Raw genomic sequence first — 72,089 nt, 5'->3', positions numbered from 1 at the left:
CTCAGTTATCCGCTTTGCAGCAGGATGACTGCTGTGATATTTCATCTTCCTCGCAAAGGACTGTTAAACAGTCAATTGCTTACTGGAAGTAGTACAAGTGGGCTTACGACTTCCCCTCTGGGATGACCATCGACTCCCAGCAGCAACAACAGCAGCGCCAGCAGCAGTAGGCGTTACACGCAAGGATGCATCGGAGGAATCCCAGGCAGGAGAGGACTCGTCAGAATTGCCAGTGACATTGCCTGCAGGACTATTGGCATTCCTGGGGAAGGAGGAAATTGACACTGAGGGAGTTGGTGGGGTGGTTTGCGTGAGCTTGGTTACAAGAGGAAGGGATTTACTGGTCAGTGGACTGCTTCCGCTGTCACCCAAAGTTTTTGAACTTGTCACTGACTTATTATGAATGCGCTGCAGGTGACGTATAAGGGAGGATGTTCCGAGGTGGTTAACGTCCTTACCCCTACTTATTACAGCTTGACAAAGGGAACACACGGCTTGACACCTGTTGTCCGCATTTCTGGTGAAATACTTCCACACCGAAGAGCTGATTTTTTTGGTATTTTCACCAGGCATGTCAACGGCCATATTCCTACCACGGACAACAGGTGTCTCCCCGGGTGCCTGACTTAAACAAACCACCTCACCATCAGAATCCTCCTGGTCAATTTCCTCCACAGCGCCAGCAACACCCATATCCTCCTCATCCTGGTGTACTTCAACACTGACATCTTCAATCTGACTATCAGGAACTGGACTGCGGGTGCTCCTTCCATCACTTGCAGGGGGCGTGCAAATGGTGGAAGGCGCATGCTCTTCACGTCCAGTGTTGGGAAGGTCAGGCATCGCAACCGACACAATTGGAGTCGGACTCTCCTTGTGGATTTGGGATTTCGAAGAACGCACAGTTCTTTGCGGTGCTACTGCTTTTGCCAGCTTTAGTCTTTTCATTTTTCTAGCGAGAGGCTGAGTGCTTCCATCCTCATGTGAAGCTGAACCACTAGCCATGAACATAGGCCAGGGCCTCAGCCGTTCCTTGCCACTCCGTGTGGTAAATGGCATATTGGCAAGTTTACGCTTCTCCTCCGACAATTTTATTTTAGGTTTTGGAGTCCTTTTTTTACTGATATTTGGTGTTTTGGATTTGACATGCTCTGTACTATGACATTGGGCATCGGCCTTGGCAGACGACGTTGCTGGCATTTCATCGTCTCGGCCATGACTAGTGGCAGCAGCTTCAGCACGAGGTGGAAGTGGATCTTGATCTTTCCCTAATTTTGGAACCTCAACATTTTTGTTCTCCATATTTTAATAGGCACAACTAAAAGGCACCTCAGGTAAACAATGGAGATGGATGGATTGGATACTAGTATACAATTATGGACGGGCTGCCGAGTGCCGACACAGAGGTAGCCACAGCCGTGAACTACCGCACTGTACTGTGTCTGCTGCTAATATATAGACTGGTTGATAAAGAGATAGTATACTCGTAACTAGTATGTATGTATAAAGAAAGAAAAAAAAACCACGGTTAGGTGGTATATACAATTATGGACGGGCTGCCGAGTGCCGACACAGAGGTAGCCACAGCCGTGAACTACCGCACTGTACTGTGTCTGCTGCTAATATATAGACTGGTTGATAAAGAGATAGTATACTCGTAACTAGTATGTATGTATAAAGAAAGAAAAAAAACCACGGTTAGGTGGTATATACAATTATGGACGGGCTGCCGAGTGCCGACACAGAGGTAGCCACAGCCGTGAACTACCGCACTGTACTGTGTCTGCTGCTAATATATAGACTGGTTGATAAAGAGATAGTATACTCGTAACTAGTATGTATGTATAAAGAAAGAAAAAAAAACCACGGTTAGGTGGTATATACAATTATGGACGGGCTGCCGAGTGCCGACACAGAGGTAGCCACAGCCGTGAACTACCGCACTGTACTGTGTCTGCTGCTAATATATAGACTGGTTGATAAAGAGATAGTATACTCGTAACTAGTATGTATGTATAAAGAAAGAAAAAAAAACCACGGTTAGGTGGTATATACAATTATGGACGGGCTGCCGAGTGCCGACACAGAGGTAGCCACAGCCGTGAACTACCGCACTGTACTGTGTCTGCTGCTAATATAGACTGGTTGATAAAGAGATAGTATACTCGTAACTAGTATGTATGTATAAAGAAAGAAAAAAAAACCACGGTTAGGTGGTATATACAATTATGGACGGGCTGCCGAGTGCCGACACAGAGGTAGCCACAGCCGTGAACTACCGCACTGTACTGTGTCTGCTGCTAATATAGACTGGTTGATAAAGAGATAGTATACTCGTAACTAGTATGACTATAAAGAAAGAAAAAAAAACCACGGTTAGGTGGTATATACAATTATGGACGGGCTGCCGAGTGCCGACACAGAGGTAGCCACAGCCGTGAACTACCGCACTGTACTGTGTCTGCTGCTAATATATAGACTGGTTGATAAAGAGATAGTATACTCGTAACTACTATGTATGTATAAAGAAAGAAAAAAAAACCACGGTTAGGTGGTATATTCAATTATGGACGGGCTGCCGAGTGCCGACACAGAGGTAGCCACAGCCGTGAACTACCGCACTGTACTGTGTCTGCTGCTAATATAGACTGGTTGATAAAGAGATAGTATACTCGTAACTAGTATGACTATAAAGAAAGAAAAAAAAACCACGGTTAGGTGGTATATACAATTATGGACGGGCTGCCGAGTGCCGACACAGAGGTAGCCACAGCCATGAACTACCGCACTGTACTGTGTCTGCTGCTAATATATAGACTGGTTGATAAAGAGATAGTATACTCGTAACTAGTATGTATGTATAAAGAAAGAAAAAAAAAACACGGTTAGGTGGTATATACAATTATGGACGGGCTGCCGAGTGCCGACACAGAGGTAGCCACAGCCGTGAACTACCGCACTGTACTGTGTCTGCTGCTAATATAGACTGGTTGATAAAGAGATAGTATACTCGTAACTAGTATGTATGTATAAAGAAATAAAAAAAAACCACGGTTAGGTGGTATATACAATTATGGACGGGCTGCCGAGTGCCGACACAGAGGTAGCCACAGCCGTGAACTACCGCACTGTACTGTGTCTGCTGCTAATATATAGACTGGTTGATAAAGAGATAGTATACTCGTAACTAGTATGTATGTATAAAGAAAGAAAAAAAAACCACGGTTAGGTGGTATATACAATTATGGACGGGCTGCCGAGTGCCGACACAGAGGTAGCCACAGCCGTGAACTACCGCACTGTACTGTGTCTGCTGCTAATATATAGACTGGCTGATAAAGAGATAGTATACTCGTAACTAGTATGTATGTATAAAGAAAGAAAAAAAAACCACGGTTAGGTGGTATATACAATTATGGACGGGCTGCCGAGTGCCGACACAGAGGTAGCCACAGCCGTGAACTACCGCACTGTACTGTGTCTGCTGCTAATATAGACTGGTTGATAAAGAGATAGTATACTCGTAACTAGTATGTATGTATAAAGAAAGAAAAAAAAACCACGGTTAGGTGGTATATACAATTATGGACGGGCTGCCGAGTGCCGACACAGAGGTAGCCACAGCCGTGAACTACCGCACTGTACTGTGTCTGCTGCTAATATAGACTGGTTGATAAAGAGATAGTATACTCGTAACTAGTATGACTATAAAGAAAGAAAAAAAAACCACGGTTAGGTGGTATATACAATTATGGACGGGCTGCCGAGTGCCGACACAGAGGTAGCCACAGCCGTGAACTACCGCACTGTACTGTGTCTGCTGCTAATATAGACTGGTTGATAAAGAGATAGTATACTACTAATATTATATATACTGGTGGTCAGGTCACTGGTCACTAGTCACACTGGCAGTGGCACTCCTGCAGCAAAAGTGTGCACTGTTTAATTTTAATATAATATTATGTACTCCTGGCTCCTGCTATAACCTATAACTGGCACTGCAGTGCTCCCCAGTCTCCCCCACAATTATAAGCTGTGTGAGCTGAGCACAGTCAGATATATATATACATTGATGCAGCACACTGGGCTGAGCAGTGCACACAGATATGGTATGTGACTGAGTCACTGTGTGTATCGTTTTTTTCAGGCAGAGAACGGATATATTAAATAAAACAAACAACTGCACTGTCTGGTGGTCACTGTGGTCGTCAGTCACTAAACTCTGCACTCTCTTCTACAGTATCACAGCCTCAGGTCAATCTCTCTCTCTCTCTCTCAACCCTAATCTAAATGGAGAGGACGCCAGCCACGTCCTCTCCCTATCAATCTCAATGCACGTGTGAAAATGGCGGCGACGCGCGGCTCCTTATATAGAATCCGAGTCTCGCGAGAATCCGACAGCGTCATGATGACGTTCGGGCGCGCTCGGGTTAACCGAGCAAGGCGGGAGGATCCGAGTCTGCTCGGACCCGTGAAAAAAACATGAAGTTCGTGCGGGTTTGGATTCAGAGAAACCGAACCCGCTCATCTCTACCCAAATACACTGGTGTTTCTATCATGGGTGCAATGTGTGTGGTGCACACGGGCCCCTGGGTCCGGGGGGCCCACACGGCAGATATTGCACCCATATTTTCATACTCACCTCTCCAATGTACACCACCTCTCCAATGTCCACCTCTCCATATTTTCATAATCACCTCTCCAATGACGTCGCAGCAAAAAAAAGCTTCAAAAATGGCCACCACGCATGCGCAGTACAACTTTTGTCTCCTAAACATGGCGGGTGCCATGTTTTCGGAAACCTGCGCATGTGCAGTAGACTCCTGCATATTGAAAGTCACGGTCTATTTTGACCACTTCACAGCTCACAATATTGTTTTCATCCAGTTTAGACTGACGAAGTGGCTGGATGACTCTGGCGACAGAAGTGGGCGGCACAAACATGTGGCAGTTCAATTTCCAGCGTGGCACACCTAGGAAACAGAATGGCACTGCAGTGGCAGACAGGGTGGCAGTTTAATCAACTATACAGATGTTTGTCGTTGTAAGAAGACAGTCAGCTTTACTAGAACATAAGAGTTGCTGATGTAGGAGAAAATTTTATGTTTTTGGATACTACAAAGCTACAGTAAAGGTCAGGAGTGGATGGAGTTTGGGTTCTTTAATGTTTTTAGTAGAGATGAGCGGGTTCGGTTCCTCTGAATCCGAACCCGCCCGAACTTCAGGTTTTTTACACGGGTCCGAGCAGGCTCGGATCTTCCCGCCTTGCTCGGCTAACCCGAGCGCGCCCGAACGTCATCATCACGCTGTCGGATTCTCGCGAGGCTCGGATTCTATCGCGAGACTCGGATTCTATATAAGGAGCCGAGCGTCGCCGCCATTTTCACACGTGCATTGAGAGTCATAGGGAGAGGACGTGGCTGGCGTCCTCTCCGTTTAGAGAAGAGAGAGACACAGTATTTTGGGGAGCATTATTAGGAGGAGTACTACTATACTGTATACTACTATACTACTTGCTGAAGTGATATTTATAGATTAGATAATAGATAGTGTGACTGTAAGTGTATTATCTGACTTGTGGGGGAGACACTGACAGTGGGGAGCAGTTAGAGTCTGAGAGCAGGACTCAGGAGTACATATAACGTACAGTGCACACTTTTGCTGCCAGAGTCAGTGCCACACTGCCATTGTTGTGACCACACTGACCACCAGTATAATAATATATTTTGTGATTGTCTGCTTAGGCCTCGGAGTACTAGTTGCAAGTTGCAACGTGACCTGAAGTGACCACCAGTTTAATAATCAATCACCACCAGTTTAATATATATATATATATATATATATATAATTGTATATAATATATATATATATATATATATAATATTGTATACCACCTACCCGTGGTTTTTTTTTTTTCATTCTTCTTTATACATACTACTATAGTAGCTTACTGTAGCAGTCTGCGGTGCTGTGCTGACCTGACAGTGTCCAGCAGGTCCGTCATCAGTCATTACATAATAAATATATATAGTACCTGTCCGGCTGCAGTACTAGTGATATTATATTGATTTCATCTCATTATCAATAATTTATCATCCAGTCTAGACTCTATATTAGCAGCAGACACAGTACGTTAGTCCACGGCTGTAGCTACCTCTGTGTCGGCACTCGGCAGTCCATCCATAATTGTATACCACCTACCCGTGGTTTTTCTTTTTCTTTCTTCTTTGTACATACTACTATAGAGTATAGTAGCTTACTGTAGCAGTCTGCGGTGCTGCTGAGCTGACAGTGTCCAGCAGGTCCGTCATCAGTCATCATTACCTAATAAATATATTATCTACCTGTCCGGCTGCAGTACTAGTGATATTATATATACATACATATATATATTGATTTCATCTCATTATCAATCATCCAGTCTATATTAGCAGCAGACACAGTACGTTAGTCCACGGCTGTAGCTACCTCTGTGTCGGCACTCGGCAGTCCATCCATAATTGTATACCACCTACCCGTGGTTTTTTTTTTTCTTTCTTCTTTGTACATACTACTATAGTATAGTAGCTTACTGTAGCAGTCTGCGGTGCTGCTGAGCTGAAAGTGTCCAGCAGGTCCGTCATCAGTCATCATTACCTAATAAATATATTATCTACCTGTCCGGCTGCAGTACTAGTGATATTATATATACATACATATATATATATATTAATTTCATCTCATTATCAATCATCCAGTCTATATTAGCAGCAGACACAGTACGTTAGTCCACGGCTGTAGCTACCTCTGTGTCGGCACTCGGCAGTCCATCCATAATTGTATACCACCTACCCGTGGTTTTTTTTTTTTTTCTTCTTTGTACATACTACTATAGTATATTAGCTTACTGTAGCAGTCTGCGGTGCTGCTGAGCTGACAGTGTCCAGCAGGTCCATCATCAGTCATCATTACCTAATAAATATATTATCTACCTGTCCGGCTGCAGTACTAGTGATATTATATATACATACATATATATATATTGATTTCATCTCATTATCATCCAGTCTATATTAGCAGCAGACACAGTACGGTAGTCCACGGCTGTAGCTACCTCTGTGTCGGCACTCGGCAGTCCATCCATAATTGTATACCACCTACCCGTGGTTTTTTTTTTTTTTTCTTCTTTGTACATACTACTATAGTATAGTAGCTTACTGTAGCAGTCTGCGGTGCTGCTGAGCTGACAGTGTCCAGCAGGTCCATCATCAGTCATCATTACCTAATAAATATATTATCTACCTGTCCGGCTGCAGTACTAGTGATATTATATATACATACATATATATATATTGATTTCATCTCATTATCATCCAGTCTATATTAGCAGCAGACACAGTACGGTAGTCCACGGCTGTAGCTACCTCTGTGTCGGCACTCGGCAGTCCATCCATAATTGTATACCACCTACCCGTGGTTTTTTTTTTTTTTTCTTCTTTGTACATACTACTATAGTATAGTAGCTTACTGTAGCAGTCTGCGGTGCTGCTGAGCTGACAGTGTCCAGCAGGTCCGTCATCAGTCATCATTACCTAATAAATATATTATCTACCTGTCCGGCTGCAGTACTAGTGATATTATATATACATACATATATATATTGATTTCATCTCATTATCAATCATCCAGTCTATATTAGCAGCAGACACAGTACGTTAGTCCACGGCTGTAGCTACCTCTGTGTCGGCACTCGGCAGTCCATCCATAATTGTATACCACCTACCCGTGGTTTTTTTTTTCTTTCTTCTTTGTACATACTACTATAGTATAGTAGCTTACTGTAGCAGTCTGCGGTGCTGCTGAGCTGACAGTGTCCAGCAGGTCCGTCATCAGTCATCATTACCTAATAAATATATTATCTACCTGTCCGGCTGCAGTACTAGTGATATTATATATACATACATATATATATATATATTGATTTCATCTCATTATCATCCAGTCTATATTAGCAGCAGACACAGTACGGTAGTCCACGGCTGTAGCTACCTCTGTGTCGGCACTCGGCAGTCCATCCATAAGTATACTAGTATCCATCCATCTCCATTGTTTACCTGAGGTGCCTTTTAGTTGTGCCTATTAAAATATGGAGAACAAAAATGTTGAGGTTCCAAAATTAGGGAAAGATCAAGATCCACTTCCACCTCGTGCTGAAGCTGCTGCCACTAGTCATGGCCGAGACGATGAAATGCCAGCAACGTCGTCTGCCAAGGCCGATGCCCAATGTCATAGTACAGAGCATGTCAAATCCAAAACACCAAATATCAGTAAAAAAAGGACTCCAAAACCTAAAATAAAATTGTCGGAGGAGAAGCGTAAACTTGCCAATATGCCATTTACCACACGGAGTGGCAAGGAACGGCTGAGGCCCTGGCCTATGTTCATGGCTAGTGGTTCAGCTTCACATGAGGATGGAAGCACTCAGCCTCTCGCTAGAAAACTGAAAAGACTCAAGCTGGCAAAAGCACCGCAAAGAACTGTGCGTTCTTCGAAATCCCAAATCCACAAGGAGAGTCCAATTGTGTCGGTTGCGATGCCTGACCTTCCCAACACTGGACGTGAAGAGCATGCGCCTTCCACCATTTGCACGCCCCCTGCAAGTGCTGGAAGGAGCACCCGCAGTCCAGTTCCTGATAGATTGAAGATGTCAGTGTTGAAGTACACCAGGATGAGGAGGATATGGGTGTTGCTGGCGCTGGGGAGGAAATTGACCAGGAGGATTCTGATGGTGAGGTGGTTTGTTTAAGTCAGGCACCCGGGGAGACACCTGTTGTCCGTGGGAGGAAAAGGGCCATTGACATGCCTGGTCAAAATACAAAAAAAATCAGCTCTTCGGTGTGGAAGTATTTCACCAGAAATGCGGACAACATTTGTCAAGCCGTGTGTTGCCTTTGTCAAGCTGTAATAAGTAGGGGTAAGGACGTTAACCACCTCGGAACATCCTCCCTTATACGTCACCTGCAGCGCATTCATAATAAGTCAGTGACAAGTTCAAAAACTTTGGGTGACAGCGGAACACTGTCCACTGACAGTCCACTGACCAGTAAATCCCTTCCTCTTGTAACCAAGCTCACGCAAACCACCCCACCAACTCCCTCAGTGTCAATTTCCTCCTTACCCAGGAATGCCAATAGTCCTGCAGGCCATGTCACTGGCAATTCTGACGAGTCCTCTCCTGCCTGGGATTCCTCCGATGCATCCTTGAGTGTAATGCCTACTGCTGCTGGCGCTGCTGTTGTTGCTGCTGGGAGTCGATCGTCATCCCAGAGGGGAAGTCGTAAGCCCACTTGTACTACTTCCAGTAAGCAATTGACTGTCCAACAGTCCTTTGCGAGGAAGATGAAATATCACAGCAGTCATCCTGCTGCAAAGCGGATAACTGAGGCCTTGACAACTATGTTGGTGTTAGACGTGCGTCCGGTATCCGCCGTTAGTTCACAGGGAACTAGACAATTTATTGAGGCAGTGTGCCCCCGTTACCAAATACCATCTAGGTTCCACTTCTCTAGGCAGGCGATACCGAGAATGTACACGGACGTCAGAAAAAGACTCACCAGTGTCCTAAAAAATGCAGTTGTACCCAATGTCCACTTAACCACAGACATGTGGACAAGTGGAGCAGGGCAGGGTCAGGACTATATGACTGTGACAGCCCACTGGGTAGATGTATGGACTCCCGCCGCAAGAACAGCAGCGGCGGCACCAGTAGCAGCATCTCGCAAACGCCAACTCTTTCCTAGGCAGGCTACGCTTTGTATCACCGCTTTCCAGAATACGCACACAGCTGAAAACCTCTTACGGCAACTGAGGAAGATCATCGCGGAATGGCAACCCCAATTGGACTCTTCTGTGGATTTGTGGCATCGGACAACGCCAGCAATATTGTGTGTGCATTATATATGGGCAAATTCCAGCACGTCCCATGTTTTGCACATACCTTGAATTTGGTGGTGCAGAATTTTTTAAAAAACGACAGGGGCGTGCAAGAGATGCTGTCGGTGGCCAGAAGAATTGCGGGACACTTTCGGCGTACAGGCACCACGTACAGAAGACTGGAGCACCACCAAAAACTACTGAACCTGCCCTGCCATCATCTGAAGCAAGAAGTGGTAACGAGGTGGAATTCAACCCTCTATATGCTTCAGAGGTTGGAGGAGCAGCAAAAGGCCATTCAAGCCTATACAATTGAGCACGATATAGGAGGTGGAATGCACCTGTCTCAAGCGCAGTGGAGAATGATTTCAACGTTGTGCAAGGTTCTGATGCCCTTTGAACTTGCCACACGTGAAGTCAGTTCAGACACTGCCAGCCTGAGTCAGGTCATTCCCCTCATCAGGCTTTTGCAGAAGAAGCTGGAGACATTGAAGGAGGAGCTAACACGGAGCGATTCCGCTAGGCATGTGGGACTTGTGGATGGAGCCCTTAATTCGCTTAACAAGGATTCACGGGTGGTCAATCTGTTGAAATCAGAGCACTACATTTTTGCCACCGTGCTCGATCCTAGATTTAAAGCCTACCTTGGATCTCTCTTTCCGGCAGACACAAGTCTGCTGGGGTTGAAAGACCTGCTGGTGACAAAATTGTCAAGTCAAGCGGAACGCGACCTGTCAACATCTCCTCCTTCACATTCTCCCGCAACTGGGGGTGCGAGGAAAAGGCTCAGAATTCCGAGCCCACCCGCTGGCGGTGATGCAGGGCAGTCTGGAGCGACTGCTGATGCTGACATCTGGTCCGGACTGAAGGACCTGACAACGATTACGGACATGTCGTCTACTGTCACTGCATATGATTCTCTCACCATTGAAAGAATGGTGGAGGATTATATGAGTGACCGCATCCAAGTAGGCACGTCACACAGTCCGTACTTATACTGGCAGGAAAAAGAGGCAATTTGGAGGCCCTTGCACAAACTGGCTTTATTCTACCTAAGTTGCCCTCCCACAAGTGTGTACTCCGAAAGAGTGTTTAGTGCCGCCGCTCACCTTGTCAGCAATCGGCGTACGAGGTTACATCCAGAAAATGTGGAGAAGATGATGTTCATTAAAATGAATTATAATCAATTCCTCCGTGGAGACATTGACCAGCAGCAATTGCCTCCACAAAGTACACAGGAAGCTGAGATGGTGGATTCCAGTGGGGACGAATTGATAATCTGTGAGGAGGGGGATGTACACGGTGATATATCGGAGGATGATGATGAGGTGGACATCTTGCCTCTGTAGAGCCAGTTTGTGCAAGGAGAGATTAATTGCTTCTTTTTTGGTGGGGGTCCAAACCAACCCGTCATTTCAGTCACAGTCGTGTGGCAGACCCTGTCACTGAAATGATGGGTTGGTTAAAGTGTGCATGTCCTGTTTATACAACATAAGGGTGGGTGGGAGGGCCCAAGGACAATTCCATCTTGCACCTCTTTTTTCTTTCATTTTTCTTTGCGTCATGTGCTGTTTGTGGAATGTTTTTTGGAAGGGCCATCCTGCGTGACACTGCAGTGCCACTCCTAGATGGGCCCGGTGTTTGTGTCGGCCACTAGGGTCGCTTATCTTACTCACATAGCTACTGTACCTCATTGCGCCTCTTTTTTTCTTTGCGTCATGTGCTGTTTGGGGAGGGTTTTTTGGAAGGGCCATCCTGCGTGACACTGCAGTGCCACTCCTAGATGGGCTCGGTGTTTGTGTCGGCCACTAGGGTCGCTTATCTTACTCACACGGCTACCTCATTGCGCCTCTTTTTTTCTTTGCGTCATGTGCTGTTTGGGGAGGGTTTTTTGGAAGGGCCATCCTGCGTGACACTGCAGTGCCACTCCTAGATGGGCCCGGTGTTTGTGTCGGCCACTAGGGTCGCTTATCTTACTTACACAGCTACCTCATTGCGCCTCTTTTTTTCTTTGCGTCATGTGCTGTTTGGGGAGGGTTTTTTGGAAGGGCCATCCTGCGTGACACTGCAGTGCCACTCCTAGATGGGCCCGGTGTTTGTGTCGGCCACTAGGGTCGCTTATCTTTCTCACACAGCTACCTCATTGCGCCTCTTTTTTTCTTTGCGTCATGTGCTGTTTGGGGAGGGTTTTTTGGAAGGGCCATCCTGCGTGACACTGCAGTGCCACTCCTAGATGGGCAGGGTGTTTGTGTCGGCCACTAGGGTCGCTTATCTTACTCACACAGCTACCTCATTGCGCCTCTTTTTTTCTTTGCGTCATGTGCTGTTTGGGGAGGGTTATTTGGAAGGGCAATCCTGCGTGACACTGCAGTGCCACTCCTAGATGGGCCCGGTGTTTGTGTCGGCCACTAGGGTCGCTTATCTTACTCACACAGCTACCTCATTGCGCCTCTTTTTTTCTTTGCGTCATGTGCTGTTTGGGGAGGGTTTTTTGGAAGGGCCATCCTGCGTGACACTGCAGTGCCACTCCTAGATGGGCCCGGTGTTTGTGTCGGCCACTAGGGTAGCTTATCTTACTCACACAGCTACCTCATTGCGCCTCTTTTTTTCTTTGCGTCATGTGCTGTTTGGGGAGTGTTTTTTGGAAGGGCCATCCTGCGTGACACTGCAGTGCCACTCCTAGATGGGCCCGGTGTTTGTGTCGGCCACTAGGGTCGCTTATCTTACTCACACAGCTACCTCATTGCGCCTCTTTTTTTCTTTGCGTCATGTGCTGTTTGGGGAGGGTTTTTTGGAATGGCCATCCTGCGTGACACTGCAGTGCCACTCCTAGATGGGCCCGGTGTTTGTGTCGGCCACTAGGGTCGCTTATCTTACTCACACAGCTACCTCATTGCGCCTCTTTTTTTCTTTGCGTCATGTGCTGTTTGGGGAGGGTTTTTTGGAAGGGCCATCCTGCGTGACACTGCAGTGCCACTCCTAGATGGGCCCGGTGTTTGTGTCGGCCACTAGGGTCGCTTATCTTACTCACACAGCTACCTCATTGCACCTCTTTTTTTCTTTGCGTCATGTGCTGTTTGGGGAGGGTTTTTTGGAAGGGCCATCCTGCGTGACACTGCAGTGCCACTCCTAGATGGGCACGGTGTTTGTGTCGGCCACTAGGGTCGCTTATCTTACTCACACAGCTACCTCATTGCGCCTCTTTTTTTCTTTGCGTCATGTGCTGTTTGGGGAGTGTTTTTTGGAAGGGCCATCCTGCGTGACACTGCAGTGCCACTCCTAGATGGGCACGGTGTTTGTGTCGGCCACTAGGGTCGCTTAGCTTAGTCATCCAGCGACTGAGGTGCAAATTTTAGGACTAAAAATAATATTGTGAGGTGTGAGGTATTCAGAATAGACTGAAAATGAGTGTAAATTATGGTTTTTGAGGTTAATAATACTTTGGGATCAAAATGACCCCCAAATTCTATGATTTAAGCTGTTTTTTAGTGTTTTTTAAAAAAAACACCCGAATCCAAAACACACCCGTATCCGACAAAAAAAATTTGGTGAGGTTTTGCCAAAACGCGGTCGAACCCAAAACACGACCGCGGAACCGAACCCAAAACCAAAACACAAAACCCGAAAAATTTCAAGTGCACATCTCTAGTTTTTAGCCCATGAAGCCTAAAATTAAAGCAAATGCAAACACTGGTAATATATTAGCATTAGACCAGCTGGCTAGATGTGCCCATTTCATTATACCAGTCAGCAATTACATTCTGTGTGTGTCCTCTGGAGCATCACAAGGCTTCAACCCCAAAACTCTTACATCCATAGTAGATGAATATACAGTAGATGTCGCTATACATATAAACCATTTTAAATCAAAACCATTAACTGTCCTTATCAGCAGATTTATCCTCATATAAATATTTATTGAAGATTGTGTAGAGTTACTTGAGACACTGTGCACCACCATCAGTTCAACATACAAAAGACATAATGTAGCAACAAAAAGAATGTTTTCAATACTTTATAGCTTAAGTTTTAATATTAAACAATAACTAGGATTCTTGTTGATGCTTTTATCTATATCCTCCTGCTATTAGACTGATCTCTGTCTCTTCTCATGAGATGTTCCCTGGAGTTCATGTCAGGCCTGAACACTATGATGAAACATTTAGGCAAGAACATGCAGATCAGCAAAGCCCAACTGGAAGCCAGGATGGCAAATATTTCCATGGCCACCGTGTATTTACCCTGAGCACTGAGGGAGGCTGGGATAAAGGACACCCAGACACTGAGGAAGGCCAGCATGCTGAAGGTAATAAACTGGGCCTCATTGAATGTGTCAGGGAGTCTCCGAGCCTGGAAGGCAACAATGAAGCTAATGGTGGCCAGCAGAAAGAGATAACCCAGCATGGTCCAGAAGGCAATGGGGGAGCCTTCATTGCACTCAACAATGATGAGTCCAGGTTTGGTTTGCGTGTTGTACTTTGGGAAAGGAGGGGCAAGTGACAGCCAAGTGACACACAAGAGGAACTGTAAAAGGAAACAAGCAGAAATGATCATGTAGGACACTTGAGGTGTGGTCCATCTCCTCAGGGTACTGCCCGGTCTGGTGGCCATGAAAGCAAAGACCACCATCATAGTTTTTGCCAAAATGCAAGATATACAAAGGACAAAAACCAGGCCAAATGCAGCTTGGCGTAGTAGACAGTTCTCAGGTTCCGGATAGCCAATGAAAACTAAAGAGCAGAGAAAGCACAAAGACAAGGACACTAGCAGAAGACAGCTTAGAGAGTAATTGTTAGCTTTCACTATTGGTGTGTCCTTAGAGTAAATGAAAATCGATAATATTATAACAGGAATGGCTGAGGACAGTAAGCTTGTTCCTGCCAGTGCTGCACCTAATGGCTCTTCATAGTGCAGGTACTCTATGGGCTTCTGTACACATTCGGTTCTTTGAAGATTCGGCCACTGGTCCCACGGACACTTTAGACAATTAATAGAATCTGAGGTATAGAATAGCACAATTATTACATAATTCTTTTTTAGTTCTTGAGTGAAGAAAGGACATATAATTATTACAGTAACATAATTTGTGCACAGATATCACTATATCCAGCGATAGTTGCCATAATCTCAAGTTTCACTCAGTAAATAAAGGGCAAAGAGGTGTAAACAAACGTTACTACAGAATGAAGATTCTTCAATGCTTCTAACGTATTTCAGGATTTTCTGGATTTAAATTTGCACATCTCTTCTTTCAAGTTTATAGGGGTAATTCAGATCTGATCGCTAGGCAGCAATTTTTGGTGTCCTGCGATCAGATAGTCGCCGCCTACAGGGGGAGTGTATTTTAGCTGTGCAAGTGTGCGATCGCATGTGTAGAGGTGCTGTATAAACAGATCTTGTGCAGTCTTTGTGCAGCCCAGGACTTACTCAGCCGCTGCGATCACTTCAGCCTGTCCGGGACCGGAATTTACCTCAGACACTCGCCTTACCAATGCTTGGACACGCCTGCGTTTTTCCAGATACACCCTGAAAACGGTCAGTTGCCACCCACAAACGCCCTCTTCCTGTCAATCTCCTTGCGATCGCCTGTGAGATCGCTTTTTTCATACCATCCCGTCGCTGTGCACCGATGCCCGGTGCAGTTGTCCGACGTGCCTGCGCATTGCGGTGCATACGCATGCGCAGTTCAGAGCTGATCGTAGGCTGTGAGAAAATGCAGCCGAGCGGTCAGGTCTGAATTACCCCCATTATCACTTGCATACTTGTATTGTGTTCCAGAATTCTTTTTTTTTTCTTCTAAATACATATTATCTCTTTACTTTCATGTTACCATAGAAATCCAAAATTTCACATGAACATATTAGTATTAAAAGTAAAAAAGAATTTTGCAAAAGTGAACAAATTTACTTTTTAGTGGTGAAATATTGTTGACCTTGACCAAGCGTTAACTTTCGAGCAGAGCTTAAAAAAAAACATCTCAAACATGCAGTTTGCAGTTTTTTATACACTGCTTGACAACTGTTTTATCTGGGATGGGGTCAATAAGTTGACATTCAAAATGTTGACAGTTATAATGTTGACACCACAATGTTGACATTATTGAAATATTGACAAAGAACGTGTCAGCACCTGCAGAGTCTCGACACGTTCACAATGTCAACATATGAAATATTACCATGTGAAATGACAACATTCTGCATTAAGTAGAGGGAAAGGGATAGGCTGTGATAAGCAGAGGCTTAGGGCTAGGTTATGGCAGGGGAGGGTTAGAGCAGGGCAGTCGAGAGCCGGGCTGGGCCCAGGTACTTTTCAAGGGGCGTGACCTAATCACAGGAGGTGTGGTCTTGTACCCTTAGAAAAAAAAATACAGAAAAAAATAGTAGTTTAAGCACCTCCATGGCCACACTGCAGCCCAGTACACAGCAGAGTATGCTGGGCTGAGGAAAAGAGCTGCAGCTGCTGCTGCCAGGTAAGGGGGGAGGGGGCCTGGGCCCCTACTGGGCCCCTCCAACAGAACTGGGCCCGGGTAATTTGTACCCCCCCCCCTTTCTCGGCACCACTAGGTTAGAGTAATGCTGAGTACACACTGATAGATATACAGATGGAGCCCTCCTCATCTATCCCTTTAATAAGATTAATTGAGCCAGGGCAGTCGGACTTAATCCCCTGCTGTAATGACTTAATCCCCGGCTGTATTGTTCTCTCTGTATTGTATTGCAGCTGAGAACAATAGATGAAAGGCTTATGCTAATAAACCTTGGTGCACCATGGAGCACCAGAGAAGGCAAGATGAGCATGGCTCCATCTGTATATGCAGAACAATTGATCTGCAGATATATCTATAGACGGACTGGGCAGTGTGTTGTGCATACATACGACCCGGTCCGTGGTGACTGACGTCACGAACTGGACGGGCATTTACATGTGCCCACCCAGTTCAGCCGTCAATCACCGCCGGCTGCTGCAGTATATGTATGGGCGGTTGTCTGACCGCCGGTACACACACAACGTTGCACCAATATAACTGTAGATATATTGGTCATCGTATGTGCTTCAGGGCCGACGCGATGAGTCTGTGAATGACGGCGTTCACAGACATATCGCTGGTACACACTGGTCGACGGGCCAGCGATATACCGGTCGTTCTATGGATCAGCCGATATATCTGCCAGTGTGTATGCAGTTTAAGGCATAGGTGGGGAAGGATAAGGTTTGACTATGAGAAGAGAGGGTTAAGGTAGGCACTAGGGGAAGGGTTAGGGTTAGGCTTCAATAGGGTTAGGGTTCGGCAGTAGAGGGAGGTTAGAAAAAGGCACTAGACAAGTGGTTCCCAACCGTGGTCCTCAAGTACCCCCAACAGTTCATATTTTCCAGGTCTCCTCACAGGATTGCAAGTGAAATAATTTGCCCCACCTGTGGGTCTTGTAAAATGTGTCAGTGAGTACTGAATACACCTGTTTAACTTCTAGGTGACCTGGAAAACAGGAACTGTTGGGGGTACTTGAGGACCAAGGTTGGGAACCACTGCATTAGAGAGAGGGTTAGGGTTAGGCTGTTGTTGCAGAGTGTTAGGGTTAGGCATTGCAAAGAGAGGGTTTGGGTAAGGTAGTGGGAGGGGGCAGGGTTGGCCCACAAGGGTACAGGGGAAACCACCGGTGGACCCTACTGCCTGGGGGCCCACCCTCTCCTCTATGGATCAGGTTCTAGACTGTGCTGTTACTAATCTAGTACATTATCATGCATGCACTACAGTATTTAAAGTATATATTTTTATCTAGGGGGCCAACCCATGCAAAATGGTTATACAAACCAATGTGGTGGCTAGGCACACCCCTCTAGAGACTGGTCACACCCCTAAACATGGGCCTCTACCACTGTATTCCCCCGGTGGGCCCTACATGCCGCAGTCCGACACTGGGAGGGGGTAAGATTGCGGGGGGTGGTTAGGCTATGGGATGGGAGCAGAGGCGTCACTTACCAAAGAGACACCCAGTGTGTATAGTCCATCCATTTGCCATAGGTGCATGTCATGAAAGGGGGTGTGGTTCTCAGGAGGGGTGTGGTGTCACGGAAGGGCCATGGCTTTGTACCCCGCCCCTGTTTTCGTCATCCGGTGGGTGCGGGAGATGTTGGATGCCCCCGGAGACTGCTGTTGCAGTGCTAGCTCCTACACTTTGACAGGAGTCATGTGCTGCACGTAATGCTGCAGTGCAGCACCCAGCTCCTGTCACTGAGCTGGAGTCAGCTTTTTGGTGTCACCTTGTGGTGCTTCTGGATGGGAGGCTCAGGTTAAGCACTCTTTATCTACAGATGTGTCCTTATACATCCAGCCTCAATACACCATGCAGTGCCAGATGCCTGGTGCGAGTGAGTCACCATGCCCCATGCAACTCTGCTAATGGCGAGGGCGTCCTTTTAATGTGAAAATGTCTCTCAGTCGCAACTCGTACACACAAGGAAACTGTGCCGATTAATGTGATATATGACACTTGTATATAGTGTGTGACTGAGTCTGCATACGGAGAAGAACAGAACGTGCACTGGAAAAAATGTTGCAGTTGCTACATTGTAGCACTTCATGTACAGATTCAGAGACTCAGTCGCATACAGACAGTTACATTGCATTGCGACTAAGATGCATTTTTTTTGGGCAAAAAAATAAGCCAAAAAGACGCCAGAAGCTAGAAGATTATCAAGCGACCTGGTTGTATGGGGACACATCTGTATAAATAGATTCTAATACTGTGATTATTCTCTTACACTAAACCTTCAAAATTATTCTTACATTGATAATTTAGGCCTATCCACTACAATGTTCTTTCATCTATTAAGATTAGCGTAATATGGGCCTAATTCAGACCTGTTCGCTGTTGTACGAATTCGCAAGGTGGCCAATTATCGATTGACTGCGCATGCATATGGATTGTAGTGCGCACACGCGAGGTGAAACTGCGATAGAATTTAGCATCTCTTTTGATCGCTAGGCGTACGCAGGTTGATTGACAGGAAGAGGACGTTTGAGGGTAGTAACTGGCTGTTTTCTGGGTGTGTCAGGAAAAACGCAGGCGGTTTCAGGGCGGGTGTTTGACGTCAGCTCCGGCCCCGATCAGCCTGATTCTGTCGCACTGTAGGAGTAAGTCCTGGGCTACGCACACACTGCACAGACTGGAAAAATCATTTGATGGTGAGTGAGTTGCGAACAGATTTGCAGCTGACCGGCGTTTGCAAAGCCTTTTCGCACGGCGTACGCAGACTTGCAGAGGGTATTCACTCTGTCTGGGTGGCGACTATCTGAACGCAAACCTCCGCAAATTCGCAGAGGAACGATCAGGTCTGAATTAGGCTCTATATCTCTCATTATCCATCCACTGGTTTCTGTTATTCTACTGTAGAAAATGCAAAATACTTTGACTTACATTCAAGGCTATTAACCAAACTGCACTAACATACTGCACATCTCGTCACTCATCTCAAAATATCTCCCTACCTGACCTCTCCACTCATCCACACGTATTACTTGTTCCCACTCAAAATTACAGGACCTTCTTCAGGCTGCGCCCACTCTGTGGAATGCCCTCCCATGCACAATAAGACTCACCTCTAGTCTCCAAACCTTTGTACGTTCCCAGAAAACTCACCTCTTGAGACAAGCCTATCAAATTCCAGACCCACCCAGGGCCGAAACTAGGGGGGGGCTAGGGGGGCAGGCGACCTGGGCGCCGGATTGGAGGGGGCGCCGAGACCCCCTAACACCCGCCGCTGCACTTTTATAACTTTGAAACCCCCTTCTCCCGAGTGCCCAGCTCGGGGGGCGGGGTTTCGCGGAATGACGCGATTGCGTCGTGACGTCACGGCGCAAACGCGTCATGACGTCACGGCGCAAACGCGTCATTCCACGAAACCCCGCCGGAGGAGGGAGAAGGGGGAGCCGCGCAGACCGGACGAGGAGGGAGAGGCGGCTGAAGAGCGGCGAGAACCGCTTCAAATGTAAGTCAGCCCCTCTCCCTTCCTTCCTCTCTCTCTCTCTCTCTCTCTCCCTCCACCACCTGCCGCAATGTGTAAAATGGGGACCTGTGCCTGCCGCAATGTGTAAAATGGGGACCTGTGCCTGCCGCAATGTGTAAAATGGGGACACTTGCCAGCGTACTGTGTAAAATGGGGACCTGTGCCTGCCACAATGTGTAAAATGGGGACCTGTGCCTGCCGCAATGTGTAAAATGGGGACACTTGCCAGCGTACTGTGTAAAATGGGGACCTGTGCCTGCCGCAATGTGTAAAATGGGGACCTGTGCCTGCCGCAATGTGTAAAATGGGGACCTGTGCCTGCCGCAATGTGTAAAATGGGGACCTGTGCCTGCCGCAATGTGTAAAATGGGGACCTGTGCCTGCCGCAATGTGTAAAATGGGGACACTTTTTCCTGCCGCAATGTGTAAAATGGTGACACCTTTTCCTGCCGCAATGTGTAAAATGGGGACACTTTCCTGCCGCAATGTGTAAAATGGGGTCACTTGCCAGCGTACTGTGTAAAATGGGGACCTGTGCCTGCCGCAATGTGTAAAATGGGGACACTTTTTCCTGCCGCAATGTGTAAAATGGGGACACTTTTTCCTGCCGCAATGTGTAAAATGGGGTCACCTGTCTGCCGCAATGTGTAAAATGGGGAATGGGGACACTTGCCTGTCGTACTGTGTAAAATGGGGACACTTTTTCCTGGATATGAAATTTATGTTAGAAAAGGCAATTTTTCAGGTAAAAAAGTTCTGAAAGAGATATATATACATATATATATATATATATATATATATAATATTTTTATTCATGTATTTATTTATTTTAATTTTTTTTTATTATTTTTATTTATTTATTGTAAATTATTATTTTTTTTTTTGCGGGGGGGGGGGGGGGGGGTGTCAAATGACTACCTTGCCCCGGGTGACAAAAATCCTAGTTTCGGCCCTGCCCACCCACATAACCTTCACAGCTTCCCTATCTAATTACATCCTCTCTGTACAGTACATACAGTATAACCTCACATATTTTGTCTTTCTTTACTCTCACACCCTCCTGACTCTTGGCCAACATCGCTGTGTGATCACATCATACAACCCATTAAGAACCTAGCAATCTGGGGGACCATTATGTAACAGGTACCATCTATCCTTGTGTATCAATGCCTATTTCCCTATAGGTTGTAAGCTTGTGAGCAGGGCCCTCCTACCTCTATGTCTGTCTGGTTTTGCCCAGTTTGTTCTATTTTTGTTATTCTAATTGTAAAGCACAATGGAATATGCTGCACTATGGCCCTCATTCCGATTTGTTCACTCGTTCTTTTTCTTCGCATCGGTGCGATAAGTCGCAAACTGCGCATGCGCAATGTTCGCAGTGCGTCTGCACCAAGTAAATTAGCACAAAAGTTTGGTATTTTACTCACGGCTTAACGAAGATTTTTCATCGTTCTGGTGAACGGAGTGTGATTGACAGGAAGTGGGTGTTTCTGGGCGGAAACTGACCGTTTTATGGGTGTGTGTGAAAAAATGCAGGCGTTTCAGGGGAAAACGTGGGAGTGTCTGGAGAAACGGGGGAGTGTCTGGGCGAACGCTGGGCGTGTGTGTGACGTCAAACCAGGAACGAAACTGACTGAACTGATCGTAGTGGCAGAGTAAGTCTCGAGCTACTCGGAATCTGCAAAGAAATTTCTAATCGCTATTCTATCCGCAATTCTGCGAACCTTTCGTTCGCAATTCTGCACAGCTAATATTCACTCCCAGTAGGCGGCGGCTTAGCGTGTGCAAAGCTGCGAAAAGCAGCTAGCGAGCGAACAACTCGGAATGAGGGCCTATATAAGAAACTGTTAATAAATAATAAATAATTATAGAACAACAATTTATAATCTTTTAAAGACTCTAGTACCTCAGGAGGTATCTGAAGGTCCATCACTCACCTGTCTGGTTAGATATGTCTCCCTGTAGACAGGGGACACATTCAAAGCAACACACAGGTTGTCCTCTGATAGCCGCCTTCCTGGTACCTGGTGGACAGCTCTCACTGCAGACTGAGCGAGGGGTCTGGTGATAGGACACAATGGTTAGATTTTATATATTTTGGAAAACAGACATCATAAAGTGCCGCACCTCCTAGTGCACCATGTTATCTTCCAGGCAATTTTTTTTTATTAAAACTGATAGACTTTGCAAGGTCCCACCTCTTTTTTCCCCATAGTCCATGACAACTGACTTGAGTTGACGTTGAGAAATTGGCCAGAAGATCCGACTGTGTCATAACTGCCGACCTTAACGAGTCGCAGAGTCCCTTCCTGGGTCAGCTGCCAGTTCACAATGTCATAGATGGCGGGAATAGCTCCATATTCATCAAAATAAATGTCACTTCCGCTGCTCAGTGTGACCCTCACATTCCTTATATAGTGCAGGAGCTGTAAGGTAGACAGTACATTTATTTTATTTTATTTGAAAACATTTCACTTTATTGTATAGTTTCTGTTTAACTGTGTGCGCTTCTTTGTCTTTTCATTTGTGCTTCTGTGTATGTCTTTGTATCGGTGTGCCCATGCATCTCCTGCCAGATGGTGCAAAAAGGGTAGGCGTTCATCCGTAACAATGGGGGTCATTCTGAGTTGATCGCTAGCTGCATTCGTTCGCTGTGCAGCGATGAGGCAAAAAACGGCACTTCTGCGCATGCATATGTGGCGCAATGCGCACGCGCGTCGTACTATTACAAAGAACTATGTAGTTTCACACAGGGTCTAGCGAAGCTTTTCAGTCGCACTGCTGGCCGCAGAGTGATTGACAGGAAGTGGGCGTTTCTGGGTGGCAACTGACCGTTTTCAGGGAGTGTTCGGAAAAACGCAGGCGTGCCAGCAAAAACGCAGGCGTGGCTGGGCGAATGCAGTGCGTGTTTGTGAAATCAAAACCGGAACTGAACAGTCTGAAGTGATCGCAAGCGCTGAGTAGGTCTGAAGCTACTCTGAAACTGCACACATTTATTTTGTAGCCGCTCTGCTATCCCTTCGTTCGCACTTCTGCTAAGCTAAAATACACTCCCAGTGGGAGGCGGCATAGCGTTTGCATGAATGCTAAAAACTGCTAGCGAGCGATCAACTCGGAATGACCACCAATGTCTTGTATGTCAGACACATTGCTGGCATCCAGGTTGAGAACTAAACGGGCGACTCAAACCATTACATCCCTTCAAACTAAAACAGGGAACATAAGCTTTGACCCTGTTTGTTATTAATGATTCCTTCCATGCATTTTATAAGTCACTGTACAATCTTCAGGAAGGGGACTCAGTACAGATGCCCCATTCTTCAGCTGTACAGTCTTATTAGATTCTTGTAACTTACCCAAATTAAGCGATTCCTCTATTTCCAAACTTATTTCGCCAATTACAACAGAAGAGCTGGACACGGCTTTACAATCTCAAAAGCCATCCAAGGCTCCGGGCGCGGACGGTCTCCCAGCATCATATTTTAAATCATTCTCTGGAGTTTTGACCCCTCATTTGGTCTTTCTATTTAATAGAATTATGCAAGGAGAACGATTTCATAATGACACCCTAAAGTCTGTCGTCATTGTCATTTCCAAACCGCAAAAAGATACTACTTGCTGTGCAAATTACAGACCAATATCTCTGATTAATGCAGATCTTAAATTATTTGCGACAGTACTAGCAAATAGATCGAATTTATACCTGCAACAATTAATCGACACAGACCAAGTCGGTTTCGTACCAACTAGACAAGCTTTGGATAACACCCGTCGCACTGTCAATCCCTTTACTCATATTAACCGTCTTAACATGCCTGCTGTAATACTGTCATTAGACGCAGAGAAAGCCTTCGACAGGTTGTCCTGGCCTTTTATGTTCCAAGTACAGGTTGAGTCTCCCTTATCCAAAATGTTTGGGACCAGAGGTATTTTGGATATGGGATTTTTCCGTATTTTGGAATAATTGCATACCATAATGAGATATCATGGTGATGGTAGAGATGAGCGCCGGAAATTTTTCGGGTTTTGTGTTTTGGTTTTGGGTTCGGTTCCGCGGCCGTGTTTTGGGTTCGACCGCGTTTTGGCAAAACCTAACCGAATTTTTTTTGTCGGATTCGGGTGTGTTTTGGATTCGGGTGTTTTTTTCCAAAAAAACTAAAAAACAGCTTAAATCATAGAATTTGGGGGTCATTTTGATCCCAAAGTATTATTAACCTCAAAAACCATCATTTCCACTCATTTTCAGTCTATTCTGAATACCTCACACCTCACAATATTATTTTTAGTCCTAAAATTTGCACCGAGGTCGCTGGATGACTAAGCTAAGCGACCCTAGTGGCCGACACAAACACCTGGCCCATCTAGGAGTGGCACTGCAGTGTCACGCAGGATGTCCCTTCCAAAAAACCCTCCCCAAACAGCACATGACGCAAAGAAAAAAAGAGGCGCAATGAGGTAGCTGTGTGAGTAAGATAAGCGACCCTAGTGGCCGACACAAACACCGGGCCCATCTAGGAGTGGCACTGCAGTGTCACGCAGGATGTCCCTTCCAAAAAACCCTCCCCAAACAGCACATGACGCAAAGAAAAAAAGAGGCGCAATGAGGTAGCTGTGTGAGTAAGATAAGCGACCCTAGTGGCCGACACAAACACCGGGCCCATCTAGGAGTGGCACTGCAGTGTCACGCAGGATGGCCCTTCCAAAAAACCCTCCCCAAACAGCACATGACGCAAAGAAAAAGAAAAGAAAAAAGAGGTGCAAGATGGAATTGTCCTTGGGCCCTCCCACCCACCCTTATGTTGTATAAACAGGACATGCACACTTTAACCAACCCATCATTTCAGTGACAGGGTCTGCCACACGACTGTGACTGATATGACGGGTTGGTTTGGACCCCCACCAAAAAAGAAGCAATTAATCTCTCCTTGCACAAACTGGCTCTACAGAGGCAAGATGTCCACCTCATCATCATCCTCCGATATATCACCGTGTACATCCCGCTCCTCACAGATTATCAATTCGTCCCCACTTGAATCCACCATCTCAGCTCCCTGTGTACTTTGTGGAGGCAATTGCTGCTGGTCAATGTCTCCGTGGAGGAATTGATTATAATTCATTTTAATGAACATCATCTTCTCCACATTTTCTGGATGTAACCTCGTACGCCGATTGCTGACAAGGTGAGCGGCGGCACTAAACACTCTTTCGGAGTACACACTTGTGGGAGGGCAACTTAGGTAGAATAAAGCCAGTTTGTGCAAGGGCCTCCAAATTGCCTCTTTTTCCTGCCAGTATAAGTACGGACTGTGTGACGTGCCTACTTGGATGCGGTCACTCATATAATCCTCCACCATTCTTTCAATGTTGAGAGAATCATATGCAGTGACAGTAGACGACATGTCCGTAATCGTTGTCAGGTCCTTCAGTCCGGACCAGATGTCAGCATCAGCAGTCGCTCCAGACTGCCCTGCATCACCGCCAGCGGGTGGGCTCGGAATTCTGAGCCTTTTCCTCGCACCCCCAGTTGCGGGAGAATGTGAAGGAGGAGATGTTGACAGGTCGCGTTCCGCTTGACTTGACAATTTTCTCACCAGCAGGTCTTTCAACCCCAGCAGACTTGTGTCTGCCGGAAAGAGAGATCCAAGGTAGGCTTTAAATCTAGGATCGAGCACGGTGGCCAAAATGTAGTGCTCTGATTTCAACAGATTGACCACCCGTGAATCCTTGTTAAGCGAATTAAGGGCTCCATCCACAAGTCCCACATGCCTAGCGGAATCGCTCCGTGTTAGCTCCTCCTTCAATGTCTCCAGCTTCTTCTGCAAAAGCCTGATGAGGGGAATGACCTGACTCAGGCTGGCAGTGTCTGAACTGACTTCACGTGTGGCAAGTTCAAAGGGCATCAGAACCTTGCACAACGTTGAAATCATTCTCCACTGCGCTTGAGACAGGTGCATTCCACCTCCTATATCGTGCTCAATTGTATAGGCTTGAATGGCCTTTTGCTGCTCCTCCAACCTCTGAAGCATATAGAGGGTTGAATTCCACCTCGTTACCACTTCTTGCTTCAGATGATGGCAGGGCAGGTTCAGTAGTTTTTGGTGGTGCTCCAGTCTTCTGTACGTGGTGCCTGTACGCCGAAAGTGTCCCGCAATTCTTCTGGCCACCGACAGCATCTCTTGCACGCCCCTGTCGTTTTTTAAAAAATTCTGCACCACCAAATTCAAGGTATGTGCAAAACATGGGACGTGCTGGAATTTGCCCATATTTAATGCACACACAATATTGCTGGCGTTGTCCGATGCCACAAATCCACAGGAGAGTCCAATTGGGGTAAGCCATTCCGCGATGATCTTCCTCAGTTGCCGTAAGAGGTTTTCAGCTGTGTGCGTATTCTGGAAACCGGTGATACAAAGCGTAGCCTGCCTAGGAAAGAGTTGGCGTTTGCGAGATGCTGCTACTGGTGCCGCCGCTGCTGTTCTTGCGGCGGGAGTCCATACATCTACCCAGTGGGCTGTCACAGTCATATAGTCCTGACCCTGCCCTGCTCCACTTGTCCACATGTCCGTGGTTAAGTGGACATTGGGTACAACTGCATTTTTTAGGACACTGGTGAGTCTTTTTCTGACGTCCGTGTACATTCTCGGTATCGCCTGCCTAGAGAAGTGGAACCTAGATGGTATTTGGTAACGGGGGCACACTGCCTCAATAAATTGTCTAGTTCCCTGTGAACTAACGGCGGATACCGGACGCACGTCTAACACCAACATAGTTGTCAAGGCCTCAGTTATCCGCTTTGCAGCAGGATGACTGCTGTGATATTTCATCTTCCTCGCAAAGGACTGTTGGACAGTCAATTGCTTACTGGAAGTAGTACAAGTGGGCTTACGACTTCCCCTCTGGGATGACGATCGACTCCCAGCAGCAACAACAGCAGCGCCAGCAGCAGTAGGCATTACACTCAAGGATGCATCGGAGGAATCCCAGGCAGGAGAGGACTCGTCAGAATTGCCAGTGACATGGCCTGCAGGACTATTGGCATTCCTGGGTAAGGAGGAAATTGACACTGAGGGAGTTGGTGGGGTGGTTTGCGTGAGCTTGGTTACAAGAGGAAGGGATTTACTGGTCAGTGGACTGCTTCCGCTGTCACCCAAAGTTTTTGAACTTGTCACTGACTTATTATGAATGCGCTGCAGGTGACGTATAAGGGAGGATGTTCCGAGGTGGTTAACGTCCTTACCCCTACTTATTACAGCTTGACAAAGGCAACACACGGCTTGACAAATGTTGTCCGCATTTCTGGTGAAATACTTCCACACCGAAGAGCTGATTTTTTTTGTATTTTGACCAGGCATGTCAATGGCCCTATTCCTCCCACGGACAACAGGTGTCTCCCCGGGTGCCTGACTTAAACAAACCACCTCACCATCAGAATCCTCCTGGTCAATTTCCTCCCCAGCGCCAGCAACACCCATATCCTCCTCATCCTGGTGTACTTCAACACTGACATCTTCAATCTGACTATCAGGAACTGGACTGCGGGTGCTCCTTCCAGCACTTGCAGGGGGCGTGCAAATGGTGGAAGGCGCATGCTCTTCACGTCCAGTGTTGGGAAGGTCAGGCATCGCAACCGACACAATTGGACTCTCCTTGTGGATTTGGGATTTCGAAGAACGCACAGTTCTTTGCGGTGCTTTTGCCAGCTTGAGTCTTTTCAGTTTTCTAGCGAGAGGCTGAGTGCTTCCATCCTCATGTGAAGCTGAACCACTAGCCATGAACATAGGCCAGGGCCTCAGCCGTTCCTTGCCACTCCGTGTGGTAAATGGCATATTGGCAAGTTTACGCTTCTCCTCCGACAATTTTATTTTAGGTTTTGGAGTCCTTTTTTTACTGATATTTGGTGTTTTGGATTTGACATGCTCTGTACTATGACATTGGGCATCGGCCTTGGCAGACGACGTTGCTGGCATTTCATCATCTCGGCCATGACTAGTGGCAGCAGCTTCAGCACGAGGTGGAAGTGGATCTTGATCTTTCCCTAATTTTGGAACCTCAACATTTTTGTTCTCCATATTTTAATAGGCACAACTAAAAGGCACCTCAGGTAAACAATGGAGATGGATGGATACTAGTATACTTATGGATGGACTGCCGAGTGCCGACACAGAGGTAGCTACAGCCGTGGACTACCGTACTGTACTGTGTCTGCTGCTAATATAGACTGGATGATAATGAGATGTAGTATGTATAAAGAAGAAAGAAAAAAAAAACCACGGGTAGGTGGTATACAATTATGGATGGACTGCCGAGTGCCGACACAGAGGTAGCTACAGCCATGGACTACTGTACTGTGTCTGCTGCTAATATAGACTGGTTGATAATGAGATGTAGTATGTAATGTATAAAGAAGAAAGAAAAAAAAAACCATGGATAGGTGGTATACAATAATGGATGGACTGCCGAGTGCCGACACAGAGGTAGCTACAGCCGTGGACTACCGTACTGTACTGTGTCTGCTGCTAATATAGACTGGATGATAATGAGATGTAGTATGTATAAAGAAGAAAGAAAAAAAAAACCACGGTTAGGTGGTATACAATTATGGATGGACTGCCGTGTGCCGACACAGTGGTAGCTACAGCCGTGGACTACCGTACTGTACTGTGTCTGCTGCTAATATAGACTGGATGATAATGAGATGTAGTATGTATAAAGAAGAAAAAAAAAAAACCACGGGTAGGTGGTATACAATTATGCATGGACTGCCGAGTGCCGACACAGAGGTAGCTACAGCCGTGGACTACCGTACTGTGTCTGCTGCTAATATAGACTGGATGATAATGAGATGTAGTATGTAATGTATAAAGAAGAAAGAAAAAAAAAACCACGGGTAGGTGGTATACAATTATGGATGGACTGCCGAGTGCCGACACAGAGGTAGCTACAGCCGTGGACTACCGTACTGTGTCTGCTGCTAATATAGACTGGATGATAATGAGATGTAGTATGTATAAAGAAGAAAGAAAAAAAAAACCACGGGTAGGTGGTATACAATTATGGATGGACTGCCGAGTGCCGACACAGAGGTAGCTACAGCCGTGGACTACCGTACTGTACTGTGTCTGCTGCTAATATAGACTGGATGATAATGAGATGTAGTATGTATAAAGAAGAAAGAAAGAAAAAACCACGGGTAGGTGGTATACAATTATGGATGGACTGCCGAGTGCCGACACAGAGGTAGCTACAGCCGTGAACTACCGTACTGTGTCTGCTGCTAGTATAGACTGGATGATAAATAATGATATAAAAAATATATATATATCACTACTGCAGCCGGACAGGTATATATTATATAATGACGGACCTGCTGGACACTGTCAGCAGAATGAGTTTTTTAATTTTTATAGAATAAAAAAACACCACACAAGTCACACGACGAGTGTACTTTTTCAGACAGACAATCACAATATACTATACTGGTGGTCAGTGTGGTCAGGTCACTGGTCACAGTGGTCAGTGGTCAGTCACACTGGCAGTGGCACTCTGGCAGCAAAAGTGTGCACTGTTTAATATGTACTCCTGGCTCCTGCTATAACCTATAACTGCTCCCCAGTCTCCCCCACAATTAAGCTGTGTGAGCACAGTCAGATATTATACATAGATGATGCAGCACACTGGGCTGAGCACAGATATGGTATGTGAGTGTGACTGAGTCACTGTGTATCGTTTTTTTCAGGCAGAGAACAAGAACAGAACGGATTATTAAATAATAATAAATTATAAAACTGCACTGGTGGTCAGGTCACTGGTCATCAGTCACTAGTATAACTCCTCCTAAGCTCCAGTAAGTAAATGAAGTGTCTCACTCTCACTCTCCTATCTATTTTAATTTCTAAACGGAGAGGACGCCAGCCACGTCCTCTCCCTATCAATCTCAATGCACGTGTGAAAATGGCCGCGACGCGCGGCTCCTTATATAGAATCCGAGTCTCGCGATAGAATCCGAGCCTCGCGAGAATCCGACAGCGTGATGATGACGTTCGGGCGCGCTCGGGTTAACCGAGCAAGGCGGGAAGATCCGAGTCGCTCGGACCCGTGTAAAAAAACATGAAGTTCGGGCGGGTTCGGATTCAGAGAAACCGAACCCGCTCATCTCTAGGTGATGGGACCTAAATCTAAGCACAGAATGCATTTATGTTTCATATACACCTTATACACACAGCCTGAAGGTCATTTAATACAATATTTTTAGTAACTTTGTGTATTAAACAAAGTTTGTGTACATTGAGCCATCAAAAAACAAAGGTTTCTCTATCTCACTCTCACTCAAAAAAGACCGTATTTCGGAATATTCCGTATTTCGGAATATTTGGATATGGGATACTCAACCTGTATTGCAAACACATGGCTTTTGTGGTGATTTTTTACAGCAATACAAGCTCTATACTTTAATCCTACAGCAACTGTATCTGTTAACGGGCTTTCTTCAATGCCGATTGGTCTGAGTAATGGGACTAGACATGGCTGTCCGCTATCGCCTCTACGATATGCATTAAGCATTGAACCCTTGGCAGCCAAGATACGGAATAATCCAGATATTAAAGGAATCCCAGTCTCGGAATCAGAATATAAATTGTCAATGTTTGCAGATGATGTAACTGTTAACTCTGTCCTGCCCTTTAACGTCTCTCCCTAATTTGGAGGCTGAAGTGGCCTTATACGGCAAATACTCCAGATACAACGTCAACAAGACTAAATCCGAAGCCATGGCGTTCCACCTTACTCCCCCTACTCTGACACTCTTAGAATGTAATTTTGCATGTCTGTGGCGACCGAAATCTCTTAAATACCTGGGTATCCAAATTACAAAAAATTATGATCACCTGTACAATGCCAACTATGGCCCTCATTCCGAGTTGTTCGCTCGTTATTTTTCTTTGCATCGGTGCGATAAGTCGCAAACTGCGCATGCGCAATGTACGCAGTGCGTCTGCGCCAAGTAAATTAGCACAAAAGTTTGGTATTTTACTCACGGCTTAACGAAGATTTTTCATCGTTCTGGTGATCGGAGTGTGCTTGACAGGAAGTGGGTGTTTCTGGGCGGAAACTGACCGTTTTCTGGGTGTGTGTGAAAAAACGCTACAGTTTCTGGGAAAAACGCGGGAGTGTCTGGTGAAATGGGGGAGTGTCTGGGTGAACGCTGGGTGTGTTTGTGACGTCAAACCAGGAACGAAACTGACTGAACTGATCGCAGTGTAGGAGTAAGTCTGGAGCTACTCAGAAACTGCTAAGAAATTTCTAATCGCTATTCTAATCGCAATTCTGCAAACCTTTCGTTCGCAATTCTGCACAGCTAATATAAACTCCCAGTAGGCGGCGGCTTAGCGTGTGCAATGCTGCTAAAAGCAGCTAGGTAGCGAACAACTCGGAATGAGAGCCATTGTTCCTCTCTTGCAATCCATTAAATCTGATCTCACTAGATGGGCTCCCCTCTGTCTCTCCTAGACAGGGCGCATTAATTCTATCAAGATGAACATTTTGCCCGGGCTGATCAATTTATTTCAAACAATTCCTATCGTTGTACCGACAACATTTTTCCGTACAGTACAAACTTTGTTTAGTAATTTCACACGGCTGGGTAGAAAAACCTCACAATCATAGGCAATGCTTGGCTAAGTCTTCATCTAACGGAGGTCTGGGCCTCCCAATTTGTAAAAAATATTACCAGGCCACTCAGCTGAGTCATATGATATCATGTCCTGGCATGTGGCCACGGGTGATAAGACGTGGGTGAGCATAGAAAGCGATCTGATTGCTGATTTTCGAGTGGGATTTCTTCCATGGCTCCCTCCTCGTTTGAGACCAGCCTCAGTCCATACAGTTCCTTGTGTCAGAGCAACTCTGAGTGTTTGGGATAAATTAAACAAACGGTTAGATCTAGGTCCATACCCCTCTCCTTTGACACCTCTCTGGCGACATCCACACTTCCCTATGGGCTGTGTAGGACCATACATGCGTCCATTGGTTGCAGCAGGGATCACTAGTGCATCATATTTCTGGTGACTTTGTCCCTCGGACTTTTGATGAATTGAGGAGGAAATTTGGATTACAGACTAATCACCAATTTGAATACATGCAGATTGTTAGTTTTATCCATTCCGTTAGTAAATCACGGACATTTAGGGACCTTCGCCCCTTTGAGCGTCTGTGCACTTATGATCCGGGTCGAAAAGGAACTATATCTATCCTATATTCATTAGTAGCAACTCCACCGACCACAGAAAAAGAACCCTTCAAAGTGGCATGGGAAAAAGATTGAGGGAAATGTCCAGATGATGAGGTATGGTCAGACACTCGTCAAAGAGTAGCTAAAACCTCTTTTAACACCAACTTAAAGGAGAACTCTTATAAAATTTATACTCGTGGCAGAGGCGTCGGAATGGGGGGGGGGGGGGGGCGAGGGGGCAGCTCGCTCCTCCCAAACATAAGAGAGTCTCTGATATGCGTAAAACCTGCGTACTAGCCTCTGCGCCGGAGATCAGTGCCACCCGACTCCATAAGCGGCTTCGGCACCCTCTCTCCACCAGCAGCGCCGTTCCGCGCTTCGTGCTCCTTGGGGGATGAAGCAGAGGTCGGCCTCAGCATCTCATCACCGGGCACAGTTCCAGAAGTGCCCTCCTTGACAGTGGCTGTTAGGCGCCGGGGTCCACGCTGTCCTCGCGGCCCGGCGCCTAGCAACTAGGGACGCCGTGCGTGCATAGCCGCCGGCTCCCTAGAAACGCAGGGACGCCGAGCGGCTGAGCCGCCTGGACCCTGGCAACGGGGACGCCATGGACGGACTGCGTTCCCCGTTGCAGGGTCAGATTACTAGTTACACCCTGGTCTTGTGGGCATGCAGCAGGGCAGCTGCACAGCATTGGGGGCAATTAGACTGGGGGCATCTGATTGGAGGACTCTTTGTTAAATGCTTGGCATCCCCGTTGCCAGGGTCCAGGCGGCTCAGCCGCTTGGCGTCCCAGCGTTGCTAGGGAGCCGGCGGCTACGCACGCACGGCGTCCCTAGTTGCTAGGCGCCGGGCCGCGAGGACATCGCGGACCCTGGCGCCTAACAGTGGCGGATCCAAGGGAGGGAGGGGGTGGAGGACGTGGGCCTTTTTTAAAAGGAGATCAGCAGTCTGTGCCACCTCAATTTAATAGAGCCGACGGGTCCCAAAAGATGGAGCTAGTGGCGCCCGCTGACTCTGCAGGGCTACCCTCACCCATGAGTACCCTTTGAACCAGCGTGCAGTGCCGTGCACCTCCTTCTGCACCCGGCGTAGTCCCACCCTCTCTCCCTGTTATCGTGGTGCAGAGCACGCCCTCCCCCACCGCTCATGCTGACCTGCTGGAGGCACTGCTGGAGATGATGAGTGGCATCCTGTCTTTGGGACACAAGGTGGGGAGGTTGATAGTGCTGGAAGTGACAGAGCCGGTGAGTAGCTGGCAGAGTATGAGCGGAATGGGAGAGATTAGTCCTGTGACCTCATGCCCCCCCTCCTGTGTGTGGCCCTTTTACCATGCCGTGTGTGTGTGTGTGTGTGTGTGTGTGTGTGTGTGTGTGTGTGTGTGTGTGTACCACTCTCTACCCCCCCTCAACCTGGTGTGTGGCCCCGTGTGTGTGTGTGTGTGTGTGTGTGTGTGTGTGTGTGTGTGTGTGTGTGAGACCTTGTGCCCCCCTGCCCCGCAAACCCCTCTGTGTGGCCTTATATGTGTGTATCATCCTCTACCCCCCTCACCCTGGTATGTGGGTGTGTGTGTGTGTGTGTGTGTGTGTGTTTGTGTGTGTCATGTCTTGTGCCCTACCGCCCCCCACCCCACTGTGTGGCCCCCTCTACCCTCCACCTTGTGTATGTGACACCCTCTAACCACCTCACCCTATTGTCTGGCCCCCTATACCCTCTGACTTTGTGTGTCACCCTGTGCCCCCCTACCCCTATGGGTATGACATTTTTTGCTCCCTGTATGTGGTACACTGTGCGTCCCCTGGCCCTGTGTTTGTGACACCATGCGCCCCATCTCCCCTATGTTTAATGCATTTTCTCTGACGTCCTAGTGGATGCTGGGGACTCCGTCAGGACCATGGGGAATAGCGGCTCCGCAGGAGACAGGGCACAAAAGTAAAAGCTTTAGGATCAGGTGGTGTGCACTGGCTCCTCCCCCTATGACCCTCCTCCAAGCCTCAGTTAGATTTTTGTGCCCGGCCGAGAAGGGTGCAATCTAGGTGGCTCTCCTAAAGAGCTGCTTAGAGTAAAAGTTTTGTTAGGTTTTTTATTTTCAGTGAGTCCTGCTGGCAACAGGCTCACTGCATCGAGGGACTTAGGGGAGAGAAGTGAACTCACCTGCGTGCAGGATGGATTGGATTCTTAGGCTACTGGACACCATTAGCTCCAGAGGGAGTCGGAACACAGGTCTCACCCTGGGGTTCGTCCCGGAGCCGCGCCGCCGACCCCCTTGCAGATGCCGAAAAGTGAAGAGGTCCAGAAACCGGCGGCAGAAGACTTTTCAGTCTTCATAAGGTAGCGCACAGCACTGCAGCTGTGCGCCATTGTTGTCAGCACACTTCATAGCAGCGGTCACTGAGGGTGCAGGGCGCTGGGGGGGGGCGCCCTGGGCAGCAATGATAGTACCTTATTCTGGCTAAAAATACATCACATATAGCCCCTGGGGGCTATATGGATGTATTTAACCCCTGCCAGGTCTCAGAAAAACGGGAGAAGAAGCCCGCCGAAAAGGGGACGGGGCCTATTCTCCTCAGCACACAGCGCCATTTTCCCTCACAGAAATGCTGGTGGGAAGGCTCCCAGGCTCTCCCCTGCACTGCACTACAGAAACAGGGTTAAAACAGAGAGGGGGGGCACTTATTTGGCGATATGACTATATATATTAAAATGCTATAAGGGAAAAACACTTATATAAAGGTTGTCCCTGTATAATTATAGCGTTTTTGGTGTGTGCTGGCAAACTCTCCCTCTGTCTCCCCAAAGGGCTAGTGGGGTCCTGTCCTCTATCAGAGCATTCCCTGTGTGTGTGCTGTGTGTCGGTACGTGTGTGTCGACATGTATGAGGACGATGTTGGTGAGGAGGCGGAGCAATTGCCTGTAATGGTGATGTCACTCTCTAGGGAGTCGACACCGGAATGGATGGCTTATTTAAGGAATTACGTGATAATGTCAACACGCTGCAAGGTCGGTTGACGACATGAGACGGCCGGCAAACCAATTAGTACCTGTCCAGGCGTCTCAAACACCGTCAGGGGCGTTAAAACGTCCTTTTACCTCAGTCGGTCGACACAGACACGGACACTGACTCCAGTGTCGACGGTGAAGAAACAAACGTATTTTCCTTTAGGGCCACACGTTACTTGTTAAGGGCAATGAAGGAGGTGTTACATATTTCTGATACTACAAGTACCACAAAAAAGGGTATTATGTGGAGTGTGAAAAAACTACCTGTAGTTTTTCCTGAATCAGATAAATTAAATGAAGTGTGTGATGATGCGTGGGTTTACCCCGATAGAAAATTATTGGCGGTATACCCTTTCCCGCCAGAAGTTAGGGCGCGTTGGGAAACACCCCTTAGGGTGGATAAGGCGCTCACACGCTTATCAAAACAAGTGGCGGTACCGTCTCCAGATAGGGCCGCCCTCAAGGAGCCAGCTGATAGGAGGCTGGAAAATATCCTAAAAAGTATATACACACATACTGGTGTTATATTGCGACCAGCGATCGCCTCAGCCTGGATGTGCAGCGCTGGGGTGGCTTGGTCGGATTCCCTGACTGAAAATATTGATACCCTTGACAGGGACAGTATTTTATTGACTATAGAGCATTTAAAGGATGCATTTCTATATATGCGAGATGCACAGAGGGATATTTGCACTCTGGCATCAAGAGTAAGTGCGATGTCCATATCTGCCAGAAGTTGTTTATGGACACGACAGTGGTCAGGTGATGCAGATTCCAAACGGCACATGGAAGTATTGCCGTATAAAGGAGAAAAAGACAACGTCTTTTCAGCCTCAGTCCTTTCGTCCCCATAAGGGCAAGCGGGCAAAAGGCCAGTCATATCTGCCATGGGATAGAGGAAAGGGAAGAAGACTGCAGCAGGCAGCCCATTCCCAGAAACAGAAGCCCTCCACCGCTTCTGCCAAGTCCTCAGCATGACGCTGGGGCCGTACAAGCGGACTCGGGTGCGGTGGGGGGGGTCGTCTCAAGAGTTTCAGCACGCAGTGGGCTCACTCGCAAGTGGACCCCTGGATCCTACAAGTAGTATCCCAGGGGTACAGATTGGAAATTCGAGACGTCTCCCCCTCGCAGGTTCCTGAAGTCTGCTTTACCAACGTCTCCCTTCGACAGGGAGGCAGTAGTGGAAACAATTCACAAGCTGTATTCCCAGCAGGTGATAATCAAAGTACCCCTCATACAACAAGGAAAGGGGTATTATTCCACAATATATTGTGGTACTGAAGCCAGACGGCTCGGTGAGACCTATTCTAAATCTGAAATAGTTGAACACTTACATACAAAGGTTCAAATCAAGATGGAGTCACTCAGAGCAGTGATAGCGAACCAGGAAGAAGGGGACTATATGGTGTCCCGGGACATCAGGGATGCTTACCTCCATGTCCCAATTTGCCCTTCTCACCAAGGGTACCTCAGGTTCGTGGTACAGAACTGTCACTATCAGTTTCAGATGCTGCCGGTTGGATTGTCCACGGCACCCCGGGTCCTTACCAAGGTAATGGCCGAAATGATGATTCTTCTTCAAAGAAAATGGACGATCTCCTGATAGGGGCAAGGTCCAGAGAACAGTTGGAGGTCGGAGTAGCACTATCTCAAGTAGTTCTACGACAGCACGGGTGGATTCTAAATATTCCAAAACCGCAGCTGTTTCCGACGACACGTCTGCTGTTCCTAGGGATGATTCTGGACACAGTCCAGAAAAAGGTGTTTCTCCCGGAGAAGAAAGCCAGGGAGTTATCCGAGCTAGTCAGGAACCTCCTAAAACCAGGAAAAGTGTCAGTGCATCATTGCACAAGGGTCCTGGGAAAAATGGTGGCTTCTTACGAAGCGATTCCATTCGGTAGATTTCACGCAAGAACTTTTCAGTGGGATCTGCTGGAAAAATGGTCCGGATCGCATCTTCAGATGCATCAGCGGATAACCCTGTCTCCAAGGACAAGGGTGTTTCTTCTGCGGTGGCTGCAGAGTGCTCATCTACTAAAGGGCCGCAGATTCGGCATTCAGGACTGGGTCCTGGTGACCACGGATGCCAGCCTGAGAGGCTGGGGAGCAGTCACACAGGGAAAAAATTTCCAGGGAGTGTGATCAAGTCTGGAGACTTCTCTCCACATAAATATACTGGAGCTAAGGGCAATTTACAATGTTCTAAGCTTAGCAAGACCTCTGCTTCAAGGTCAGCCGGTATTGATCCAGTGGGTCAACATCACGGCAGTCGCCCACGTAAACAGACAGGGCGGCACAAGAAGCAGGAGGGCAATGGCAGAAACTGCAAGGATTCTTCGCTGGGCGAAAAATCATGTGATAGCACTGTCAGCAGTGTTCATTCCGGGAGTGGACAACTGGGAAGCAGACTTCCTCAGCAGGCACGACCTCCACCCGGGAGAGTGGGGACTTCATCGGGAAGTATTCCACATGATTGTGAACCGTTGGGAAAGACCAAAGGTGGACATGATGGCGTCCCGCCTGAACAAAAAACTGGACAGGTATTGCGCCAGGTCAAGAGACCCTCAAGCAATATCTGGGGACGTTCTGGTAACACCGTGGGTGTACCAGTCGGTGTATGTGTTCCCTCATCTGCTTCTCATAACCAAGGTACTGAGAATTATAAGACGTAGAGGAGTAAGAACTATACTCGTGGCTCCGGATTGGCCAAGAAGGACGTGGCACCCGGAACTTCAAGAAATGCTCACAGAGGACTCATGGCCTCTGCCGCTAAGAAGGGACTTGCTTCAGCAAGTACCAGGTCTGTTCCAAGACTTACCGCGGCTGCGTTTGACGGCATGGCGGTGGAACGCCAGATCCTAAGGGAAAAAGGCATTCCGGAAGAGGTCATTCCTACCCTGGTCAAAGCCAGGAAGGAGGTGACCGCAAAACATTATCACCACATGTGGCGAAAATATGTTGCGTGGTGTGAGGCCAGGAAGGCCCCACGAAGAAATTTCAACTTGGTCGATTCCTGCATTTCCTGCAAACAGGAGTGTCTATGGGCCTCAAATTGGGGTCCATTAAGGTTCAAATTTCGGCCCTCTCAATTTTGTTCCAGAAAGAATTGGCTTCAGTTCCTGAAGTCCAGAAGTTTGTCAAGGGAGTATTGCATATACAACCCCCTTTTTGTGCCTCCAGTGGCACTGTGGGATCTCAACGTAGTTCTGGGATTCCTCAAATCACATTTTAAACCGCTCAAATCTGTGGATTTGAAATATCTCACATGAAAAGTGACCATGCTGTTGGCCCTGGCCTCGGCCAGGCGAGTGTCAGAATTGGCGGCTTTGTCTCACAAAAGCCATATCTGGTTGTCCATTCGGACAGGGCAGAGCTGCGGACTCGTCCCCAGTTTCTTCCTAAGGTGGTGTCAGCGTTTCACCTGAACCAGCTTATTGTGGTACCTGCGGCTACTAGGGACTTGGAGGACTCCAAGTTGCTAGATGTTGTCAGGGCCCTGAAAATATAGGTTTCCAGGACGGCTGGAGTCAGGAAAACTGACTCGCTGTTATCCTGTATGCACCCAACAAACTGGGTGCTCTTGCTTCTAAGCAGACGATTGCTCGTTGGATTTGTAGCACATTTCAACTTGCACATTCTGTGGCAGGCCTGCCACAGCCTAAATCTGTTAAGGCCCATTCCACAAGGAAGGTGGGCTCATCCTGGGCGGCTGCCCGAGGGGTCTCGGCATTACAACTCTGCCGAGCAGCTACGTGGTCGAGGGAGAACACGTTTGTAAAATTCTACAAATTTGATACCCTGGCTAAAGAGGACCTGGAGTTCTCTCATTCGGTGCTGCAGAGTCATCCGCACTCTCCCGCCCGTTTGGGAGCTTTGGTATAATCCCCATGGTCCTGACGGAGTCCCCAGCATCCACTAGGACGTCAGAGAAAATAAGATTTTACTTACCGATAAATCTATTTCTCGTAGTCCGTAGTGGATGCTGGGCGCCCATCCCAAGTGCGGATTGTCTGCAATACTTGTACATAGTTATTGTTACAAAAATCGGGTTATTATTGTTGTGAGCCATCTTTTCAGAGGCTCCGCTGTTATCATGCTGTTAACTGGGTTCAGATCACAGGTTGTACAGTGTGATTGGTGTGGCTGGTATGAGTCTTACCCGGGATTCAAAATCCTTCCTTATTGTGTACGCTCGTCCGGGCACAGTATCCTAACTGAGGCTTGGAGGAGGGTCATAGGGGGAGGAGCCAGTGCACACCACCTGATCCTAAAGCTTTTACTTTTGTGCCCTGTCTCCTGCGGAGCCGCTATTCCCCATGGTCCTGACGGAGTCCCCAGCATCCACTACGGACTACGAGAAATAGATTTATCGGTAAGTAAAATCTTATTTTGCACCCCCTGCACCTCTGCATGTGTGACACCCAGTGCCCCCCCCCCCCCCCGGTGTTTGACACCCAGTGCCCGCTGCCTTTGTGTGTGTGTATCACTCTTTGCCCACCTACCCATGTGTGTATGGCATTCTGTGTCCCCCCTGTGTCTGGCGACTCAAGCACCAACCAACAACCTTAGAGAGATTCCAAACTACCCAGACATTCTGGTCTGCAAGTAAGTGCATATATTGTGATTGTTTTATAACACCCCTTTCACACCGTGCAAATAACGCAGTATCAACCAGGCATATTGCTGGGTCAACACGGGTCTCTGTGCCGTGTGAAAGGGCCCATGGCGGATTCCCATTAATTCAACCCGGGAATAAAGCAGTGTTATTCCGGGTTGAATACCGGGTCATTGGCAGTGTGAATGCGACCCAGTACCCGTTTACTACATCTCCAACGCCGCCCCAGATGACGCTGCAGTCCCCGCCCCTGGATAGCAACCCGACCTGTCAATATGTCTGGTCGGGATGGCAACACGTAGGGTCAAATGCTGGATCCCACCCGGTAAGGACCATTTCCAATTACTGTGTGGGATCCGGCATTTGCGATGTGAAAGGGGTATTAGAAAGGTGGTGTCAATTAATGTACTGATGTTTATTCATATATGTGGCTTATTTTCAGCTATGTGAGATTAATTACAAGAGACTATGGGGTATAGTCAATTGACGTCGAAAGCTGCCGTCTGTCGAAAAGACGTCAGTTTTTGACTTTTTTTAGGTCGGAAGGGGTTCCAACCTATTAAATATTTTCGACAAGTTGAGCACGTGGATTGACGGAATAGCTGCCGATCCACGTGCTTGTGTCGAAAACGGGGCCAATACCGACTGGTTTTGGCCCCCTTTTCGACCATCTCAGTCCGACATAAAAAAATGTCGGACTGAGATGTGGGACCCAGAGGAGGAGAGGGGGGAGAGCCGCAGGGAGACGGGGGACATCTGTAGGCATATAGCGGAGATCAGCGCTACAGTAGCGCTGCAGCAGGATGTCACACAGCCGCGCCGCTCACGGCAGCGTCCACCCGGCTCCAGCAAGTGAGGTCACGCTTGCTGGAGCCGGGTGGACACTGCCGTGAGGTTGGGCGGCTGTGTGACATCCTCCTGCAGCGCTACTGTAGCGCTGATCTCCTCCCTCTGCCGGCGGCTGTCCCCGCTGGTCTCCCCGCGGCTCCCCCCTTCTCCTCTCCTCCTCTGGGTCCCACATCTCAATTCGTCTTGAACTAGTCGAATTGAGATGAGATTGAAGAGGGGTTGTCGGATTCATTCTGACAAATGCATGTCGGAATGGATCCAACGCTAATTGAATATACCCCTATGTGTTGCCTAAGATTCTGTACTTATCTACAAAGTGCTACAGTGTTTACAAAGATACAGTAAGTTTGACTGTATGGAGGTGTGGATCCCAGGACAGCAATGGGGGAACAGAGTGCACGTCCTTCTTGCTCACAGGGGAGCAGCTCAGTGAGAGCCTGGTCCTGCTGCTGGTGTCACTGCTTGAGATCAGGCTTTTTCTGCGGAGGAACGCCAGGGGAAGCGGGGGGACAGGGACCTGCCAGCAGACACTGCACGTCCGGATAGCCTGGGCAAGAACCTGTTGCTGGTGACGCTCTGCCTGACGTTTGGAGCGGAGGTCAGCTTTAAATTTGCCACCAAAACTGTCATTTACCTGCTGAACCACTGTCATCCAGTCACCTAATAATACAGTAATGATGCACCCACACATATGATTAGCATGTCACCCACTGTTGCAGTGTGCTGGGAAGCTAGGGGCACATGGTACCTGAAAGACTGCACTCTATATATCCGCTGACTTCAGACCTCTGTTGGCGTCAATGTGGACAAAAGGTACTTGTTTTCATATATGGTGGGAATGCTTTTCTATTACTAAATATTGGAATACTGTTATGACCTTGTTGGGTGATCTCACTATCTCGTTACCCCCTAAGGATCCCTCATATGCTCTGCTATGCTTACCGATTCCAGAGGTTTCCAAACTTTTTAATAAGCTATGTGGACACGTTTTTAATGCTGCCAAATTGTTAATTGCCTTAGATTGGAAGAAGCATGTCGCACTCTCTATTACGGAGTTACTAAATAAGGTGTGGTACACTGCTTCCATGGAATACATCACAGCTCTTCTACATGACAATGGGGGTCATTCCGAGTTGATCGCTAGCTGCATTTGTTCGCAGCGCAGCGATCAGGCTAAAAACCAGCAGTTCTGCGCATGCGTATGTGACGCTATGCGCACGCGCATCGTACGGGCACAACGAACGATGTCGTTTCGCACAGGGTCTAGCGAAGCATTTCAGTCACACTGGTGGCCGCAGGCGTGCCAGGAAAAACGCAGGCGTGGCTGGGCGAACCCTGGGCGGGTTTGTGACATCAAAACAGGAACTGAACAGTCTGAAGTGATCGCAAGCTAGGAGTAGGTTTCGAGCTACTCTGAATGAAACTGCACAAAAAAACTTTGTAGCCGCTCTGCGATACATTCATTCTCACTTCTGCTAACCTAAAATCCACTCCCAGTGGGCGGCGGCATAGCATTTGCACGGCTGCTAAAAACTGCTAGCGAGCGATCAACTCGGAATGGCCCCCAATATCACTAAATTCCACGAAGTTTGGGCCCCATGGTTTTCTCACTTTAATCGTACTCTGCCTGGAATGGGCTGATTATTTGTGACACTGCAATTACATTGTTGCCAGGTCAACCCCCCCCCCCCCCCCCTCTTATTTTTACGATTACTCATATAAAAGTTTTCTGATTGCTAATTTTTTGAGGCAATAAAAAAAATTGGTAGTTTGGTATCTTTTATTTTGAATTGTAATACCATTTGTTCTGTTACGATATAAGCTATTCTGAGTCAACATATGTGCTATACAGTAGCGGATCTTGCCACGGACAAGCAGGACTTTTGCCCGGGGCGCCGCCTTCCGGAGGGCGCAGTGCTCCATCCGGAGGGCGCCGCACCAGGGCAAGATCTGCTGCTGCTGTGTGCCCCCCGCTGGCCCCCTGCTGCCGCTGGCCGCTGCCCCCCCCCCCGGTGCCGCTGTGAAGGGAAACTAGAAGCGTACGCGTCTAGTTTCCCTTCGTGGAGAGGTCCTTTACTGTGCGGTGCGCGATGACGTCATCGCGCACCGCACAGCAAAGGTCCTCTCTACGAAGGGAACTAGACGCTACGCATCTAGTTTCCCTTCGTGGAGAGGACCTTTGCTGTGCGGTGCGCGATGAAGTCATCGCGCACCGCACATCATTTCAGTCTGTACAGGGGGTGTAAATGACCACGCCACCTGTACGAAGCCACGCCCCTATTGCCGCCCGGGGCGCACAGAGCTCCAGAACCGGCCCTGGTGCTATATGTTAAGCTATATGCATATACTGTAGGTTATGTAACTCATTATTTTTATCTATTGTTGGACTTCTTATTACAGAAGACCTATTGTCTGTAACTGTCTTGCTAACATCTACTACCTTCAAAAATAAAGAGTTAAAAAAAAAAAGTCTTGTATGAAGGATGTAATCAGCGCAACAGTACAACATTCTTTTATAACACAATAAAACAGACCTCAGTCATAGTAACACTTCCAATGAATATAATGGGTGTCAGCTCCACCCTAAGTAATATAGGCGATGGCAAGTCACCCTGAAAAACAATTATCAGAACAGGGAAAAGGGTAATAGAGCGACCTTTTGCTGTCACCGTCATGTAAAATTATGACTGAGAAGTGCAGTAAATATAGAACATCAGATTTATTTAATAAAAACAAATCAATTCAAAAATATATTCCGTGAGATATTGGGATCAGTATGAGGGAACACTGATGCCAGGATCCCGCTGATTAAAATGCCAACAGGGGGAATAGGGGGTGTTCTCCCTTTTACCCCCCCTTCCCCCCCTTAACCCTTAAGCTGGCCATACACCTAAAGATTTACAGTATGTGTCCGATCTGGCCGGTTGGAATGAAAATCTGGTAATGGTTTAGAGCAAATGACAATTACCATTTGCTCCCAATCACTGGAAACCAGACAAAATGGTGGATCAGACAAATTGGTTAAATCCATTTGATTTAACCAATTTGTCTGAACTACCTTTTTGTCAGTTTTACAGAATTTAGAAGCAAATGGTCATTTGCTCTCATCCATTACCAGATTTTAATTCCAACCAGCCAGATTGGACAGGTAAATCTTTAGGTGTATGGCCATCTTCACCCTACCTACCCACAGCCTAACCCTAACCTCCCCCTTAGTGCCTAACCCTAACCACGACCAGAGGTGCCTAAACCTAACACTCCATCTCCGCTGCCTGAACCTAACCCTCCCCCCCCTCACTTATCCTGACTCTAACCCTCTGAGGGGGTGCCTAACCCTAACCCCCCTCCACACAGCCTTACCCTAACACCCCGGGAAATATATACAGAATGCAATCTAAACCTAACCTCCCCTCCACAGCTTACCTCTTCAGCATCGCTCTGCCTCTTTATTCGGCATCCCAGCTGCTGGGATTCTGGCGTCGGTATTCTGACTGCCGGGTTCCTGACTGTGTCCTTTTCTGCCTCCTTGTTCCTAATCTCCATCTCTAAATTTGGTTAAAAAAAATCCTCTTGTCTGCAATTTAAAGCTTCGTGTAGCTTACAGAACAATTATGCAGTGTATGGTCCCATTCTTTAATAAAGTCTGGGTTCTCGAAGGTGGGTAGTTTACGTGATCTAAGACCTTTTATAAGATGAAACAATTTATAAACTGCAACACACCCTCAGTTATCTACTAGCTGGAATGCTTTGTGAGATGAAGAATGTGGGCAAAACTAAAAGACCTCTCAAATGAAGGATCCTAGAACATGTGCAGAATATTGGGAACAAAATACAGACACCTGTAGTATCCAAGCATTTCCTGTCTCACCACAACTCAGATCCGGAAAAACGGACTTTTAAAGGAATTGAACTGTTGCACCCCTGGAAATGAGGAGTTGATCTCTCCAATTTACTCTCCAGGAGAGAGATGTATCGAATATGCAAATTGAAGACATTGCATCCAAATGGGTTCAACGAAAACTACTAAATAGCTCCCTTTTTAAAGCCCTCAGAGTGTAATTTAATTGTAGTCATGTTATACTTTACTTTTTCCCACCACAATAACTACAGCCATACCACACTGGTTATGCCCAATCCCATCTGATATTGGAAGCTAAGCAGTGTTGGGCCTGGTCAGTACTTGGATGGGAGAATACCTGGTAATCCTAGGTGCTGTAGAATTCTATGAAGTGGTTCATAGAGGTCAATCACAAATACAGATCCACACGCTTATTATATACAGTACGTTTATTTCGTATTGTTAGTGTGCATCCCCCTCTCTTTTTTCCTATTTTTAACTATAATAAAATCTCTCACTCATGTTGTCCCACATATATATTCCACATACTGTATATATAAACTTGTTATTTTAGTGCTATTATCTAATACTATGTTTTCCGTATTGTACATATTGCTGAAAGCCCGTTTTTACTATTGAAGGCTGCCCTAAGATGGCCCTTGGCAAAACAAGCACCTTTAGAAAAGCTGTGCCCAGCTGTGGACTTCACCAAGGTGGCCACTGCCACTAAAGACATGATAGAAGTCCCAGACAGCGTATAGCATATATGTGTACCAAGCCTAGCTGGAACCGGAAACCCCCCTTTGGAACCAGCACATGTGCAATAGCACTTCACGGATACCAGAACTGCAGAAGAAGTGTGGCTCCCGTGATCAAGGATAGGAAGTCCTCTCTTGCACATGTTTATATGTTTATATATTATTATATAATTTATTCTTTTTTTTTCCCAAATATATTTTATTGAGGTATAGGTACAAACCAGTATGAGCAGTACAAATAATAGGTACAGGGCCTAACATACATGACTGAGAGCATATAAATGGAGAGATACAGAACGGCAACTGTATAATCCTAAACACACCTCACATTTTCCATTTTCAAACATATAACATATGTACTAAAAGGTTGACCAGGACATAGTACGATAAAGTGATATGAAGAGAAGTAGAAGTAGAAATACACTTCTACAAGATCGTAACAGGTCTAAAACAATACTAATACTGTAGGTATATCAAGGCGTCCTTCAACATGGAGGACGCATAACATAAATCAAAAACATACAGCAAAAGTAAATATAACAAAAACATTGTCCACCAAGGCCAGGGGGCCATCAACCCATCCATGGAGAGAACATCAGGGCAGGGAAAAAGGAAAAAGATACGGGTACTCGAGATCAAAGAGAGATTGGAAGAGGAATGAAGTGAGACGGGGGGAGGGTAAGAAAGGGAGAGAGAGAGTTGGCGCAGAGGGCAGAGAGAGGCCATCAGTAGTATTGAGTCATGAAAGAGAAATCAGGGATCTATGGTCTAGAAGTTGATGACAGTACCATGTGGTGCAGTGGAACCTTTGTTGAATGGCAAGTTTGGTGGATGTAGGCAGTGTTTGTATATATTTTCCCCAGCAATGGAACAGTGCAGGGATAAGAGTCTCTTTGTCAAGAGAGGTCTCTAACCAATCCATGGTAAAGAGAAAGAGTAGTCTGGAGGTAGCCATGGGTAGGGAAGGGGGAGTAGCGTGTATCCACTGTTGGAGAATAGCTTTCCTCCCCACAGCTGATAAGAGAGTCACTAATTTTTTGTCGGTAGAGGGAATGGTTGGCTGATCAAGGAGGTATCCAAAAAGAGCCCAAGAGGCGTGCATTGAAAATCAATACCTAGTGTAGAGGAGCTGTATGCCTGCAACCCGACCCAAAACGTTTGTATGTGAGGGCAGTGCCAAAAGCAGTGCATGATGTCAGCTAATGGTGAGGAGCATTTGACGCTTGCTGCAGACTCCGAGAGGCCCATCAAGTGACTTCGTTTTGGAGAAATGTAAGCCCTATGCAAGATTTTATACGACATTTCCTGATAGACACTCGCCGGAATAAGCCTCAAAGACATATTAAAGCAGTCCAACACTGCCTCCGGGGACAAAGAAGGGATTTGGGATGACCATTTTTCAAGTTGTAAAAGATCGGAGGACGGGATAATGTCCGTGCGAATTCGGGGGTAGATAGTTGAAATGTAGTACGTACCGGAGTGTAGAAGCGTGTCAAGGGGATTGAGAAAATCCCTACCATCAAGTCGTGCCAGGACTGAAGGTATATAATGAAAGGCTTGAAAATAATAAAATTTGTGGCTGGGGTTAATTTTATATTTGTCTACAGCTTCAGTGAAGGTGAGTGGTTCGTGTGAGGAGTTGAGGAGATTGCGAATATGTGTGATTCCTGCCGCGTGCCAGCTATTAAAAGGGAAGGAGGCATGTCCGTTGTGAAAGTCTAAGTTCCCCAGAAAAGGGAGAAACGGAGAATGAAGACAATGTTTATCCAATGATTTCCTAGACTTTTTCCATGCCAAGATAGTAGAGGACAAGAGGGTATTGTCTAAGTGAGGCATCTTCAGAGTAGCGCTACTGGCGTGTAGGATGTAGCTAAGAGACAATGGGGCGCATAGTTGAGAGTCTAGCAGCGAGTCGGTGAAGATATTTGTGGCACTGATCCAGTCCATGGCTATGCGGAGAAGGCAAGCCCTATTATACTACTCTATGTCAGGAAAATTTAGTCCCCCATTCTGAACTGATTGGGACAATTTGAGAAAGCTTATCCGAGGCCGTTTATATCATTTATTCTTAATCCACCATTGCTTCTGTTTATATACTCTAATCTTTCAGAACAGAATGCAAGTTGCTCATATCAATTAGTAAATACAATTCAGGTGTGTGAAAGGAATGGGGTAGTCTAAGATAGAAATACATTGGGGATTAACCCCTGGTGTCCCACCAGCATGCCAAGATGTACCTGTACTAAGACATGAAGGACTATATACAGTATATAATAGAAATACAGAGGACTTAGTTACATACATTTGCAAATGAATGATGAAGCCACCATTCCCCGACAAGAGGGACACCAGGGATTAATCCCATATATATTTCTATTCTTCAATCTTTGCCTGCACTTTATTACTGTTTTTAAAATGTAATGTTTTTAGAATTTATTCCACATGTTTAACAAACAGGAAGTGATGTCATAATTATCTTGAAAATGGATCTAGGTAAATATTTGAGGTTTGTCCCACTTAAACTTGTAACACCTTGATAAAGTCTATCTGATGAAATGCTTTGGTCCTTCCCAGACTGCACCTCTCCTGAAAGCTAAGCATCTTACTCATATCTTTTACTTCTTATATTTTTTACCTACAGTATATGCAATTTATTTATTTTATTTTTAAGTGACGTTTTTAACTACTAGTGTAGTGTATGGTTTGCATGTTGTTTCGGTGTTCCACCTATTTGTAAACTATTTTTACAGTGATATATTACGGAATATGTTTTTTCATTGATTTGTTATTATTAAATATATCTGATGTTGTATATCACTACACTTCTCAGTCATAATTTTACATGACTAGGACACCAAAAGGTTGCTCTATTACCCTATTCCCTGTTCTGATAATTCATAAAAATGTCTTTAAAAAACACCTACTGCAGTGGTTCCCAAACTTTTTTGAATCACGGCACCCTAGAATATCAGAAGCTTTTTCACGGCACCCCTAGGCCAAAAGTTTCTTATTGAGAAATTTAGAAAGAAATATTAAATTAAGTTAATTGTGTTTATATGTCATCCTTAGGGTCAGTTATGTGGTGAGGGACTACATTTGCTTCTGTTTGTCCACATATTTTATGGTTGGCAACCAACAGCGTTGGTTTTACATATTATATTGACCATAAATAATTTGAATTGGTCCTGGACCATCAATCCTCTGCAAGTGTCCTGAGACACCCCAGCGTGCCACGGCACACAGTTTCAGAACAACTGACCTATTGTACTAGATGATTGCTACACCAACTGTAAATATTAAAGCTTTGAGAAATCCATCATTTAATACATTTTATGTATGTTCTGGGCAGTTTTATTTTTGTAACATTTCTATAGCATCTTAGCCCCAGACATAACGTTACATTACCTGCCATGGCTTGAAATTCAAAATGTCCTTACAGCTCATTACGGAAACTGTTCCTTGTCTTACTTTGCAGTTCTTCAGGCCTTCTAAAGCTTTGGCTACAACATGGACAGCAGCGTAGTAGCCATGAAGAAAAGTTAAGCTATTGGTGTAGATGAAGCTGTTCTTGATGCTGTCTATACTCTCTGCTCCTGCGCACTCTGTCACTGCAGGATCCAAATGACTGGTTGTGTTCTTCTGATACAGAAACATACAGTTGAACAGTTTCTCCCAGTATAAGTTTATCCAGGAGTCTTTCACAGAGGGATGGACCTCATTAAGGTAGTCACTGAATCCTGGAATCACTCTGTTGTTGATAAATAAACCGATGGACCCTGATAAAAGTTGCGTAAAGCTTCCAGCTGAGAACATATTAGTCATTGACCAACCAGAATTGGAGACAAAGATCTTCCCTTTGATTTGATGTTTTAACATCTCACTCATAATGGGAACCAAATCAATATCAGTAGAGAAGATAATGACAACCTTAGCTGGTGACTCCTTAATGACCTTGACAATGTGGGGGGCATTGTGGTCTGGATGAGTTAAATGTATATATTCAGTGAAGGCCACACATGCTCCAGCCTTTATTATCTCTTCCCTGATTGGCTGAATTCCTTGTAAGCCATAATCATTGTCCACAGCCAGCAGACCAACCCAGGTCCAACCAAAGTGTAGAATGAGCTTAACCAGTCCCTTAGACTGTTCCTTATCACTGGGAACAGTCCTGACAAATGAGGGGAACATTATACGATTGCTAAGAAGTGAGATACTTGATGCTCCACTGATCTAGCAAAAGAAAGAAAATTGCACATGCCTAAATGAATTTGCACTCCTTATGAACATGCTCCATTTGTACATGCATATCTTATTTTAATATAGAAATTATTAATTTTGTTGGTGAATTAACTATCGAACCATTGACTCAGTGTACTGAACTATTGTGATCTGAAGCAAGCAAATCAAGGAAACTCTAAATTGTAAATAGAGGCTTAGATTTAATATATGTCAATTAAACAATAGTCTATTTATTATGCTCTGTCAAGATAGATATTGGCATGTATGAAATTATTTTTATGTAATGTAGATAAAATAGAGGTTCATTTTAATGTTCTACTTTCCATGTTATTAAAACTATGTGAAATAAAAAGCACACAATGTGCATTCATCAATACTACAATCATTAAATCAATGCTACTACAGACAAATAATAATAATAATAATAATAATAATAATAATTAAAATATTCTTACCTGAGGGTATCTCAAGACCCCTAAAATATTTGCCAACATAATTGAGTTTGTGGAAAATGTAGATCCAAGAACAGCTGTGAAGTTTTGTTGTCCATGACATCTGTAGTTGGGAATGGCCATGTTTGACTCAGACAACAAGTGTAAGGCTCCTTGTACCTCATAGTGAGGCACATTACACGTCTTATACACCTGCAGCCCTAACGTCATGTTGCCAAGAACATTTGGGTTCATGTTAATCTCTTCTACAGCAAACATTATGGCTAGAAGTTGTTGGTAGGAATTCAACCAGAATCTTCAGGACAGAAATGAGTACAAACAGCATAAGTCAGTACAGTTCTATACATATAATAAAGTATCAAATCTACCTTTCTTGGATGTCTCAGCGCATTCTTAAACTTAACATGTCTAAGACTGAGATGATCTTCTTCCCACCCTCCCACCTATCACCTTCCACAGTTTCACTGTCTATTGATGGCACTACTGTCTCCTCTGGCTCTCAATTACGCTGTCTTGGAGTTAACCTTGATTCCTTCCTTTCCTTCAAACCACACATTCAGCACCTCTCACAGTCCTGCCATTTCCATCTAAAAATTATTTCCAGGATCAGACCCTTTCTAACCCAAGATGCTACCAAGACCCTCATCCACTCACTGGTCATCTCCAGATGATCTCCAGATCTCCAGATCCATGACAAACTCCTCTCTCCACTCCAATCTATTCTTAGTGCTGGTGCCCGGCTCATCTTCCTATTCAAACGTACTACAGTATGTACACCTCTCCTCTCTTACACGCCCTTCACTGACTTCCCTTCCCCTTTTTGAATCCAATTCAAGCTTTTCACACTCACTTACAAAGCCCTCACCCGTATCTAACATTATCTACCTTTACATTCCCACCCGTCCTCTTCGCTCCAAAAATACATGTTGCCTCTTTTGCCAACTGGCCATCCCTCCTCAGGAGTTCTGACAGGACAAATCACTCTGGGGTCATATCGCTCCACCCCTCTCCTCAGAGAGACACATCACAGACATTGCTTTGTATCATTCCACCACTCTATCTCGCCTCTGTGAGGAATACATGTGACATAGAATATGAAGCATTCTAAAGTCCAAAAAAGAATACATTTTGTTAAAAAGAAGTACTTAGAAAACAGTAATAATACATAAATAAATTTATAGGCCCTGGTTTATTTAGTACAATCTAAATTATTGTGGCTTGTAGACAATTTGTAATCAATATCAGCTCTTAAAAAGTTTCCAGAAAATACCGACACTATAAAGTAGTCCACACATCCAGCACAATCGCTGTAGCAGTCATACAGAATTAGGGGTCTATTTATTAACATTATTTTTACTAAAATAATGCGAAAAAAAAGGGTTTTCTGTTTTCACACCCTTTGTACATTATTTTAGTATGACCTGAATGTATTAAAGGGCATTTGGAGCAGTTTTCATGAAAAACTGCTCCAAACCCTTTAATTCACTTTTTATAGTAATCCACATCGCACTCCCCATACTTATAGTAGGAAATGCGATGTGGCCAGCACTGCGATAATGTGGCATTTCCCAGCTTTCTCTGCCCCTGGCAGAGAAAGCTGAGCGGGGACCCGGTAGAGTGATCAGCTATGTGTGTCCGATGGACAAACAAGCTGATCCCAGTGTAAAAAGTAAAAAAAAAAACATTAAAAAAAAAAAAAAACATACTCACCTGTCCAGGGAGCCGGAGTCCGCTGCTCCGGTGAGCGCTGCCAGTCCCCCATGTGCTGCAATATGACCCCAGTGCAGTAAAGTGACGCTGCAAAGTGGCAGCACACTTTACAGCACTGGGGGTCACCACAGCGCACAGGATCCGGCGCCGGGCAACCCAGCAGAAGCAGCGTGGACTGGCTCCCTGGACTGGCAAGTATATTGATCTTCGGGGGGGGGAGGTCAGCGGCATGAGGGAGTAGTCGTGATGGGGGGGGGGTCGACCAGGTGGCGGCGGTAGCAGCGATGACGGCGGCGCATGCGCAGCAGGACATCGGGGTATTTTTTAAAAAAAATACCCCGATGATGCTGCAGAGTATCATTGGAGGGACAGAGCTTGACCGCAAGCTCTGTCCCTGCACGCAATAATTGATACATCCCTGTGATGTAATCAATTATCGCAGTGCGAGTTTGGGCGATTATATAACCTGTCATCCGCATCCTGGATGTGGATGGTGATAAATAGGCCCCTTAATCCTCACTTACGGATCACATCTGATTCTGAGTGGTCGATCGGTGAAGGAAATGTTTTGGTAAACTTTATCCATAAAAATAGGCATCAAAACTCCGATCATGATATCTCCTGGATGAGTGATACCCTCAAGAGCCGGGACATCCAGCCTGCATCTCTGATAGAGGGAAGAAATCAACTGGAGAAGGATCAACATTAAAAAGGTCCAGGTTACTGGCGAGAAACTGATCATCTTGAGCAATTCTTTTTTTTTTTTTTTTTTATGTCCTGTGTAAAAAAATTGACATGTTATTTTTATTAATTAGCACCAATTTTAGCTAGATAATGAAGATATCTCAATTCCATGGTTTGCTCCAAAGATGGACATTGTAAGTTGGTGAAAGATGCTCGCAATAAATGCAGTTAATTGCCTTTAGAGTTATGCAGCTGCGACTCCCCCTAACTGCGTAGCATTTCTTATAAAGATACAGCCACGGTCGCACACAGAACATAGGCAAGCTGCATGTCATTTTAATCAGTGTACGCTGCTTGTGTGTTCAATTTCCATCATTTTGCGTATAAGAAGCATTTGAAAATGACAATGACAGTGATGTGTATAGATGAGGGTGTATGATGGAGGTGCAGTGACAGTGATGTGTATAGATGAGGGTGTATGATGGAGGTGCAGTGACAGTGATGTGTATAGATGAGGGTGTATGATGGAGGTGCAGTGACAGTGATGTGTATAGATGAGGCTGTATGATGGAGGTGCAGTGACAGTGATGTGTATAGATGAGGGTGTGTGATGGAGGTGCAGTGACAGTGATGTGTGGAGATGAGGGTGTGTGATGGAGGTGCAGTGACAGTGATGTGTATAGATGAGGGTGTGTGATGGAGGTGCAGTGACAGTGATGTGTATAGATGAGGGTGTGTGATGGAGGTGCAGTGACAGTGATGTGTATAGATGAGGGTGTGTGATGGAGGTGCTGTGACAGTGATATGTACAGATGAGGGTGTGTGATGGAGGTGCAGTGACAGTGATGTGTATAGATGAGGGTGTGTGATGGAGGTGCAGTGACAGTGATGTGTATAGATAAGGGTGTGTGATGGAGGTGCAGTGACAGTGATGTGTACAGATGAGGGTGTGTGATGGAGGTGCAGTGACAGTGATGTGTATAGATGAGGGTGTATGATGGAGGTGCAGTGACAGTGATGTGTATAGATGAGGGTGTGTGATGGAGGTGCAGTGACAGGGATGTGTATAGATGAGGGTGTGTGATGGAGGTGCAGTGACAGTGATGTGTACAGATGAGGGTGTGTGATGGAGGTGCAGTGACAGTGATGTGTACAGATGAGGGTGTATGATGGAGGTGCAGTGACAGTGATGTGTATAGATGAGGGTGTGTGATGGAGTTGCAGTGACAGTGATGTGTACAGATGAGGGTGTGTGATGGAGGTGCAGTGACAGTGATGTGTATAGATGAGGGTGTGTGATGGAGGTGCAGTGACAGTGATGTGTATAGATGAGGGTGTGTGATGGAGGTGCAGTGACAGTGATGTGTATAGATGAGGTGTGTGATGGAGGTGTAGTGACAGTGATGTGTATAGATAAGGGTGTGTGATGGAGGTGCAGTGACAGTGATGTGTATAGATGAGGGTGTATGATGGAGGTGCAGTGACAGTGATGTGTATAGATGAGGGTGTGTGATGGAGGTGCAGTGACAGTGATGTGTATAGATGAGGGTGTATGATGGAGGTGCAGTGACAGTGATGTGTATAGATGAGGGTGTGTGATGGAGGTGCAGTGACAGTGATGTGTATAGATGAGGGTGTATGATGGAGGTGCAGTGACAGTGATGTGTATAGATGAGGGTGTGTGATGGAGGTGCAGTGACAGTGATGTGTATAGATGAGGGTGTGTGATGGAGGTGCAGTGACAGTGATGTGTATAGATGAGGGTGTGTGATGGAGGTGCAGTGACAGTGATGTGTATAGATGAGGGTGTGTGATGGAGGTGCAGTGACAGTGATGTGTATAGATGAGGGTGTATGATGGAGGTGCAGTGACAGTGATGTGTATAGATGAGGGTGTGTGATGGAGGTGCAGTGACAGTGATGTGTATAGATGAGGGTGTATGATGGAGGTGCAGTGACAGTGATGTGTACAGATGAGGGTGTGTGATGGAGGTGTAGTGACAGTGATGTGTACAGATGAGGGTGTGTGATGGATGTGCAGTGACAGTGATGTGTATAGATGAGGGTGTGTGATGGAGGTGCAGTGACAGTGATGTGTATAGATGAGGGTGTGTGATGGAGGTGCAGTGACAGTGATGTGTATAGATAAGGGTGTGTGATGGAGGTGCAGTGACAGTGATGTGTATAGATGAGGGTGTATGATGGAGGTGCAGTGACAGTGATGTGTATAGATGAAGGTGTGTGATGGAGGTGCAGTGACAGTGATGTGTATAGATGAGGGTGTGTGATGGAGGTGCAGTGACAGTGATGTGTACAGATGAGGGTGTATGATGGAGGTGCAGTGACAGTGATGTGTATAGATGAGGGTGTATGATGGAGGTGCAGTGACAGTGATGTGTATAGATGAAGGTGTGTGATGGAGGTGCAGTGACAGTGATGTGTATAGATGAGGGTGTGTGATGGAGGTGCAGTGACAGTGATGTGTACAGATGAGGGTGTGTGATGGAGGTGCAGTGACAGTGATGTGTATAGATGAGGATGTGTGATGGAGGTGCAGTGACAGTGATGTGTACAGATGTGGGTGTATGATGGAGGTGCAGTGACAGTGATGTGTATAGATGAGGGTGTGTGATGGAGGTGCAGTGACAGTGATGTGTATAGATGAGGATGTGTGATGGAGGTGCAGTGACAGTGATGTGTATAGATGAGGATGTGTGATGGAGGTGCAGTGACAGTGATGTGTATAGATGAGGGTGTGTGATGGAGGTGCAGTGTCAGTGATGTGAATAGATGAGGGTGTGTGATGGAGGTGCAGTGTCAGTGATGTGAATAGATGAGGGTGTATGATAGAGGTGCAGTGACAGTGATGTGTATAGATGAGGGTGTGTGATGGAGGTGTAGTGACAGTGATGTGTACAGATGAGGGTGTGTGATGGAGGTGCAGTGACAGTGATGTGTATAGATGAGGGTGTGTGATGGAGGTGCAGTGACAGTGATGTGTACAGATGAGGGTGTGTGATGGAGGTGCAGTGACAGTGATGTGTATAGATGAGGGTGTGTGATGGAGGTGCAGTGACAGTGATGTGTACAGATGAGGGTGTGTGATGGAGGTGCAGTGACAGTGATGTGTATAGATGAGGGTGTGTGATGGAGGTGCAGTGACAGTGATGTGTATAGATGAGGGTGTGTGATGGAGGTGCAGTGACAGTGATGTGTATAGATGAGGGTGTGTGATGGAGGTGCAGTGACAGTGATGTGTATAGATGAGGGTGTGTGATGGAGGTGCAGTGACAGTGATGTGTATAGATGAGGGTGTATGATGGAGGTGCAGTGACAGTGATGTGTATAGATGAGGGTGTGTGATGGAGGTGCAGTGACAGTGATGTGTATAGATGAGGGTGTGTGATGGAGGTGCAGTGACAGTGATGTGTAAAGATGAGGGTGTGTGATGGAGGTGCAGTGACAGTGATGTGTATAGATGAGTGTGTGTGATGGAGGTGCAGTGACAGTGATGTGTACAGATGAGGGTGTGTGATGGAGGTGCAGTGACAGTGATGTGTACAGATGAGGGTGTGTGATGGAGGTGCAGTGACAGTGATGTGTACAGATGAGGGTGTGTGATGGAGGTGCAGTGACAGTGATGTGTACAGATGAGGGTGTGCGATGGAGGTGCAGTGACAGTGATGTGTATAGATGAGGGTATGTGATGGAGGTGCAGTGACAGTGATGTGTATAGATGAGGGTGTGTGATGGAGGTGCAGTGACAGTGATGTGTACAGATGAGGGTGTGTGATGGAGGTGCAGTGACAGTGATGTGTACAGATGAGGGTGTGTGGTGGAGGTGCAGTGACAGTGATGTGTACAGATGAGGGTGTGTGATGGAGGTGCAGTGACAGTGATGTGTGTAGATGAGGGTGTGTGATGGAGGTGCAGTGACAGTGATGTGTATAGATGAGGGTGTGTGATGGAGGTGCAGTGATAGTGATGTGTATAGATGAGGGTGTGTGATGGAGGTGCAGTGACAGTAATGTGTACAGATGAGGGTGTGTGATGGAGATACAGTGACAGTGATGTGTATAGATGAGGGTGTATGATGGAGGTGCAGTGACAGTGATGTGTATAGATGAAGGTGTGTGATGGAGGTGCAGTGACAGTGATGTGTATAGATGAGGGTGTGTGATGGAGGTGCAGTGACAGTAATGTGTACAGATGAGGGTGTGTGATGGAGATACAGTGACAGTGATGTGTATAGATGAGGGTGTATGATGGAGGTGCAGTGACAGTGATGTGTATAGATGAAGGTGTGTGATGGAGGTGCAGTGACAGTGATGTGTATAGATGAGGGTATGTGATGGAGGTGCAGTGACAGTGATGTATATATATATAGATGAGGGTGTGTGATGGAGGTGCAGTGACAGTGATGTGTATAGATGAAGGTGTGTGATGGAGGTGCAGTGACAGTGATGTGTATAGATGAGGGTGTGTGATGGAGGTGCAGTGACAGTGATGTGTATAGATGAAGGTGTGTGATGGAGGTGCAGTGACAGTGATGTGTACAGATGAGGGTGTGTGATGGAGATACAGTGACAGTGATGTGTATAGATGAGGGTGTGTGATGGAGGTGCAGTGACAGTGATGTGTATAGATGAAGGTGTGTGATGGAGGTGCAGTGACAGTGATGTGTACAGATGAGGGTGTGTGATGGAGATACAGTGATAGTGATGTGTATAGATGAGGGTGTGTGATGGAGTTGCAGTGACAGTGATGTGTACAGATGAGGGTGTGTGATGGAGGTGCAGTGACAGTGATGTGTATAGATGAGGGTGTATGATGGAGGTGCAGTGACAGTGATGTGTACAGATGAGGTTGTGTGATTGAGGTGCAGTGACAGTGATGTGTATAGATGAGGGTGTGTGATGGAGGTGCAGTGACAGTGATGTGTATAGATGAAGGTGTGTGATGGAGGTGCAGTGGCAGTGATGTGTATAGATGAGGGTGTGTGATGGAGGTGCAGTGACAGTGATGTGTATAGATGAGGGTGTGTGATGGAGGTGCAGTGACAGTGATGTGTATAGATGAGGGTGTGTGATGGAGGTGCAGTGACAGTGATGTGTACAGATGAGGGTGTGTGATGGAGGTGCAGTGACAGTGATGTGTATAGATGAAGGTGTGTGATGGAGGTGCAGTGGCAGTGATGTGTATAGATGAGGGTGTGTGATGGAGGTGCAGTGACAGTGATGTGTATAGATGAGGGTGTGTGATGGAGGTGCAGTGACAGTGATGTGTATAGATGAAGGTGTGTGATGGAGGTGCAGTGGCAGTGATGTGTATAGATGAGGGTGTGTGATGGAGGTGCAGTGACAGTGATGTGTATAGATGAGGGTGTATGATGGAGGTGCAGTGACAGTGATGTGTATAGATGAGGGTGTGTGATGGAGGTGCAGTGACAGTGATGTGTATAGATGAGGGTGTATGATGGAGGTGCAGTGACAGTGATGTGTATAGATGAAGGTGTGTGATGGAGGTGCAGTGGCAGTGATGTGTATAGATGAAGGTGTGTGATGGAGGTGCAGTGGCAGTGATGTGTATAGATGAGGGTGTGTGATGGAGGTGCAGTGACAGTGATGTGTATAGATGAGGGTGTATGATGGAGGTGCAGTGACAGTGATGTGTATAGATGAGGGTGTGTGATGGAGGTGCAGTGACAGTGATGTGTACAGATGAGGGTGTATGATGGAGGTGCAGTGACAGTGATGTGTATAGATGAGGGTGTGTGATGGAGGTGCAGTGACAGTGATGTGTATAGATGAGGGTGTATGATGGATGTACAGTGACAGTGATGTGTATAGATGAGGGTGTGTGATGGAGGTGCAGTGACAGTGATGTGTATAGATGAGGGTGTGTGATGGAGGTGCAGTGACAGTGATGTGTATAGATGAGGGTGTGTGATAGAGGTGCAGTGACAGTGATGTGTATAGATGAGGGTGTGTGATGGAGGTGTAGTGACAGTGATGTGTATAGATGAGGGTGTGTGATGGAGGTGCAGTGACAGTGATGTGTATAGATGAGGGTATATGATGGAGGTACAGTGACAGTGATGTGTATAGATGAGGGTGTATGATGGAGGTGCAGTGACAGTGATGTGTATAGATGAGGGTGTGTGATGGAGGTGCAGTGACAGTGATGTGTATAGATGAGGGTGTGTGATGGAGGTGCAGTGACAGTGATGTGTATAGATGAGGGTGTGTGATGGAGGTGCAGTGACAGTGATGTGTATAGATGAGGGTGTGTGATGGAGGTGCAGTGACAGTGATGTGTATAGATGAGGGTGTGTGATGGAGGTGCAGTGACAGTGATGTGTACAGATGAGGGTGTGTGATGGAGGTGCAGTGACAGTGATGTGTATAGATGAGGGTGTGATGGAGGTGCAGTGACAGTGATGTGTATAGATGAGGGTAAGTGATGGAGGTGCAGTGACAGTGATGTGTATAGATGAAGGTGTGTGATGGAGGTGCAGTGACAGTGATGTGTATAGATGAGGGTGTATGATGGAGGTGCAGTGACAGTGATGTGTATAGATGAAGGTGTGTGATGGAGGTGCAGTGACAGTGATGTGTATAGATGAGGGTGTGTGATGGAGGTGCAGTGACAGTGATGTGTATAGATGAGGGTGTGTGATGGAGGTGCAGTGACAGTGATGTGTATAGATGAGGGTGTGTGATGGAGGTGCAGTGACAGTGATGTGTATAGATGAGGGTGTGTGATGGAGGTGCAGTGACAGTGATGTGTATAGATGAGGGTGTATGATGGAGGTGTAGTGACAGTGATGTGTATAGATGAGGGTGTATGATGGAGGTGCAGTGACAGTGATGTGTACAGATGAGGGTGTGTGATGGAGGTACAGTGACAGTGATGTGTATAGATGAGGGTGTATGATGGAGGTGCAGTGACAGTGATGTGTATAGATGAGGGTGTGTGATGGATGTACAGTGACAGTGATGTGTATAGATGAGGGTGCGTGATGGAGGTGCAGTGACAGTGATGTTAGAGATGAGCGGGTTCGGTTCCTCGGAATCCGAACCCCCCCGAACTTCAGCCTTTAGTTTTTACACGGGTCCGAGGCAGACTCGGATCTTCCCGCCTTGCTCGGCTAACCCGAGCGCGCCCGAACGTCATCATCCCGCTGTCGGATTCTCGCGAGGCTCGGATTCTATCGCGAGACTCGGATTCTATATAAGGAGCCGCGCGTCGCCGCCATTTTCACACGTGCATTGAGATTGATAGGGAGAGGACGTGGCTGGCGTCCTCTCCATTTAGATAGAGAGTGAGACACTTGATTTAGTAATTTAATTTTAGTAATTTTGGGGAGCATTAGGAGTACTCAGAGAGTGCAGAGTTTTGCTGATAGTTATACTAGTGACCACCAGTTTTATTTATTATTTAAAATCCGTTCTCTGCCTGAAAAAAAACGATACACAGTCACATACCATATCTGTGATCAGCCTCAGTGTGCTGCATGATAATTAGAGATGAGCGGGTTCGGTTCCTCGGAATCCGAACCCGCCCGAACTTCATGTTTTTTTTCACGGGTCCGAGCGACTCGGATCTTCCCGCCTTGCTCGGTTAACCCGAGCGCGCCCGAACGTCATCATGACGCTGTCGGATTCTCGCGAGGCTCGGATTCTATCGCGAGACTCGGATTCTATATAAGGAGCCGCGCGTCGCCGCCATTTTCACTCGTGCATTGAGATTGATAGGGAGAGGACGTGTCTGGCGTCCTCTCCATTAGAATAGAGATAGATTAGATAGAGAGAGAGAGATTGTGCAGAGTCGCAGACAGAGTTAGTTTACCACAGTCAGTGACCAGTGCAGTTGCTAGTTAACTTTTATTTAATATAATATATCCGTTCACTTCTCTCTGCTATATCCGTTCTCTGCCTGAAAAAAAAAACGATACACAGCACAGTCAGTCACACAGTGTGACTCAGTCTGTGTGCACTCAGCTCAGCCCAGTGTGCTGCACAGTCATCAATGTATAAATTAAAAGCTTATAATTAATTGTGGGGGAGACTGGGGAGCACTGCAGGTTGTTAGCAGGAGCCAGGAGTACAATTATATTAATTAACAGTGCACACTTTTGCTGCAGGAGTGGTGACCAGTGCCTGACCACCAGTATAGTATTGTTGTATACTACTAATATCTCTTTAAATATCAACCAGTCTATATTAGCAGCAGACACAGTACAGTGCGGTAGTTCACGGCTGTGGCTACCTCTGTGTCGGCACACGGCAGGCAGTCCGTCCGACCAGAATTGTATTATTTATTATTATATACCTACCACCTAACCGTGGTTTTTTTTTCATTCTTTATACCGTCATAGTGTCATCCTAATTGTTACGAGTATACTACTATCTCTTTATCAACCAGTGTACAGTGCGGTAGTTCACGGCTGTGGCTACCTCTGTGTCGGCACACGGCAGGCAGTCCGTCCGACCAGAATTGTATTATTTATTATTATATACCTACCACCTAACCGTGGTTTTTTTTTCATTCTTTATACCGTCATAGTGTCATCCTAATTGTTACGAGTATACTACTATCTCTTTATCAACCAGTGTACAGTGCGGTAGTTCACGGCTGTGGCTACCTCTGTGTCGGCACACGGCAGGCAGTCCGTCCGACCAGAATTGTATTATTTATTATTATATACCTACCACCTAACCGTGGTTTTTTTTTTCATTCTTTATACCGTCATAGTGTCATCCTAATTGTTACGAGTATACTACTATCTCTTTATCAACCAGTGTACAGTGCGGTAGTTCACGGCTGTGGCTACCTCTGTGTCGGCACACGGCAGGCAGTCCGTCCGACCAGAATTGTATTATTTATTATTATATACCTACCACCTAACCGTGGTTTTTTTTTTCATTCTTTATACCGTCATAGTGTCATCCTAATTGTTACGAATATACTACTATCTCTTTATCAACCAGTGTACAGTGCGGTAGTTCACGGCTGTGGCTACCTCTGTGTCGGCACACGGCAGGCAGTCCGTCCGACCAGAATTGTATTATTTATTATTATATACCTACCACCTAACCGTGGTTTTTTTTTCATTCTTTATACCGTCATAGTGTCATCCTAATTGTTACGAGTATACTACTATCTCTTTATCAACCAGTGTACAGTGCGGTAGTTCACGGCTGTGGCTACCTCTGTGTCGGCACACGGCAGGCAGTCCGTCCGACCAGAATTGTATTATTTATTATTATATACCTACCACCTAACCGTGGTTTTTTTTTCATTCTTTATACCGTCATAGTGTCATCCTAATTGTTACGAGTATACTACTATCTCTTTATCAACCAGTGTACAGTGCGGTAGTTCACGGCTGTGGCTACCTCTGTGTCGGCACACGGCAGGCAGTCCGTCCGACCAGAATTGTATTATTTATTATTATATACCTACCACCTAACCGTGGTTTTTTTTTCATTCTTTATACCGTCATAGTGTCATCCTAATTGTTACGAGTATACTACTATCTCTTTATCAACCAGTGTACAGTGCGGTAGTTCACGGCTGTGGCTACCTCTGTGTCGGCACACGGCAGGCAGTCCGTCCGACCAGAATTGTATTATTTATTATTATATACCTACCACCTAACCGTGGTTTTTTTTTTCATTCTTTATACCGTCATAGTGTCATCCTAATTGTTACGAGTATACTACTATCTCTTTATCAACCAGTGTACAGTGCGGTAGTTCACGGCTGTGGCTACCTCTGTGTCGGCACACGGCAGGCAGTCCGTCCGACCAGAATTGTATTATTTATTATTATATACCTACCACCTAACCGTGGTTTTTTTTTCATTCTTTATACCGTCATAGTGTCATCCTAATTGTTACGAGTATACTACTATCTCTTTATCAACAGTGTACAGTGCGGTAGTTCACGGCTGTGGCTACCTCTGTGTCGGCAGTCGGCAGGCAGTCCGTCCATCCATAATTGTATTATTATTATAATATATACCACCTAACCGTGGTTTTTTTATACCACCTAACCGTGGCAGTCCGTCCATAATTGTATACTAGTATCCAATCCATCCATCTCCATTGTTTACCTGAGGTGCCTTTTAGTTCTGCCTATAAAATATGGAGAACAAAAAAGTTGAGGTTCCAAAATTAGGGAAAGATCAAGATCCACTTCCACCTCGTGCTGAAGCTGCTGCCACTAGTCATGGCCGAGACGATGAAATGCCAGCAACGTCGTCTGCCAAGGCCGATGCCCAATGTCATAGTACAGAGCATGTCAAATCCAAAACACCAAATATCAGAAAAAAAAGGACTCCAAAACCTAAAATAAAATTGTCGGAGGAGAAGCGTAAACTTGCCAATATGCCATTTACCACACGGAGTGGCAAGGAACGGCTGAGGCCCTGGCCTATGTTCATGGCTAGTGGTTCAGCTTCACATGAGGATGGAAGCACTCAGCCTCTCGCTAGAAAACTGAAAAGACTCAAGCTGGCAAAAGCACCGCAAAGAACTGTGCGTTCTTTGAAATCCCAAATCCACAAGGAGAGTCCAATTGTGTCGTTTGCGATGCCTGACCTTCCCAACACTGGACGTGAAGAGCATGCGCCTTCCACTATTTGCATGCCCCCTGCAAGTGCTGGAAGGAGCACCCGCAGTCCAGTTCCTGATAGTCAGATTGAAGATGTCAGTGTTGAAGTACACCAGGATGAGGAGGATATGGGTGTTGCTGGCGCTGGGGAGGAAATTGACCAGGAGGATTCTGATGGTGAGGTGGTTTGTTTAAGTCAGGCACCCGGGGAGACACCTGTTGTCCGTGGGAGGAATATGGCCGTTGACATGCCAGGTGAAAATACCAAAAAAATCAACTCTTCGGTGTGGAGGTATTTCACCACAAATGCGGACAACAGGTGTCAAGCCGTGTGTTCCCTTTGTCAAGCTGTAATAAGTAGGGGTAAGGACGTTAACCACCTCGGAACATCCTCCCTTATACGTCACCTGCAGCGCATTCATAATAAGTCAGTGACAAGTTCAAAAACTTTGGGTGACAGCGGAAGCAGTCCACTGACCAGTAAATCCCTTCCTCTTGTAACCAAGCTCACGCAAACCACCCCACCAACTCCCTCAGTGTCAATTTCCTCCTTCCCCAGGAATGCCAATAGTCCTGCAGGCCATGTCACTGGCAAGTCTGACGAGTCCTCTCCTGCCTGGGATTCCTCCGATGCATCCTTGCGTGTAACGCCTACTGCTGCTGGCGCTGCTGTTGTTGCCGCTGGGAGTCGATGGTCATCCCAGGGGGGAAGTTGTAAGCCCACTTGTACTACTTCCAGTAAGCAATTGACTGTTCAACAGTCCTTTGCGAGGAAGATGAAATATCACAGCAGTCATCCTACTGCAAAGCGGATAACTGAGGCCTTGGCATCCTGGGTGGTGAGAAACGTGGTTCCGGTATCCATCATTACTGCAGAGCCAACTAGAGACTTGTTGGAGGTACTGTGTCCCCGGTACCAAATACCATCTAGGTTCCATTTCTCTAGGCAGGCGATACCGAAAATGTACACAGACCTCAGAAAAAGAGTCACCAGTGTCCTAAAAAATGCAGCTGTACCCAATGTCCACTTAACCACGGACATGTGGACAAGTGGAGCAGGGCAGGGTCAGGACTATATGACTGTGACAGCCCACTGGGTAGATGTATGGACTCCCGCCGCAAGAACAGCAGCGGCGGCACCAGTAGCAGCATCTCGCAAACGCCAACTCTTTCCTAGGCAGGCTACGCTTTGTATCACCGCTTTCCAGAATACGCACACAGCTGAAAACCTCTTACGGCAACTGAGGAAGATCATCGCGGAATGGCTTACCCCAATTGGACTCTCCTGTGGATTTGTGGCATCGGACAACGCCAGCAATATTGTGTGTGCATTAAATCTGGGCCAATTCCAGCACGTCCCATGTTTTGCACATACCTTGAATTTGGTGGTGCAGAATTTTTTAAAAAACGACAGGGCCGTGCAAGAGATGCTGTCGGTGGCCAGAAGAATTGCGGGACACTTTCGGCGTACAGGCACCACGTACAGAAAACTGGAGCACCACCAAAAACTACTGAACCTGCCCTGCCATCATCTGAAGCAAGAAGTGGTAACGAGGTGGAATTCAACCCTCTATATGCTTCAGAGGTTGGAGGAGCAGCAAAAGGCCATTCAAGCCTATACAATTGAGCACGATATAGTAGGTGGAATGCACCTGTCTCAAGTGCAGTGGAGAATGATTTCAACGTTGTGCAAGGTTCTGATGCCCTTTGAACTTGCCACACGTGAAGTCAGTTCAGACACTGCCAGCCTGAGTCAGGTCATTCCCCTCATCAGGCTTTTGCAGAAGAAGCTGGAGGCATTGAAGGAGGAGCTAACACGGAGCGATTCCGCTAGGCATGTGGGACTTGTGGATGCAGCCCTTAATTCGCTTAACAAGGATTCACGGGTGGTCAATCTGTTGAAATCAGAGCACTACATTTTGGCCACCGTGCTCGATCCTAGATTTAAAGCCTACCTTGGATCTCTCTTTCCGGCAGACACAGGTCTGCTGGGGTTGAAAGACCTGCTGGTGACAAAATTGTCAAGTCAAGCGGAACGCGACCTGTCAACATCTCCTCCTTCACATTCTCCCGCAACTGGGGGTGCGAGGAAAAGGCTCAGAATTCCGAGCCCACCCGCTGGCGGTGATGCAGGGCAGTCTGGAGCGACTGCTGATGCTGACATCTGGTCCGGACTGAAGGACCTGACAACGATTACGGACATGTCGTCTACTGTCACTGCATATGATTCTCTCAACATTGATAGAATGGTGGAGGATTATATGAGTGACCGCATCCAAGTAGGCACGTCACACAGTCCGTACTTATACTGGCAGGAAAAAGAGGCAATTTGGAGGCCCTTGCACAAACTGGCTTTATTCTACCTAAGTTGCCCTCCCACAAGTGTGTACTCCGAAAGAGTGTTTAGTGCCGCCGCTCACCTTGTCAGCAATCGGCGTACGAGGTTACATCCAGAAAATGTGGAGAAGATGATGTTCATTAAAATGAATTATAATCAATTCCTCCGCGGAGACATTGACCAGCAGCAATTGCCTCCACAAAGTACACAGGGAGCTGAGATGGTGGATTCCAGTGGGGACGAATTGATAATCTGTGAGGAGGGGGATGTACACGGTGATATATCGGAGGGTGAAGATGAGGTGGACATCTTGCCTCTGTAGAGCCAGTTTGTGCAAGGAGAGATTAATTGCTTCTTTTTTGGGGGGGGTCCAAACCAACCCGTCATATCAGTCACAGTCGTGTGGCAGACCCTGTCACTGAAATGATGGGTTGGTTAAAGTGTGCATGTCCTGTTTTGTTTATACAACATAAGGGTGGGTGGGAGGGCCCAAGGATAATTCCATCTTGCACCTCTTTTTTCTTTTCTTTTTCTTTGCATCATGTGCTGATTGGGGTGGGTTTTTTGGAAGGGACACCCTGCGTGACACTGCAGTGCCACTCCTAGATGGGCCCGGTGTTTGTGTCGGCCACTAGGGTCGCTAATCTTACTCACACAGCTACCTCATTGCGCCTCTTTTTTTCTTTGCGTCATGTGCTGTTTGGGGAGGGTTTTTTGGAAGGGACATCCTGCGTGACACTGCAGTGCCACTCCTAGATGTGCCCGGTGTTTGTGTCGGCCACTAGGGTCGCTAATCTTACTCACACAGTCAGCTACCTCATTGCGCCTCTTTTTTTCTTTGCGTCATGTGCTGTTTGGGGAGGGTTTTTTGGAAGGGCCATCCTGCGTGACACTGCAGTGCCACTCCTAGATGGGCCCGGTGTTTGTGTCGGCCACTAGGGTCGCTAATCTTACTCACACAGCTACCTCATTGCGCCTCTTTTTTTCTTTGCGTCATGTGCTGTTTGGGGAGGGTTTTTTGGAAGGGACATCCTGCGTGACACTGCAGTGCCACTCCTAGATGGGCCCGGTGTTTGTGTCGGCCACTAGGGTCGCTTATCTTACTCACACAGCGACCTCGGTGCAAATTTTAGGACTAAAAATAATATTGTGAGGTGTGAGGTATTCAGAATAGACTGAAAATGAGTGTAAATTATGGTTTTTGAGGTTAATAATACTTTGGGATCAAAATGACCCCCAAATTCTATGATTTAAGCTGTTTTTTAGTGTTTTTTGAAAAAAACACCCGAATCCAAAACACACCCGAATCCGACAAAAAAAATTCGGTGAGGTTTTGCCAAAACGCGTTCGAACCCAAAACACGGCCGCGGAACCGAACCCAAAACCAAAACACAAAACCCGAAAAATTTCAGGCGCTCATCTCTAATGATAATATCATCTATGTATATCTGACTGTGCTGAGTGCTCACTGCTCACACAGCTTAATTGTGGGGGAGACTGGGGACGGGGAGCAGTTATAGCAGGAGTACATAACAGTGCACACTTTTGCTGCCAGTGTGACTGACCAGTGACCACCAGTATATAAATACTGGCTGCTTTTGCATGTAGCCCACAAATGCTGGACAGCTTTGTTTTACACTGCAATTTAGATTTCAGTTTGGGAATGCCCCTCTCATATCTGCATCTCTCTGCACATTTTACATCTGCCCCACCTGCAGTGCAGCATGGTTTATCCTGGTGCTTTGCTACTATTGTCTGCCTGAAAAAGTTAAACACTCGTGTGGTGTTTTTTTTTTTATTCTATAAACGCATTCTGCTGACAGACAGTTTCCAGCAGGTCCGTCATTCATTATATTATAATATATACCTGCAGTAGTGATATATATATATTTTTTATATCATTATCATCCAGTCTATACTAGCAGACGCAGTACGGTAGTCCACGGCTGTAGCTACCTCTGTGTCGGCAGTGCTCGTCCATAATTGTATACCTACCTGTGGTGGGTTTTTTTTTTCTATCTTCTTCATACTAGTAGTTTAGGAGTCTGCTGCTGACAGTGTCCAGCAGGTCCGTCATTATATAATATATACCTGTCCTGCAGTAGTGATATATATATATTTTTTATATTGTTATCATCCAGTCTATAGTATACTAGCAGACGCAGTACGGTAGTCCACGGCTGTAGCTACCTCTGTGTCGGCAGTGCTCGTCCATAATTGTATACCTACCTGTGGTTGGTTTTTTTTTTTCTATCTTCTTCATACTAGTAGTTTAGGAGTCTGCTGCTGACAGTGTCCAGCAGGTCCGTCATTATATAATATATACCTGTCCTGCAGTAGAGATATATATATATAATTTATATCATTATCATCCAGTCTATACTAGCAGACGCAGTACGGTAGTCCACGGCTGTAGCTACCTCTGTGTCGGCAGTGCTCGTCCATAATTGTATACCTACCTGTGGTGGGTTTTTTTTTTCTATCTTCTTCATACTAGTAGTTTAGGAGTCTGCTGCTGACAGTGTCCAGCAGGTCCGTCATTATATAACATATACCTGTCCTGCAGTAGTGATATATATATATATATTTTATATCATTATCATCCAGTCTATACTAGCAGACGCAGTACGGTAGTCCACGGCTGTAGCTACCTCTGTGTCGGCAGTGCTCGTCCATAATTGTATACCTACCTGCGGTGGTTTTTTTTTTTCCTATCTTCTTCATACTAGTAGTTTAGGAGTCTGCTGCTGACAGTGTCCAGCAGGTCCGTCATTATATAATATATACCTGTCCTGCAGTAGTGATATATATATATTTTTTATATCATTATCATCCAGTCTATACTAGCAGACGCAGTACGGTAGTCCACGGCTGTAGCTACCTCTGTGTCGGCAGTGCTCGTCCATAATTGTATACCTACCTGTGGTGGGGTTTTTTTTTCTATCTTCTTCATACTAGTAGTTTAGGAGTCTGCTGCTGACAGTGTCCAGCAGGTCCGTCATTATATAACATATACCTGTCCTGCAGTAGTGATATATATATATCTTTTATATCATTATCATCCAGTCTATACTAGCAGACGCAGTACGGTAGTCCACGGCTGTAGCTATCTCTGTGTCGGCAGTGCTCGTCCATAATTGTATACCTACCTGTGGTGGGGTTTTTTTTTCCTATCTTCTTCATACTAGTAGTTTAGGAGTCTGCTGCTGACAGTGTCCAGCAGGTCCGTCATTATATAATATATACCTGTCCTGCAGTAGTGATATATATATATTTTTTATATCATTATCATCCAGTCTATACTAGCAGACGCAGTACGGTAGTCCACGGCTGTAGCTACCTCTGTGTCGGCAGTCAGTCGTCATCCATAAGTATACTAGTATCAATCTCCATTGTTTACCTGAGGTGCCTTTTAGTTGTGCCTATTAAAATATGGAGAACAAAAATGTTGAGGTTCCAAAAATAGGGAAAGATCAAGATCGACTTCCACCTCGTGCTGAAGCTGCTGCCACTAGTCATGGCCGAGACGATGAAATGCCATCAACGTCGTCTGCCAAGGCCGATGCCCAATGTCATAGTACAGAGCATGTAAAATCCAAAACACCAAATATCAGTAAAAAAAGGACTCAAAAATCTAAAATAAAATCGTTGGAGGAGAAGCGTAAACTTGCCAATATGCCATTTACCACACGGAGTGGCAAGGAACGGCTGAGGCCCTGGCCTATGTTCATGGCTAGTGGTTCAGCTTCACATGAGGATGGAAGCACTCAGCCTCTCGCTAGAAAACTGAAAAGACTTAAGCTGGCAAAAGCACAGCAAAGAACTGTGCGTTCTTCGAAATCACAAATCCACAAGGAGAGTCCAATTGTGTCGGTTGCGATGCCTGACCTTCCCAACACTGGACGTGAAGAGCATGCGCCTTCCACCATTTGCACGGCGCCTGCAAGTGCTGGAAGGAGCACCCGCAGTCCTGTTCCTGATAGTCAGATTGAAGATGTCAGTGTTGAAGTACACCAGGAAGAGGAGGATATGGGTGTTGCTGGCGCTGGGGAGGAAATTGACCAGGAGGATTTTGATGGTGAGGTGGTTTGTTTAAGTCAGGCACCCGGGGAGACACCTGTTGTCCGTGGGAGGAATATGGCCATTGACATGCCTGGTGAAAATACCAAATAAATCAGCTCTTCGGTGTGGAAGTATTTCAACAGAAATGCGGACAACATTTGTCAAGCCGTGTGTTGCCTTTGTCAAGCTGTAATAAGTAGGGGTAAGGACGTTAACCACCTCGGAACATCCTCCCTTATACGTCACCTGCAGCGCATTCATCATAAGTCAGTGACAAGTTCAAAAACTTTGGGCGACAGCGGAAGCAGTCCACTGACCAGTAAATCCCTTCCTCTTGTAACCAAGCTCACGCAAACCACCCCACCAACTCCCTCAGTGTCAATTTCCTCCTTCCCCAGGAATGCCAATAGTCCTGCAGGCCATGTCACTGGCAATTCTGACAAGTCCTCTCCTGCCTGGGATTCCTCCGATGCATCCTTGCGTGTAACGCCTACTGCTGCTGGCGCTGCTGTTGTTGCTGCTGGGATTCGATGGTCATCCCAGAGGGGAAGTCGTAAGACCACTTTTACTACTTCCACCAAGCAATTGACTGTCCAACAGTCCTTTGCGAGGAAGATGAAATATCACAGCAGTCATCCTGCTGCAAAGCGGATAACTGAGGCCTTGGCATCCTGGGCGGTGAGAAACGTGGTTCCGGTATCCATCATTACTGCAGAGCCAACTATAGACTTGATTGAGGTACTGTGTCCCCGGTACCAAATACCATCTAGGTTCCATTTCTCTAGGCAGGCGATACCGAAAATGTACACAGACCTCAGAAAAAGACTCACCAGTGTCCTAAAAAATGCAGTTGTACCCAATGTCCACTTAACCACGGACATGTGGACAAGTGGAGCAGGGCAGACTCAGGACTATATGACTGTGACAGCCCACTGGGTAGATGTATGGACTCCCGCCGCAAGAACAGCAGCGGCGGCACCAGTAGCAGCATCTCGCAAACGCCAACTCTTTCCTAGGCAGGCTACGCTTTGTATCACCGCTTTCCAGAATACGCACACAGCTGAAAACCTCTTACGGCAACTGAGGAAGATCATCGCGGAATGGCTTACCCCAATTGGACTCTCCTGTGGATTTGTGGCATCGGACAACGCCAGCAATATTGTGTGTGCATTAAATATGGGCAAATTCCAGCACGTCCCATGTTTTGCACATACCTTGAATTTGGTGGTGCAGAATTATTTAAAAAACGAGAGGGGCGTGCAAGAGATGCTGTCGGTGGCCAGAAGAATTGCGGGACACTTTCGGCGTACAGACACCACGTACAGAAGACTGGAGCAACACCAAAAATGCCTGAACCTGCCCTGCCATCATCTGAAGCAAGAAGTGGTAACGAGGTGGAATTCAACCCTCTATATGCTTCAGAGGTTGGAGGAGCAGCAAAAGGCCATTCAAGCCTATACAACTGAGCACGATATAGAAGGTGGAATGCACCTGTCTCAAGCGCAGTGGAAAATGATTTCAACGTTGTGCAAGGTTCTGCAACCTTTTGAACTTGCCACACGTGAAGTCAGTTCAGACACTGCCAGCCTGAGTCAGGTCATTCCCCTCATCAGGCTTTTGCAGAAGAAGCTGGAGACATTGAAGGAGGAGCTAACACAGAGCGATTCCGCTAAGCATGTGGGACTTGTGGATGGAGCCCTTAATTCGCTTAACCAGGATTCACGGGTGGTCAATCTGTTGAAATCAGAGCACTACATTTTGGCCACCGTGCTCGATCCTAGATTTAAAACCTACGTTGGATCTCTCTTTCCGGCAGACACAAGTCTGCAGGGGTTCAAAGAACTGCTGGTGAGAAAATTGTCAAGTCAAGCGGAACGCGACCTGTCAACATCTCCTCCTTCACATTCTCCCGCAACTGGGGGTGCGAGGAAAAGGCTCAGAATTCCGAGCCCACCCGCTGGCGGTGATGCAGGGCAGTCTGGAGTGACTGCTGATGCTGACATCTGGTCCGGACTGAAGGACCTGCCAACGATTACGGACATGTCGTCTACTGTCACTGCATATGATTCTCTCCCCATTGAAAGAATGGTGGAGGATTATATGAGTGACCGCATCCAAGTAGGCACGTCAGACAGTCCGTACGTATACTGGCAGGAAAAAGAGGCAATTTGGAGGCCCTTGCACAAACTGTCTTTATTCTACCTAAGTTGCCCTCCCACAAGTGTGTACTCCGAAAGAGTGTTTAGTGCCGCCGCTCACCTTGTCAGCAATCGGCGTACGAGGTTACTTCCAGAAAATGTGGAGAAGATGATGTTCATTAAAATGAATTATAATCAATTCCTCCATGGAGACATTCACCAGCAGCAATTGCCTGACAGAGTACACAGGGAGTTGTGATGGTGGATTCCAGTGGGGACGAATTGATAATCTGTGAGGAGGGGGATGTACACGGTGATGAATCGGAGGATGATGATGAGGTGGACATCTTGCCTCTGTAGAGCCAGTTTGTGCAAGGAGAGATTAATTGCTTCTTTTTTGGTGGGGGTCCAAACCAACCCGTCATTTCAGTCACAGTCATGTGGCAGACCCTGTCACTGAAATGATGGGTTGGTTAAAGTGTGCATGTCCTGTTTATACAATATAAGGGTGGGTGGGAGGGCCCAAGGACAATTCCATCTTGTACCTCTTTTTTCTTTCATTTTTCTTTGCGTCATGTGCTGTTTTGGGAGTGTTTTTTTGAAGGGCCATCCTGCGTGACACTGCAGTGCCACTTCTAGATGGGCCA

The 72,089-nt window shown here is 46.5% G+C and overlaps 1 protein-coding gene and 1 pseudogene across 1 annotated transcript; one reads left to right on the top strand and one right to left on the bottom strand.

The window, feature by feature from the left end:
- Positions 1 to 13,983: 13,983 nt before the first annotated feature.
- On the bottom strand, positions 13,984 to 50,583 carry LOC134934173 (extracellular calcium-sensing receptor-like). The gene is made up of 6 exons (XM_063929667.1): positions 50,546 to 50,583; positions 49,895 to 50,186; positions 48,606 to 49,430; positions 22,116 to 22,343; positions 21,855 to 21,978; positions 13,984 to 14,909 (listed from the first exon to the last, which is right to left on the bottom strand). Exons 1-6 carry the CDS (start codon positions 50,581 to 50,583, stop codon positions 13,984 to 13,986), a joined length of 2,433 nt encoding a protein of 810 aa, XP_063785737.1.
- LOC134936857 (5S ribosomal RNA) lies at positions 44,707 to 44,825 on the top strand (annotated as a pseudogene).
- Positions 50,584 to 72,089: the final 21,506 nt, after the last annotated feature.

Source organism: Pseudophryne corroboree, chromosome 6, assembly GCF_028390025.1.
Source record: "Pseudophryne corroboree isolate aPseCor3 chromosome 6, aPseCor3.hap2, whole genome shotgun sequence".
NCBI classification, from domain to species: Eukaryota; Metazoa; Chordata; class Amphibia; order Anura; family Myobatrachidae; genus Pseudophryne; species Pseudophryne corroboree.
The sequence above is the reverse complement of the archived record's forward strand: the minus strand, read 5'-3'. Positions and strand labels throughout refer to the sequence as shown.

What these genes read in the sequence shown, in the direction of transcription:
- LOC134934173 (XM_063929667.1), bottom strand. Translation starts at nt 50,583, where the DNA reads ATGGATCTGGAGATCTGGAGATCATCTGGAGATGACCA. An exon ending in GGGTCTTGAGATACCCTCAG is followed by an intron (nt 49,431 to 49,894) that starts GTAAGAATATTT and finishes TTCTTTTGCTAG; the next exon opens with ATCAGTGGAGCATCAAGTAT. An exon ending in TGAATTTCAAGCCATGGCAG is followed by an intron (nt 22,344 to 48,605) that starts GTAATGTAACGT and finishes TCTACCTTACAG; the next exon opens with CTCCTGCACTATATAAGGAA.